The 72089-nt window shown below is 38.9% G+C and overlaps 4 protein-coding genes across 9 annotated transcripts; 1 reads left to right on the forward strand and 3 right to left on the reverse strand.

The window, feature by feature from the left end:
* Nucleotides 1-2258: 2258 nt before the first annotated feature.
* Nucleotides 2259-45644, reverse strand: paplna (papilin a, proteoglycan-like sulfated glycoprotein). 5 transcript variants are annotated; one of them, XM_051868513.1, is made up of 29 exons: nt 45513-45644; nt 43325-43362; nt 43152-43238; nt 40171-40274; nt 37983-38043; nt 37213-37315; nt 35930-36060; nt 33437-33560; nt 33274-33354; nt 33015-33187; nt 32523-32646; nt 29283-29409; nt 29026-29097; nt 23422-23626; nt 20846-21022; nt 20592-20742; nt 20075-20158; nt 18120-18285; nt 17901-17988; nt 15947-16067; nt 13325-13655; nt 9393-9551; nt 7776-7903; nt 6410-6482; nt 6167-6307; nt 5298-5425; nt 4403-4511; nt 4138-4313; nt 2259-3751 (listed from the first exon to the last, which is right to left on the reverse strand). In XM_051868513.1, the coding sequence occupies exons 3-29, from the start codon at nt 43200-43202 to the stop codon at nt 3591-3593; spliced, it is 3549 nt and encodes a 1182-aa protein (XP_051724473.1). In that variant the 5' UTR covers nt 43203-43238; nt 43325-43362; nt 45513-45644; the 3' UTR covers nt 2259-3590. The 5 variants fall into 5 exon arrangements, with proteins under 5 accessions (XP_051724473.1, XP_051724474.1, XP_051724475.1 ...); XM_051868514.1 differs by having other exon boundaries at nt 43325-43454; nt 45513-45609; XM_051868515.1 differs by lacking the exon at nt 29026-29097 and having other exon boundaries at nt 45513-45627.
* On the reverse strand, nt 23635-29019 carry LOC127498789 (sialidase-like). Its single transcript, XM_051868529.1, has 2 exons — nt 27073-29019; nt 23635-26639 (listed from the first exon to the last, which is right to left on the reverse strand). The coding sequence occupies exons 1-2, from the start codon at nt 27676-27678 to the stop codon at nt 26082-26084; spliced, it is 1164 nt and encodes a 387-aa protein (XP_051724489.1). The 5' UTR covers nt 27679-29019; the 3' UTR covers nt 23635-26081.
* Nucleotides 45645-53174: 7530 nt separating the features above from the next.
* Nucleotides 53175-66879, reverse strand: psen1 (presenilin 1). 2 transcript variants are annotated; one of them, XM_051868523.1, is made up of 11 exons: nt 66795-66879; nt 66051-66134; nt 62918-63189; nt 60464-60605; nt 60312-60379; nt 59542-59762; nt 57819-57917; nt 57622-57708; nt 56894-57061; nt 55315-55433; nt 53175-54219 (listed from the first exon to the last, which is right to left on the reverse strand). In XM_051868523.1, the coding sequence occupies exons 2-11, from the start codon at nt 66084-66086 to the stop codon at nt 54064-54066; spliced, it is 1368 nt and encodes a 455-aa protein (XP_051724483.1). In that variant the 5' UTR covers nt 66087-66134; nt 66795-66879; the 3' UTR covers nt 53175-54063. The 2 variants fall into 2 exon arrangements, with proteins under 2 accessions (XP_051724483.1, XP_051724484.1); XM_051868524.1 differs by lacking the exon at nt 66795-66879 and adding an exon at nt 66237-66762.
* A 470-nt stretch (nt 66880-67349) lies between these two features.
* On the forward strand, nt 67350-68991 carry adi1 (acireductone dioxygenase 1). Its single transcript, XM_051868530.1, has 4 exons — nt 67350-67546; nt 68163-68282; nt 68364-68543; nt 68615-68991. The coding sequence occupies exons 1-4, from the start codon at nt 67418-67420 to the stop codon at nt 68729-68731; spliced, it is 546 nt and encodes a 181-aa protein (XP_051724490.1). The 5' UTR covers nt 67350-67417; the 3' UTR covers nt 68732-68991.
* The last annotated feature ends 3098 nt before the right edge of the window (nt 68992-72089 follow it).

The following is a 72089-nucleotide window of genomic DNA, read 5'->3' on the forward strand; positions in this document are numbered from 1 at the left end:
AGTCCCAACAGTGAAGCATGGTGGTGGCAGCATCATGCTGTGGGGGTGTTTTTCAGCTGCAGGGACAGGACGACTGGTTGCAATCGAGGGAAAGATGAATGCGGCCAAGTACAGAGATATCCTGGACGAAAACCTTCTCCAGAGTGCTCAGGACCTCAGACTGGGCCGAAGGTTTACCTTCCAACAAGACAATGACCCTAAGCACACAGCTAAAATAACGAAGGAGTGGCTTCACAACAACTCCGTGACTGTTCTTGAATGGCCCAGCCAGAGCCCTGGCTTAAACCCAATTGAGCATCTCTGGAGAGACCTAAAAATGGCTGTCCACCAACGTTTACCATCCAACCTGACAGAACTGGAGAGGATCTGCAAGGAGGAATGGCAGAGGATCCCCAAATCCAGGTGTGAAAAACTTGTTGCATCTTTCCCAAAAAGACTCATGGCTGTATTAGATCAAAAGGGTGCTTCTACTAAATACTGAGCAAAGGGTCTGAATACTTAGGACCATGTGATATTTCAGTTTTTCTTTTTTAATAAATCTGCAAAAATGTCAACAATTCTGTGTTTTTCTGTCAATATGGGGTGCTGTGTGTACATTAATGAGGAAAAAAAATGAACTTAAATGATTTTAGCAAATGGCTGCAATATAACAAAGAGTGAAAAATTTAAGGGGGTCTGAATACTTTCTGTACCCACTGTAAGCATTGTTGCAGACCATGTACACTCTTTCATGGAAACGGTATTCCCTGGTGGCTGTGGCCTCTTTCAGCAGGATAATGCTCCTGCCACAAAGCAAAAATGGTTCAGGAATGGTTTGAGGAGCACAACAACGAGTTTGAGGTGTTGACTTGGCCTTTAAATTCCCCAAATCTCAATCCAATCGAGCATCTGTGGGATGTGCTGAACAAACAAGTCCGATCCATGGAGGCTCCACCTCACAACTTACAGGACTTAAAGGATAAGCAATTAGCCTGATAGCTTAGTTTGCACACACATTTGCACTGACCCTACATATATTCTCAATCATCTTTAATGCAATTATGTGTTAAATTAAATGTTAAATGTCCAAATATTTCAGTTATAATTAAAACAAATTAATGATGTTCAATTATTTACTTTATAGGCTTTTATTATTATTATTTATTAATTAACAGTAAATCAAGTGTAAGAAATTAAGTACAATTGGTTGTGTTTTCGTACGCATTATTTAGTAAGCTGTAAATATTTTAAATTAATATTATTTGTATATGCTTAGGATACTCATTAACTAACAGTTTGCGGAGACCCGATTTCAAGGGAGGACCTGATTTGTCATGACACCAGATTTTTGTAACCGCGCATACTTGTATGTGCAGGTTGCACATGTGCATTTCATTTTTTTTTTGCAGTAATTAGTTTATAGTTTAGTATTAGTTCAGCTGTGCCCTGGGGGCGTCGATTCACTGAAGAAAACCTGCATAAACAGAACAGACCAGCGCTCATGCAAGCTACAGTGACAATGGAGGCCTATATAGATGAGAGATTGTGTGAAGAGGTCAGAAAGTACCCTCATTTGTACAACTCTAGCATGAAAGAATACAAAGATGTTTACATGTGTTGTAACTCGTGGCGAGGGATCGCTCAAAACTGCGCATGTGTCAAACGCCTATGTACGTGCATGAGTCAAGTGAAGTATACTTTGCAAGGCTGTGCTAGCATACGCATAAAAAAACAAAGTATACCCAGGCCTTGAAGGTGGACTCATCAGAGAACAATACATGTTTCACACTGTCCACAGCCCAAGATTTGCACTGTTGGCACCAATGAAACCAACATTTGGCATTGGCATGAGTGACCAAAGGTTTGACTATAGCAGCCCGACCATGAATATTGACTCTTGACGAACAGTTTTGGTGGAAACAGAAGAGTTGTCAACTAACTCTTGTATTGATAGTTACTCTTGTTGGATGTGGTTTGTGGTGGTATGCCGACATTACTCTGGATACCGTGGTTCTTGATACACCACAAAGACTTGCTGTCCTTGTCACAGATGAGCCAAAGAGACACGCACCAAAAATTTGGCCTTTGGTGTTTTCATGGTTTCTACAAAATAAAACCGGAAACCGAGGGTAACGCGGGTATGACGCCATTGACAGGCGACTCCTCACACGTCCCAGAGCCTTGGTTAAAATCACGATTTTATAACGATTTACAAATAGTTGGAAACATTTGGGATATTGTAAGTACTCAAGTGAACAAAATATATAACACTGGCCTAGTGGTTTTTGGATATTTTACTGCAAAGTTCTTACATATTGCACCTTTAACTACACAAAAATACAGCAAGCTTTTTAAAATGTCACTGCTAAATACCAGTAAGTATTGTTGTATTCCGCCATGTTTCTCACTGACACGCCCCCAACTCATACAGATCAGGGCTCAAAGAAAGCTTCCCACTGGTATTTACGACTTTGTTGTTCCATTCATAAATACAATCTTACCCACATGACTTGAATGCACCATTTGTGCAATTGAATTAAGTTTTTTACCGAAATTAAAGTTTTCATTCAGGCTTATTCTAATTCTAATTTATCAGTCAATTAACTAGCCTAATCAAATTTATTTAACAATTAACACACATATAAACTGAATTGTATTTAAACATTTAAATTGCACAGTTTGTCAAGGTTTTTATATCAACTTTTTGTGTTTATAGCCTACTCCAAGTTTGTTAAATTGTGGCTGTAATAAAAATGGTCACGGTTTATGGTCATTGAACGGCTTTAGTGAGGTAAATGTGACGTTACATGACGTATTGTTCTTAAGTTGTTTTATTGACGTCTTTCCGCAGTTGAAACACTGATTGATCGATTACATGACAAGATTCATTTCAGTGAGTTATTCTGAATCTTTTCATGTTCATTCATGTTTTTTTGGTGCTGTAACTAGTAGTAAAGAGGAAGAGATGATCGGTTCTTGTGCCGCTTGAACTGAGGCACTACAGTGATCTGTCACTCCACATTAATGATACAATTGACAGAATTTGAAAGAGACTTAGTTTCTTAACAAAACAAAACACAAAGCTTATTGTGATTAGATGGTAGGCGCAATAAATCAGGTTTGGTGAAATTCTGTTCAAGCATCATCTGAAAACAGAACAGCGTCCTCACAGCTGACATGTATAAAATTATTTTTCGTCTGAATATTTTAGGTTGCCTAAATTTCAGTGCATCACTACAATCTACATATTTAAAATACATAAAAGGGTTTCGTATCAAAGCTGTATGATATCAGTTTTGTTCCTGCTGATCCACGTTATAACTCCAGACACTGATATTTCTGTGTTTACAGTATGACCTGTTAATAATCAAAGTGAACATTCATTTATTCTTTAAAAAATAAAAACAGTTACACAATAAAATGGACACAGAGATACGGTATAATACACAAAGATAAATAAACTGATCTGAATGAGTCTGGAATACTGACTGAAGTTTGACTGAAGTTCAGTCGGACACTAGCTGCAGATCTGAGGTCAGTGTTGATCTGAGGCGGTGATGCTGATGTTAAATCATGAGGTGAGTCTGAATCGACCAATGAAGCTGCCGGATTCATCTGATTTGTCTAGGTCTGTCTTTGTCTCTGGCATATCTGGCACAGCTGGAGCAGCAGAAACTGGAGTAATACTGGCTGGAGCACAGTCGCGCGTACACGATCAGCTTACAGTTCGCCAATTCAGGCTGATCCACACAGCCCTCACCCCCGCTGAAATCTACAGAGAGTGAGACACAACATGTAACACATTAAAATGCGTTCACAAGTATAGTTGATCACAAGGTGAGTTGATTTGCCGTGCTATAGTTGACACTGTGATGCTAAATTGAGATCGATATACTTCAAGCGAAACTAAAGATGTGACATTCACATCGCTATGATCAGATGCTTTCTGAACTTCTGTTTTCTCATTTTCGTTGTGTTTTTATTTTGCATTTTGCTATTGAGAGGAAAGTGTTCAGCACATACATATATTCATATAAACGCAGCTCTCAGCAGTGTGGATGTTCACACAGAAACTGTTTATTATGGCGACTCTGCAAATGTGGAAAACTTGCAAAGCAGCTTTTCTTCGTCATCTCTCGTTCTCCTCACTTCACAGACCTTGTTGAGTGGATTTGGCCAGTCGTACTTCAGCCGCTGCACTGACGGAGTACGTCCCCGAGTAAGCATTGCAGGTATACGTCCCCTCATCCACTGACTGGACATTATTTAGTATGAGCGTCCCGTCTGCTGACACATGCACACGAAGTCCGTCCGGTCGCACTGGCACACCATTCCTGTCCAGAGAGACGAAGCGTTGTCATGTTAGATGTAAAATGAAGCCTTTATTCACACTTACAAGACAAACCGTGTCCTCTGAACTGACCTTGACCAGCCAACGTTCACGTTTTCTCCTGTCACTACACAGGGCAGTTGAGCGGTGCTGCCCTGCAGCACATCCACGTCTGTGGGGGCTTTAGTGATCCTGAGGTCCCCTGAAGAAACAGGAAAACATTACAAGCATACTGCAGAGACTGAGAGTATGCTGAAGGGCTGCAAGATTCATCAAAATACTACCAAACTCATGATATGGCATAGTGGGTTATTAAATCACAAAAGGCTGCGATCTAATTCAAAAAATATATCGCTGCATGTTTCAGAGTAAAGCGCAGCATTTTGTACATTTACACGTGTTCAGCTCATGATCCGCTGGTGTTTTCAGCATCTCAGAGCAGCTCGATTCACTCCATCTGCATCTGCTCTGAATTTGAGTCGCTTTAATGTGCATTTGGGAACAAAGCATGCAGCAAACATCTTCACATTCTTATAATGAGAAGCGCTTCAACAACAGAGAAGCTTTAAGGGATCCTGCGGTTTACCCTCAAAATAAAAGTTTAATGGTTTAACGTTTGAAAACAAAGAAATTAAAACTGGTAATTTTACAGTTGTAATGTAAAATAAAATTATTTAAATTATTTTTTAATCAAAATTTTACAGTGAAATATTAATATTTAGTTTTTATTTAGTGATTGTTAAATTTTTATTTAATAACAAAAATAATAAAAATATTAATGATAATAATAATTATTTTTTTAATAGCTAAGTTGACATACAATTATAACATTTTGGCCAAATTGTGCAGCCCTACAAACAAGCACAACAAACCTGAATTTTTTAAATCACATTTTTTTATTAGAAAAGTTACATTTTTCCCCAAATCATGCAGCCCTAATATGTTGCATATTGTTCAAATACACACAAATAGAGAACACTGAACACACCAGAAACCTTGAGCTGGATTTGACGTTCTTCAAACTTCTGGGCGTCTGTGACTGTGCAGGTATAAACCCCTGAATCATCTGACGTCAGCTGGTTAATCATCAGTGTGCCGTCAGAGTGCTGAGAATGCCTGCGTTAGGAGACAACATTCAACATCTCATTGCATGTCACAGGAAATGACCACAGAGAAGGAAATCCCTAGACTTCTGGGGGCCCCTGTCACTGTTAGTTTATTAGGCTGCTGTCACTTTAAGACTGAATGCACAGAGCTAATACACTGACAAGCATTCTATTGCTCTAACTGCTTATGTTCACTGAAGATCAGGGTTGCCAGGTTTTCACAACAAAACAATTGCTACTGAAAACTAACCCAATTGCGTTTCATGGGGATCCCATGGTAAAAATTACATTCCGGGGGTAAAATTCATGTTTTTGGCAGGGTTACCTGGTAAAATTTGCATTCCAGGGGCTAAATATCATATTATTTGTGGTCGCTTCAATCCGCGGATGTGAAAAACAACCCGTGGCAACAGTGTTAAAGTAGCCCAATTCTGCAGGAAAACCACAGACTTGGCAACACTGATGAAGACATAACTGAATGCGTTGACAGGGTTTTGCGTGTATTTGTCTACTTAAGCGCTCACCCGAAGCCCAAAGTAGCCTGTACTTGTCTGTGTTTCTCTCCATATCAGATCACGCTCACAGAAAGCCACATGTTGAACAGCGTCTCTTTCGCAGCTCAATACGCTCTTACACGTGAAGTTACATTATAAGGTTCCATTGAGGGTAGGATGCTGCTTTAGCTGCCCATGTAGACAGCACAGAGCAAAGCTGCTCACTAGGGTTTGAAGAGAAGTGCAGATGAAGATACCTGAGAGAGTTGAGTGGCTGTCCAGCTCTGCTCCAGTGAATGGTGACCGCATGTATGGCAGAGACTGGCAGCACTGTGCACTGCAGTTTGGCCGTCTGACCTGCTCGAGCCTCAACCAGAGACGAATAGTCAATAGTGAACCTGAAAAAGAAACAAGGGCTATGATGAGCAATGCAAGTATGAGTGAGAATATGTGCTGCATAATTTACCAACAGTGTGTCATTTAATGATTGATGACTGTACCTGGAAGATGAATGTGATGTGATTGATTGTGAAGAATCCACCTCTGATATTCCTGCACTATTCTGGGATGTTCCTGTATTTGGTAATGAAAGAAAATGTTTCTTTAGTCAGAAAAACTATTGTATGTATACACCAAGTGAAAATGTTTTTCAGGAAAGAAAGAAGTAAGAAAAAATGTAAGAAAAAGTAACAGCACACCTCTCTCACCATTAATGTTTAATAGGTTAAGGGTTTGTTTAAAGGGGACATATCATGAAAATTGGACTTTTTCCAAGTTTAAGTGCTATAATCGGATCCATGGTGCATCTACTAACCTAGAAAATGTGGAAAAGGACAACCCAGTAACTTTGTTTTGGCAAGCCTTTCTCTGCAAGAATGTGAAAAAACGAGCTGCTCAGATTTCGCTCCTCTAGTGACGAAGGAAGGGGATCTTATTATAATATTCCCACCCCTTAATCTGTACGTTTCCACCCACGGCGCCGCCATTTTGTTTTCGCAAGCAACAGCGGTGTACCAGTTCTAACACCATGACAAAAGTTGGAGCAAAGCATGTTAACTGTTCTGTGGTTGGCTGCACAGACGAGCACTGAACACTATTTAGAGTCTCGTTAGCTTGGATAGCCTAAAGTTGACCCTGGCAAGATCGATTGATAAAAAAGGAGTGTTTCTGTCCGAGCGATATTTTGGAAAAAATATTAGACCATTCACAGCATTTGATAGCAATCATAAACGTTAGCCTGGTGTGTATGACTCTGTTTGGCAAACAGGTACGCTATGTATAGTGGGCGTCCATACGGGTTTTGTTCAAAAGATTAACATGACGGCACATGCTAGTGGATGAGTTGAATCAACTCCACAGCAACTACATAAATTTATCCACTAACCATTCAGAAACGTCTAAAAGTTGTAACTTCTTCCTGAGTCTCTCCATCAGTGTCGACTCCGGTTTGAACAATGTAAGACTGAACACCGTCGTCATTTTGGCTGCATGAGATTCTCCAGCTTTGTTGTTGTTGAGCGACCGAAGCGTGAGCTGTTAAAGCTCCGCCCTCTTCTGGAAAGGGGGCCGGGAGCAGCAGCTCATTTGCATTTAAAGGGACACACAAAAACGGCGTGTTTTTGCTCACACCCAAATAGGGGCAAATTTGACAAGCTATAATAAATGATCTGTGGGGTATTTTGAGCTGAAACTTCACACACATTCTGGGGACACCAGAGACTTATATTACATCTTGTGATAAGGGGCATTATAGGTCCCCTTTAAATCATTAACCCTGAATGCGATCAATAGTAATAGTGACGGTTGCAAGCATTGAATGAAGTATAAATGATTAGTAAGTAAATAAATAGATAGGATCGAGCTAACCTGAGACAGACAGGTAAATGTAGCGGTGATCTCTCTCACGGTCTCTTGTGGCCACACACAGAAACCAGCCAGAGTCCTGCAGTGTGATGGGCCCCACCAACAGAGAGCCATCTGACTGCTGCTGATGCCTGAATTATCAATTAAGAATTAGACAAAAAGTGCACATATCCAGCAGGCATAAAGCTCAATCAGAGTGCTCAACCACAAAAAAAAAAAAAAAAAAAACAAGGGAAAAGTTGGCACACTACAGATCCATAAATACCATAAATAGAAAAATATTTTTTTTGCAGTAAGGTGTTCATTGTTGCTTATGGTTATTGGATCTAGTTATTTGATGTTTTTACTTTCAATTGAGATTAGCTGTTTGTTTTTGCTAAATGATTCGCTCTTATCATCAGATTGTGGTTGTATCTCTGCATTTGACACTATCAACCAATACTATCGACCACAACATTCTTTTGAATAGACTCGAAAATTACGTTGACATTAGTGGAATTACACTGGCATGTAATTACATGACCGTTATCATATTGTATCAGTAAATGAAGAGATGTCATATCAATCACAAGTTCAATATGGAGTACCGCAAGGCTCAGTACTAGGACCGTTGCTGTTCACGCTGTACATGCTACCCTTGGGAGATATCATTAGGAAGCATGGCGTTAGTTTTCACTGTTACGCTGATGATACTCAGCTCTATATTTCTTCGCGCCCTGACGAAACTTACCAATTCACAAAATTAATGGAATGCATAGCTGATATAAAACATTGGATGACCAGTAATTTCATACTACTTAATTCTGAAAAAAACAAATGTTCTAATTATTGGACTAAAAACTTCTCCACGTAATAACCTAGAATATTGTCTAACACTTGATGGCTGCTCTGTTAAGTCTTCGTCATCAGTTAGGATCCTGGGTGTGCTCTTTGATACCAATCTTTCATTTGAAAGCCACATTTCTAGCATCTGTAAAACCGCATTCTTCTAAATTACACATTTTTCTTACATTTCTAAATATATCTAAATTACAACATGATGTCTTTATTGCCTTTCTGTGGCTTGAAAGTGGTAGTTGTGTAGGCTGTCAATGGAGGGACAGGAATTTCTCAGATAATTATTAAAATGATTTTAATTTGTGTTCTGAAGATGAACGAAGGTCTTACAAGTTTGGAACCACATGAGGGTGAGTAATTAACATTTTCATTTTTGGGTGAACTAACCCTATAAATTTTGAAATCAATTACTACCCGGTGCTATATATGACATTCATATCATACACCAAGTATGCAATCTTAAAAAAGGTTCACTGGGGATTTTGACTCAATTTTATGGCAAAAAAGGTTCTATTTAGGCAGAAATGTCTTAAATGATTGCATAATATTTTCATGTTTAACAGGTTATTTCAATGTTTTCCACTGATAATGTGTTTACAACCTGCTTGATTAATACAATTCAATCAAACTTAAAAAAAATTAATTAAAACAAATTTAATTAATTAAAACTAAATCTCTAAAATGGTCCCATGATGGGAAAGGTTTTATATATGAAGCACTGACAGAACCCTATATATATATAATCTAAGAGTGTAGAAGGATATAAATGCTGCAGGTACTCACCTGGCGGGGTCAACAGGGACACCGTCGCGTCTCCACTCCACAACCACAGTGGAGGAGGGCCGTGGGGTCACCCTGCAGGGCAACACTACCTGCTGACCAACCAGCCCCTCCACCGTGGAGGGATCCGACTTGTCTATACTCACACCTACAGCTGTCCAGCTGAAGTAAAGGAGTACGGAGAGAAAGAGGAAACAGACACAGGTACAGAAACAGAGAATGGAGGGACAGAAGGGATGGGGTAGAGACAGACAGACATGCAGAAATAAATAAAGAAAAAGAAAGAAAGGGAGGAAGAAGAGAACACAGATGACTTTATGCTGTACTATTGGGAACAGTCACCACAGCAAGCATAAAGATCAGCCTCGACCGGGCCGCAGCTGGAATACAGGACCCCAAAAGAACAACACCAGCCCAACATGCTGACAATTCAATCAAAAGAGACCACATGAAGAGGCTAACATATTCAGACAGAAAGATCAAAACCTAAAAGTTAACCCTTTCCCTTATGGACCAACCATAGAGCACTACAGGGATGACGTATTTTGTTAAGTTAAAACTCGCAAAAATGTGGCATTTTAGCACTTCCGGTTCCATCGCCCTGAAGTCAACGGGTTTTTGAACGGCTTTTGGTTAAATGCCTGAAATAAGGTCTGTGGTGAACACAAGCTCAAGAAGCTTTCATGTTTTATTCTAAGACAAAAAATACATCAGTAAGACCCCTGTATGATTTTCTAAAGCTTTTTTTTTGTCTTGAAAAACGCAGCTGCTAACAAGTGTCTGAATGACACTATATAGGTTCACGGGGACATTAAACACCATCATGCTGAACAGGTAAACTCATCTACTCACTAGTAGCTTTTTATGTTTATAATTGCACTCTTGCAAACTATTATAATTCAAACTTTCAGGAAAATGTTTTTTTTTTTGTTTTTTAAATAAAGACTTACAGAGTTGTTGAATCTTAATGGTGGTATCTTAGAGTCATGCGAACAAGCGTAGTTCATTTTATGTTTAGCTTTTTACTTCTGGTGATTGTATTTAGGCTTCAAAATTCATAAAAGCTGTTTTCATTTGTGAAGAGTGTCATGATGAACAAAATGTGTAAGTATCATAAACTTTTGTTAATCACAGAGCTTATTTTCTGCAATATTTCAAAAGCCAATGGAAAAATACTATTGGTTTTTATTGAGGGAACCACAGTGATGCGAACGTTTGAGTTGGTCTACAAAAATACATCATCGCTGCAGCACTCTTACAATCTCTTTGAGATCAGCATGTTTTTAAGTGTCGTCAATTAAGTGTACGTTTACATGACAAAGATGGAAAAAAACAGAAAAGTGTTTGTTTTTTTCGCATACAGAAGACAACATTCGCATTTGTATTTTACACAGAACCGATAAGGGTATCGTTTTCAAAAACCTGCACTTTGAAACCTGTTTTCAAGTTTGGTTTTCCAGCCCCCAAAAATGCTGCTGTTTGTGTAAATGAAAGGCCAAAATGCAAGTTTTCCGTATTTAGTTGAAAACAGTGTCGTGTAAACGGACACTAAATCTTCTGTCCTCTGAGTGAAGCAGAACAAAATGTTTCAGTTACGCAGTTTTTTTTTTTCTGTGATAAAACATTAATATATTGCATCTTTCATTTATATTGCTCACTGTTGTATGTTTAAAAAAGCATAAAAATACATTAGTATTAGAATGAGGAAATCAATAAAAATGCAGTCAACAGTTCAACATGTATTGTTGGCCCTGGAATATTCAGAGGGAATTATCTGTTTGATGAGCATGTTGATCCGGCCCCAACATCAGCCCTAAATCTGATTGGTTGATTGGAATTTTGTTCCAGAACCAACAAGGATGTTGATCCATGAACACATGGCAAAATCACAGCAAGCATAAAGGCCCCGATATACTTCAAGTGAAATCAAAGAATGAACTGGTGTGAAATAACTTTGAACAAAATCAGGCCAAAATGAAGTTCGTTTGGAGTGTTTCAGGAGTTTAAAACAGCTTTCCAAAGTGAACTTTCTGGAAAAGTTCGCACTGGCTGGTAAACACCTTCGAACTACCATTGGTCAGTAGCGATTACGCAATAGGTGGGTGTGTCTCTGAGGCTCCTACTTCTTTGACATGTAAATCTTCTCCGGTTAATTTCTTCTGTTCAGTCCATCGAGGTCAGACACGAGTGAAAACACAAACCCACTGGAGAGCTGCTTTACAGTAGAGACTGACGTTGTAATATACTTATTTAAAATGGCACTGATTTTTCATGTTTAATACTGTAAAGCTGCTTGCTTTAAAGCAATCTGTTGTGTAAACTGATATACACATAAACGTGACGTGACTGAAGTGCCGAATTCCAGAGTTCATAAAAACATATCCACATAGCTAGGATCAGATGCTTTCTGAACGGCTGTTTTCTCACCAGTGTCATTTTTATGTTTATGTTTGTTTTGTTATTGAGGATAGTGTGCAGCAGGTTTTTCAAGCTTCTTTTTACCCCTAAGCAAAGAATGAAAAAGAACTTTACTGTGAGTATATCGGGACCTTAAAGATGAGGTGTTCTACTCTACAACATTCTGATTCACATGTTCACAGTCGACTTGAATCATCCTACAGCTACATTGTAAGGGCAGGACTTGGGAGAGACACACAGAGATAGTCAGGGATGAGTGGGACCCCACAGCAGGTTTTATTAGTCATACTGTAATGAAATCATGTACCACACACAGACCTGGGGATTGGAGGGGGAGGAAAACTAAAACTAACTAAACAACACTAAAAGCAACAGAGAAAGGAGGTTAACAGTCTGTGTCAGGGCAAATAAACCAGTCCCAAAAGCACAGCAATGTCCAACACGTCGCAGTGAGGGGTGTCATCTTCTACAGGGTGTGTGTATGTTGATGTAGTAGATTAGTAGATTAAGAAGCATGAGGCAAGTCATAATAAATCAAATGACATTACACTGCATTAGAATTGCCAGACAAATGTGGTTTAGATCATGAGTTACGGGTGTGTACAGAGGGGCCAAAATTAACTCTGGTGAGCAACAAAAACTTGCTAGTTGGCCAGTAACTTTTTTAGGAACTTAACATCATACCTGGTTTAAGTCAAACTTTATGAATGATAGTATAATACTCACTGATTGCGAGCAATTCCAATCAAAGGCATACAAAAATTTTATTGTCATATGTTAACTCAACTATTGTTTAAAAATGACTATATGTCTGGCTTAAAATGAACCCAAAATAGGTTGGAAATTAAAAATCAGACACAATTACTAGAGGCAACAATAATAATCAAAAGGTGAACATTTATTAATAAGCAACTTAATAAATGTTTATTGTTTAATTATCATTCAATAAACTTATTAATACTTGTTAATTTCCAACATACTTTGGGTTCATTTTAAGCAAGCAATACAGTAATTTTTAAACAATAGTTTACTACCCAGCAAGTTGGGCAAACATTTAACCCAACCGCTGGGTCAAAACAACCCAATCGCTGGGTTTGTCCATTTTCTTCCCAACTTGGGTTGTTTTTAACCCAGCATTTTCTAGAGAGTAGCTTGTATATGATGTTGCGTGTCATACAATTGAGGACAAAGTCAATTTTTCATTAAAAATACAGCTTCATGGCCATCAAGAATATTCACGATATATTTTTACTCACCATTGACAGATTAATTTTGGATCCTGTGTGTACATATGCTGAAGTCTGTTAGTGAAGCAATGCTCACTATCACTACCTATGTGCATGTAAAAAGCATATGCGTTTAACACGCCTATGTAAGTCTCTGTGCATGTCCCGCGGGCTCCTCTCTTGGCTCTTAAGCAGGGCGTGAAGGGCAGACAGCAAAAGAGAACTTGCAGGGGCTTGGGATTGGGCCTGGGAGAGGAGGAGAGCGATCCAGGGCAAGTTGGATAATCTTACCTGGCAGCGGGCCTGCTCTGCTGCACGGCACTGGCGGCCAGCCGGTGAGCCCGGTGCGCGTGGGTCGCACCACTAGAACTGAGATGGACACGTGCAGGGAAGCGACGTTCACCGTGCTGTAAGACATGCGCCTGGTCCCGCTGGCTTAGTTCCGATCTCAGGCACATCTTCTGGCATTCCTCCTCCGAGGCAAAGTTGTTGCTGTTCCCATGGCAGCCACCATACCAGAAGTGCATGCAGCGTGAGGCAGAGCGGTCATAGTAGTAACGGGACGTCCACTGATCGCATGGCCCGACCGTATGGGGTAGGTCACAAGACAGAGAACGCTGTGCTGTGGGGCAGAGGGGTAAGAGACAATATGCAATATGACAATAATCTGTTCTAAAACATTTAATAGGTCAGCAACTTTCCTCAAACACCAGTGTTGTGGTCGAGACCAGGTCATTCAAGTCCAAGTCAAGACCAGAAGAGCTCCTTGTCTTGCTCATGTTGTCATGGTGTTGGTCTTGGTCCTTTCGGACTCTACCTTCTTCTGGTCTTGATCTTGATTCAGACTCAGATGAGCAGGTCTTGACTACAACCATTGGTGTAACTTTGTTTTAAAAAGTGTGTGGGACAGGAGTGTGTGTGGGGGGAAGGGGGTATCAATAGTACATTGAGTTAATTTATCACATAGAACTCATGTTTAATGTGATAGTTTCATCCTTACATCTATTGTAATCCAATATATTGTTAGTCCCTAGAGTCTTTACATCAGTGAAAAAATACATAGAACCACATTTAACGTTTGTGTGTCTTAAGTCTGGTGGTAGAATTTTTGTTAAGCGTGCCAGAGGTTCTGAGTTTTAATCCGCGGTTCATAAATGTTCATCACTGATTGTATATCAAGAGCAGGGACACGTTTGTGACATGACATGAAGGCCAAGTATGGTAAGCCATACTCAGAAATTACTCATCCAAGTGGTGAACAAACATACTGCAAACCGTGGACACACACACCCGGAGCAGTGAGCAGCCATTCGCTGCAGCGCCCGGGGAGTGATTGGGGTTAGGTGACTTGCTCAAGGGCACTTCAGTCGTGGGTATTGAGGGTGGAAGAGAGCGCTGTTCATTCGCTTCCCAACCTACATTTTCCTACTGGTATTGAGAATCAAACCCGCAACCCCTGGGTTACAATTCTGGCTCTCTAACCATTAAGCCACGACTGATTTCATCGGAAGGAGAACTAGATTGAAGCGCTCACCTGTGCACGAGCCACAAGAGAACACTGTTGCCTCCTGCCACTGATGACAGCTGCAGCGAACATTCAGCATGATTTCAAAAACAACACATTCAAGTACCAGATCACCTCTTAAAGGGGTCCTTGATTATGATTTCACTTTTTTAACTTCAGTTTGTGTGTTTGTTAATGTTGCTGTTTGAGCATAAACAACAACCGGTTTGAACAATGTAAGGCTGAACACCGTTACTGACAATCCTCATTTTGGCTGCGTGAGATTCTCCAGCTTTGTTGTTGTTGAGCGACCGAAGTGCGAGCTGTTAAAGCTCCGCCCTCTTCTGGAAAGGGGGCCGGGAGCAGCAGCTCATTTGCATTTAAAGGGACACACACAAAAACGGCGTGTTTTTGCTCACACCCAAATAGGGGCAAATTTGAAAAGCTATAATGAATGATCTGTGGGGTATTTTGAGCTGAAACTTCAAACACATTCTGGAGACACCAGAGACTTATATTACATCTTGTGAAAGGGGCATTATAGGTCCCCTTTAACACAAATGAACAAAGTTAATACTCTGCTATAGTTAATACTCTGCTTTTACACTGGGCTCGTTTGCTGCGGTCCAAGCCCGGGTGCGATTATTCCCGGTGCCCCCTGCAGCGTTGTTCTGGTTTTACACTAAACTTGATTCTATCGAACCCTGGTACGTTTGTGTTCATCTTACATCATCACAAACATGCACGCCGCATGATAGAAAACAGAACGCAGGTCAGTGAATTGTGTTTTTTGTTAATTTGCTGCTATTATGGGCAGCAGAGTAAATAACACTTGTGTTTACTGTATGTGTGTCGCATGTAGATGGCTTTCCGCTGCTTGCAAACAAGACTATTTTGAGGAGACAGCCAATTGCCATTCATTTGCCGCTCTGATTGCACTTGCAAAGTGCAAATACACTGCAGGTTAACTCTCGCTCGAACACCCAGGTTCGCATGACAGATTTCAGTGAGTGAGTGAGTGAGTGAGTGAGTGAGTGAGTGGGGACAAAGTGGAGGGTCCCACCTGCCCCACCCGCAAATTACACCTATGACTACAACGCAGTCTAACTCTTCTCCAACACTCTGAGAACACATTTTGCTTAAAAATCATGAGCTCAAAAATATCAATATTCAGACAGGGATATTCTCAACAATACATGCATTATACCACAATATTCCACTTTAATTTTGAAGCAGTGCATATGACAACCATCACTAGTACCCATTAATGCAATATTCAAAATCTAATTTTGACACATTGTGAAACATTATTCTTCAGTGAGAACAACAACTAAATTTGAAAATAAAACAATTAACATTTGAAAAGTATTAGAAAGAAAGAAGGTCACTTTATCTATATTGTGACTTACTATTGCTGTGGGGGTTCGAGCACCCCTCCCCATGAGTACCACCAGCTGCCGTCACACCATCATAACAGCAACCATAGGTGGATGTTTGGCAGTCTGTGGGTTCAGATGGTATGGTATCTGACTTTATAGATAAAATACAAGAAACAAAAGAAACAGAAAGACAAAGACAGAGCGAGACATTAGGGAATATCTTTCAGAGGGTGTACTGTGTACATCATCATAAAGTCTCAATAATAAATAACCCGGTAACAGAAGTAACTCACAGGCCCACAAAAATGGTTTCTAAACAAAAGATCCAAAAAAGTAGTGCCAGTTAACTTTCCTAAATTAAAAAGAAAGCTCTAGACAGATCTTAGAAACTCAAAATATCTAAACAAAGCAATCTAAGAGCAGGACTATCAAGAGAACATCACATATTTCCTCAAAATCCCCAAACAGTGGACAGGCATCAACCTCCAGAACATGTGCACCGGACCACCAAGAATAATTCCAGCCAGAAAGGGCAAGACCTCGAGGGACACAAGTAAGAAGTGAAAAGTTTGTTGAAAAACTAAGCTCACTCCCAGACTGTTGGACATCGAAAATCAGTAGGCCAAACTTTTCATGAACTTAAAGGGTCAAATATAATGTGGTGAGAACATCAATCCTGCTTCTGAAGAGCCACCTTCCTGCAGAGTTTACTTCCAACACACCTGCCTTGAAGTTTGACCATGGAGACCTTGATTAGCTCGTTGGTGTTTTTAATTGGGACTGGAGCTAAACTAGCTCAAAATCAGCCATTCAACCCTGATCTGGAAGATCTTACCATCAGGATGACTGGCTTTGTGTTGTTGCAATTGCTTATCATGGGCCTCTTGGGGACAAGGTGTCCTCCTCATTCCCTCCTAATACTGATCCTGTGACCAGGACCAGGAGTTACGGAGTATAACTCCAATCACCAAATCCTTTGTGGTGTCCACACGTTCTTCCCTGCCTCTGTACAGTGGGAGCAATCCTGTTACAACTGCTCTGTCCTTCTGGACTTTCGGGCAGAGAGCAACTGCATTGGCTCCTTGCTGGCGGCCAAGTGGGGCCAAAAGGGGAAAGTGAACAATTTGTATGGCTCTCCAACAAAGACCTGCTAATAATCTCAGAAGCTGGCATGACGGTTCACTGGATCCCTATTGTCAAGGTCCTCAGTCTGTTGTTCAGGCTCCCACTCTCCCTCCATAGAGTCCAACCCGTGAGTCTTGTGTTGAATGTGTCTGTTGTAGTTTGTTGAATCCTCCTGTCTCGAGTGCATGTTTTTTTTTGCCGCACAAAAGTATTCTCGTCACATTATAATATTAAGGTTGAACCACTGCAGTCACATGAACGGTTTTAAATATGTTTTTAGTAGCTTTCTGGGCATTGAAAGTGTAAATTAACTTGCTGTCAATGCAGGCCTCACTGAGCCATCAGATTTGATCAAAAATATCTTAATTTGTGTTCTGAAGATGAACGAAGGTCTTACGGGTGTGGAATGACATGAGGGTGAGTAATAAATGACATAATTTTTGGATGAACTAACCCTTTAACAGCCAGTAATTGTCATTCACTGGGAGAGAGATATTGGGAAAAATAGGCATGGATGCACCTTACTATTGTCTGGGGAATGCTGGGATAACAACATCATAAAAAATATATCAGGAACAGGGTTGTGTCATTAGGTATTTTTTTAGCATTAGTTAATTTGTAAAATTAGTTTTTATGAACCTATAAAGTCTCTTTGTTCATCAGACCTGCTCTGTTTTACTGCTCCTCGATGTTGTCTGATACGTCTTGTCTGTTCTTTTTCTGTTGCAAGTGTACTTCTTAGTACACTTGCTAAATGGAAACAAAATGGAACAGGCAAGAACTGGGCAGGAACATAGCTTGTGGAACACTGTTCTGGATCATTCCAGATCAATTTGATAACAGCAAATGGAACACTCACTGCTGGAGACCAGTTAGGCCAGGAATCTGGACAGCCCTCCTTGTTGGGGCCTTGGGCTATGGTCACACCATCATGACAACAGCCGTACCTGAGAGAAGTGTTCATTTGCATTACATTTCTGTTAAGGATTATATTGTGAAACCAGAAGATTTTTTGTTTTTGGCTCATAAATAATTATCAATTAGTCTCTGTAATAAACTCATCCAAGTCCACGTGTACCTGCTCCATGTGCAGGATGCTAGACTTTGGTCCTGGGGACAGCCTTGGTGCTGTGGTCCACTGGCTGGTGTACTTCCATCAGGACAGCAGCCATAGTGAGTCTGGCTACAGTGAGGAGTGAGAGCTGTGCCATGAGGATTGTGGACTGCATTGTTTTGAGGAGTTTCTGTTGTGTTAGATAATAAAAAAAATAACAAGAATTTTTAAAATGTTTCCTGCAGACAAAGAGCTTCTTCATAAAACAGAAAGTGTATGATAAAATGTATGGGTCATCTTTTAAACATGGGTCATCTTTTTAGGCACTTACCATATTTGATCAGATCTGTCCAATGGACAGACAAGTTTATACTTTGCAGTAATTATAATGCTGGGAAAACCTAGTATCTTACACACCCAATTATATGTACTTCTGAATTATTAACCATAGCAGTGTCCCAGAATTTAATACCAATAGTCATACTGATCCCTCTATTAAGTGGATTTTTTTTTTTCCTGGATAAAATGAATAATTATGACAATTCAATAATATTGTCACAGTCATGTTCTGTTTCACTGTCTAGTCTTACCCTGCGTCCCAATATCCATACTATCCATCCTAAAAAGTATGAGAGATTACAATAAGTGAGTCCCAAAGCATAGTGTGTTGAAGAGTATGCCAGAATTCCCCGGATGGTCTACTATTTCAGGTATATTTTTGTGGATCCATGCACACTATAACTCCTATTATTGCCCCAAACCCATTGCGCTTTTGAGGAGGATTCGGTTCAGAACTACAAACACGAATAAAAAGTGTTTAAAAACTACAAATATGGCGCATGTGTGCGACCGACAGTTTAGATAAAGGGGTTTGAGTGACTAATAATTTAACCTAATTTAAAAAAAAATAAAAATTAATGTTATCCATGTTATATTTCATCTGCAACAACATTTATAAAGATCCATTAGGCCATAACTTTTAAATGTATCATTATGCAAACATGCATGCCGCTTCTTTTCTCTCCAATATGGTGGGAAATGAAATTAAATAAAATAAAATGTGGCAAGATGATTGACAGACCAGTTTACAGTGACAGGATGCATGTAACTATGTGACAAAGCATCCGTTAAAGATGCAATTGTATGACGTGATAGTATGTCCCAAAGCTTGGCTACACACTCAAAAGCATGTACTTTTTATCACAAAAAGAGTAAACACTTTTACGGCGTAGTATAAATAGGTGAACTGCGACGCAGCATTAGTTTTGACTGTCACCATTTATCTCGAGTGTTAGTCATTCATTAGTTGTCTTGGTTTCTAATTAGTTTAAACCTGTGCCTCGTTTTGTTAATCATCTTCCTCTGTGTATTTAAGCCTTCAGTCTTCCTCAGTTTATTGTCTCGTGTTAAAATTGCGTTCCAGTGTGTAGTGCTTTATGGTTCCTGTTTATTAAAAAATATTATTTAATATCGTTCATTCTGCGTCACACACCCCTGACAAATATATTTGAAAGTCATATTTTTTTTAACATTTTTAACAATAGGCATAAAATGTTAATTATCAGCATTTATGATCAACTGCTTGGCAAAAAAAAATGTTGCATTAATTCTGTTAATTATTTTAAACATGTTAAATAATCCAAATGAAAAGTAGAAACGATTGTTTTATTTTTCCCAGTCCTAAAAAATATAAAACAAAGTCTCTCACAGACTACAGTGCATAACAGATTTATTTTATTGGCTCTGATCAAATAGATCAAATTAACTAGTCTTTGTTGGTTTAAGCAGGATCTGCACATGGACCAGCTTTAACAAGTATGAATTCCCATGCTGGTCTAAGCTAGTTGATGCTGGTTTGATGCTGGTCTAGTCTAGCCGATTAAGCTAGTTAAGATCTGAGCTTGGGATCAGACCTTACAATGAGATAAAAGTATGTCGTGTATGTATGGAAAGATGGCCAACTATGCTCAGAAACAAACCTAGTGAAGGATCCTCAAGGACGTACGGCAGGAAGCCCTGAACGGTGTTATCGTGACCCGTCGGGTCCTGCATGCTGGGAACCTCTGTTCATATCAATATGAAAGAGAGAGATATACTTAATAAACAATCTGGATCAAACCCATTTAAACACTGTAGAGTTCTGTACATCTCTACACTTGCTGTCAAATGTTTTGAATAATTACGTTTTGATTTTGAAAGAAGTCTCTTCTGTTCACTAAGGCTGGATTTATTTGATTTAAAATACAGTAAAAACAGTAATATTGTGAAAAATTATTGCAATTTACTGTTTTCTATGTGAATATATAACTGTTAATTTATTCCTGTGATCAAAGCTGAATTTTCAGCATCATTACTCCAGTCTTCAGTGTCACATGATCCTTCACAAATCATTCATTTATTTTGAAAGAAAGCTGCTACCATGAATAGAAATGTGGGGAGCATATAAAAGGCTCAAATGAATGAGGCGTATGTGGGATGTGGAGTGGTGTTGTGTACCCTGAGGCCTGTAACAAGGCTGGGCGTTGCATCTCTCAACGGTAGGAGGTTTGGGTTTGGCCTGGCACTCCTCTACCCTGTACAGGTTCCTCTGTCTGTCTGAACAGATCACCTGCCGTTCCCGCAGCCCCGAGCCACAGCTCTTAGAGCACTAGAGAGGGAGAGCAGGTACGGTTATGTCATATATAATCAAGAGGGAGGCTGCATGCTTTTCCAAAGGTGTGTCTGTACATGAGGTGTGGATTATTGCTCACCAGGCCCCAGTCTCCTATATGCCAGCCAATGGGGCTCCTGCAGACGGGCATCTCACAGGCCTGTGTCTTGGGTGGCTTTGGTTGAGTCCCACATGCATAGTCTTCCAGAGAAGCTCTGTCTGATCCCACACACACCACATCCCGCATCTGTTTCCCAGAGCCGCACGTCACAGAACACTACACAAACATCAACAGGTTTGTACAATTACAATTCAAAGCAATGGAATATTAGGAATGTCTTTCGTAAGAGTTTACAGAATGACAAATCTCTAATCTCAAATCTCAGTCTGAACTGTGTCCATAGCAAATTTGGAGTCTCTAACTCAATCCCTCTAGTGCCACCAGCTGTCCAAAGTTGCACTTGTGTTTGCGCTAAAAACGTTTGAACGATAAGGGCTAGAAACAAAATTCTTTTTTCCTTCTTTCTTTTTTACGAATTTTACGTAGCGCTTGCGAAAACAGACATAAGGCTGTATCTCCACAATGCTTTATCGTATTCAGACCAAACTTGGTATATGTCATCACAAGCATGACCTGAGGCAACACGCAGCGTTTCGGCGCAGCGCCACCTACTGGTCCGGATGTGCGAAAAATGGCTATTTTTGTTTATAATTTCTGAACGGTTGGTCAAAAAATATGTTGATCATAAATGTGGTCTCGTTAGATTCGGGGCATCATGCCGAGTCAAACGATATCCAATTTTCCCATATCGGCCATTTTGTCCGTGGGCCATTTTGAATTTTGCATGAAAATGTTGAATTTTATGAATGCATTAGCGTATCATTACGAAACTCAGTATGGGCCATCAGCACGATGCCCTGAAGGAGCCTGAGAAGTTTCGGACCAGCGCCACCTAGTGGAGAATTTTTTTTTTTTATACGCTTATAACTTTGGATGTGGTTGACTTATTTTCATGCAAGTCATCTCCTTAGACTCCTGAATCCTTGCCGAGTCCAACGATACCAAACGTGGTGCAACATGTTGATATATGAAATATCTTCTAAACCGTTAATCCGATCAAGACGAAACCAGTGCAAGAAACACGGAACCATAGCTGATTAACAACATGTCACAGCCCAAATGTCAAAATTTTGATAGGAAGTGGCAAAAAAAAAAATCTAAACAAAGTCATCCATGGGTAATTTTTTTATGTTCTCATACATATAAATGTCTATAACTCCAAAACGAAATGAGATATTTTCACTAAATTTGACACACACATGTATGGGCTCACTCTGAGGACACATAAAAAAAGTGGTGTGATTGTGCCTTTTGGTGGTGCTATAATTGAACAAATATATTATAATGAAATTTTAAAAAATGTTAATAGCTTTATATAAATGTGTGCTATAGTAATGAGACTGGTCTTAACAGATTCCGAGGGTCATGCTGAGAACACTGATGCCAATTTTGCCACAGTCAGGCAAACCTCCTGTCCACCATTTTGAGTTTCTTTAAAATCATACTTTTTCAAACTACTCCTAAACCATTGGTCCAATTTTTATCAAAATTGAATCACATCATCTTCAGACCATGCCGGCAAAAAGTTATGGATTTCATGTTGATAGACAAAACCGTTTTCATATACCACAGCTACGAATAGAGGCACGATGCCAAAATGACTCTTGAGGCTCTATCTCTGCACTGCTTTGAACTATTGACACCAAACTTTGTATGTTTCGGTGTCACCTGATAAACCTTTCAATCATATTTCCATTGACTGTATTTATGATTTTTCAGCCAATTTGCCTAAAATCATCTTAATATGCCTTTAAATGCTCATTTTTGCAGTCTGATGCTCCCAGCCATGCTGTCATGACTTATTTTTTTGTGCTTGGCCCCGTTATTGCTGCATGCAGCTATATTCTTTAAATTGTTATGGTAACACTTTACAATGAGGTCCCATTAGTTAATGCAATACCTAATATTAACTAACAATGAGCACTACATTTGTATTAATCTTTGTTAATGCTAGTTAATTAAAATACAGCTGTTCATTGTTAGTTCATGTTAATTAATGCAGTTAGTTAATGTTTTACCTTCAAAATATTGAAAATTCTGGTAACATTGTTACATGTATTTACTGTGGTATTAACAGTAAATTATGCATAATTACATGCAACTAACCATAAACCAAACCCTAACCCTAATTATATACTAAGTACATGTCGTCAATTACTATTACTTAGTACTACAATGTATAATTACACTGTAACAAGGACATCTTAAAATGTGACATTCTTGTTAGATTATTATAATACATTTTTTACTGTATTTCCATTAAAAAATAAAATTAAAGCAATTTGTATTTAAATATAACAAATAATACAAACAGCACTATGATGTATAAGCACTTCATAATTTAAATAATCTGTTTTTTAGCATTACAATATTAAGAATTACTGAATTTAATATTAGAATCAGAATTATATTAGAATTTCTAAAGAATGTGTTTAATAGTCATTAAAATAACAATACAATGCAAAAATAGGCTTCATTTTCTTCTAATTAATTTTGATTTAATTTAGATTTTTGTGTAAAATAAGACTCTGGCAGGTTCAGTCAGACAGCATTACCTGACTCCAGCTGGAAACGCTGTATTGAGCGCATTTCTGCATGTTACAGTTCTGTTGGCTGAGAGGTCTGGGAGTGTAAGCAGCACACTGGGAGTCCTCAACCACTCGTGATCCTGCGGAGTCGTGAGACATACACTCCACTCTCCTCACCTGAAGGCCCCCGCCACACGTCACCGGACACGGGTTCCACTCGCCAGTCGTCCAGCTGACACACGTACACGCATATCACCAGAGAGCAAGGACAACCAGAGTGAGGTCTAGCATTTACAGTGCAAGTCTAACCCAAAGAAGCTGCACACTTCAGCTTTGGGTCATTTACATTCATGGACTACATGAATATTCTGAGTTAAATACAATCTAAGATCTATTAGCACAAAAATATTTTGACTCGTCTCTCAGTTGCAATTGCAATTTACAGTAACGCACTTCCAATGGCAAGTGGGTCAAAGCATAATCCATCCTTTTAAGGTGGGAATACTTTTCTAGCAGATGAACTTCTGATTATGCATTACAGAAGTAATTGCAGTATAGTTTGCTCCATGTAAACAGCACTTTAACATTCCTCCCAGGGCCCATTCTGGTAAACACAGATACTGAGCGAAAGTAACCAAGTAACAGGGTTTGTTATTGATTCTTTCACACCAGATTTTAAAGCTAATACATGTAATGTTCAAGGGTTAAGAATATTTATGAATAGCAATATGGCTGTATTAATAGCATATTTTAAACTTTTATTCACAAGTCTGTTGGATTCTGTTTTAAGTGCACAAATGTAAACCCTGTAAAAATTGGTAACCTGCAACTGTTACATGAAGAGCTGATTACTTGATTTAATGCATAAAAATGTATTTTGTTGGTATAAATGAATGTATTTAGATTTGACATGAATAAAGCCACTTAATTTATTTGTAGGTTACCATTTTTTCAGTAAATATTTTGGTAACACTTTACATTAAGGTCTCATTAGTTAATGTTAGTTGCATGAATTAACATTAACTTACAATGATTTGCAATACATTTGTTTTTATTAATTAACAGTATTTATTAATCTTTGTTAAGGTCAATTAATAAAAATACAACTGTTCATTGTTAGTTCTGTCAGGTCAGGTCCATTAAATAATATTAATTATAATATAATATATAATAATATTAAAATAAATGTTGAATTTAACATGGAACATTGTAAATTGCTACCTATATTTTTGTTTGTTTTTACAACAAGACAGACGAGTCAAAACTATTTACTGTGGTAATCGATCGTATGCCCAAGAAATTGCATTTAACCTAAAATATTCAAGCGAAAAGACAAAAGGTGTTTTGATAGTTAACATATAGGCCTATACACCACTACACATAAATTAAACAAACATATAAAGATTTGTGCATTCTGGAAAATTAGAAGGACAAAGCAAGTGTTCTACAGAAACACTTCGCCTGTCAAAGTCAAACAGGTGCTCCCAGAAACCTGAAGATGAGAGAAAAAATATGAAGATATGGGTCACGGGGGGACAAAAGAATTTGGTCTCTCCCACAACAAAAAGCGAAAGCACATGTTCTCTGGCAGGTCGATCTGCTCAGGGACCATGACAGCTTCAGGTTTCTGTACATAAACATCACAGGAAAATCCCAGAGGGCACCACCATGACAAGTCAAAGGCTTTTTTGTTTTTCAAGATCAAATGCTGCTTTCTGCTTCACACGCAAATATATTCAGGTATACAAGGCAAAGTACATCAATAGAACACAGAAGACTGAAGGCACCCAGATATAGCGGACTCATCAACAAAACATCTATATAATACATGCAGGCCGTGATTTACTAAAGGATTGCATGTAAAAAAAAATAAATAAAAAAAAAAAAAGTCTTAACTGATCTACTAAGGACTGTGTTTTGTCAGTCATATTCATTCATATTTATTTTTAAGTGCCAGCTTTTATCTCATAATAGGACGTACATATGTTGATTCTCACAATAGAATCAACAAGTTTATATCCATTTTGATTAATTTGAGTAAAAATGTGTTTTCTTTACCAAGAAAGTGGCAAGATGAAAACCACTATTTTCTGTTTCAAACTTTCACATAGCATCTTTTGGTTATAATAACATTAAAAATTCAAGATTTTGATTTTCAAAGATTTATTAAAAAAACTAGGATGCCGGGTGTATTCAAGGCGTCACCATTACTGTTTACAGTGCGTGGAATGCTGTGCTGTGATTGGTTGAGCGGATATATCGCATTCTGCAGAGAAAGGAGACTGGCGTTTTTCACGGTTTGGAAAGAAAGGAAGAAAACATGACAGAATAACACAGCGGATTTCGCATTTTGAGTAAAATAAAAAATTGACTTTTCAATACCGATACCCAGATACCGATATACAATACTGATTTTGGCAAGAACTCAATTTTTTAAAAATGGCGTTTAGCGCGTTTTGGAACCAAACTCTTCATATGTACATTTATATAACTAATTTTAATATACACTACCTTTTAAAATGGGGTAGATTTTTTTATGTTTTTGAAAGAAGTCTCGTATGCTCACCAAGGCTGCATTTATTTGATCAAAAAATACAGTAAAAACAATAATATTGTGAAATATTATTAGAAGGAGGCCGAGGAGCCAACAGAGAGAGACATGAAGGGGGAGATGATGGAGGGAGGAGTCAGGGACTAGACGATGGAGGAAGGAACCAGGGAGTGACCAGAGCAGATCCATTAGGATGAAGGCCCACAGCTGAACCGATGGAGGGAGGAGCCAAGGTGGAGCCAGGCCTGACAGACTGAGGTGGAGCTAGAAGGGGTGGAGACCCAGGCAGATGCAAGGAGACGAAGACCCGGGGTGACACCATAGGCCTGGAGGGAGTGAGGAAAATGTCAGAACCGGAGCGAAGGCAGAGCTCAGCGGACGGGAACGAGGGAGCCAGCGGAGCCCGAGGGAGCGTGGAGCCAAGTTGAAGCCGATGGGAAGCAAGGCCTAGGTGGAGTCCAGTGCTCACAGGCTTGAGGTGAAGCCAGGGGATCGACAGGGCGGAGCTGGAGACCTGGAAGCCCAAGGTGCTACTGAAGGAGGAGTGAAAGGGCTGAATGGAGCCAGCGGGGGTGGGGTCAAGGAACTGAATGGCATTGTCAGAGAATGAGGGAGTGGGAGGCTGGGTGGAACCGGCGGCGGCGAAGGAGACAGGAGGCTGGGAGGGACCAGTGGGGGCAAAGGACACTTGTACCTGGGAGGGACCAGTGGTGGTGAAAAGATACTTGTGGCTGGCCGGGACCAGCGATGGTGAAGGACACTTGAGGATGGGAGGGACCAATGGTGGCGAAGGACACTTGAGGCTGGGAGGGACCAATGGTGGCGAAGGACACTTGAGGATGGGAGGGACCAATGGTGGCGAAGGACACTTGAGGCTGGGAGGGACCAATGGTGGCGAAGGACACTTGAGGATGGGAGGGACCAATGGTGGCGAAGGACACTTGAGGCTGGGAGGGACCAATGGTGGCGAAGGACACTTGAGGATGGGAGGGACCAATGGTGGCGAAGGACACTTGAGGATGGGAGGGACCAATGGTGGCGAAGGACACTTGAGGATGGGAGGGACCAATGGTGGCGAAGGACACTTGAGGATGGGAGGGACCAATGGGGGCAAAGGACACTTGTACCTGGGAGGGACCAGTGGTGGTGAAAGACACTTGTGGCTGGCCGGGACCAGCGATGGTGAAGGACACTTGAGGATGGGAGGGACCAATGGTGGCAAAGGACACTTGAGGCTGGGAGGGACCAATGGTGGCGAAGGACACTTGAGGATGGGAGGGACCAATGGTGGCGAAGGACACTTGAGGATGGGAGGGACTAGTGATGGCGAAGGACACTTGAGGATGGGAGGGACCAGCGGTGGCGAAGGACACTTGAGGATGGGAGGGACCAGTGATGGCGAAGGACACTTGAGGATGGGAGGGACCAGTGATGGCGAAGGACACTTGAGGATGGGAGAGACCAGTGATGGCGAAGGACACTTGAGGATGGGAGGGACTAGTGATGGCGAAGGACACTTGAGGATGGGAGGGACCAGTGATGGCGAAGGACACTTGAGGATGGGAGGGACTAGTGATGGCGAAGGACACTTGAGGATGGGAGGGACCAGTGATGGCGAAGGACACTTGAGGATGGGAGGGACCAGTGGTGGTGAAGGACACTTGAGGATGGGAGGGACCAGTGATGGCGAAGGACACTTGAGGATGGGAGGGACCAGTGGTGGTGAAGGACATGGCACGTGGGATTCCGGAGTGCTGTGAAGCTTACACTGTGGATAAATGCTCCAAAATCTTTTGTGACAATGTAAAAGTCTGTTACTTTTGATCAATTTAATGCATCCTTGCTGAATAAAATAAAATATATTTTAAATATAAATAATAAATAAAATATAAATTTTCTTTAAAAAAAACTTAATGACCCCAATCCTTTGAATGGTAGTGTAAGCCTATATACAGTATATTATCGAATAAATAAATAAATGATGGCATTCAGTGAGAGCCGTGGCTGGTACTTGGTTCAAGCACCACATGCAATAGCCTTGTTTTAAAAGACGGATCCAACCTACTTGCATGTATCATCATTTGTGAAATTATTCTTCAACTAAGTGCACACACTAATTAGCACTCTCTGATCTTAGCAAATCAGGGCCATCATGTATATAAAATCTATATACAGAAAAACAGACACTGAAACAGACAATTCCCTACCTAGAACACAGACAGCAGCTCAGTTCAGAGCGCCACAGTTCATGTCATGTGAACGTCAGGAATCAGTGGAATATTTACTGAGGTGAAACTACTAGTGTCAATAAAGCAAAAGAGAAAAACCTCCTCTGACATGAGAGAGGATCAAAGAGACGCGAAGCTCTGAGCTGAACAGTTGCCCAAGGCCTTGGTTCATCTTCACATGTGAAGGAACGAAAGCTAACAAGACTCTAACAAATAAGAATCACACTAAACATGTGAAACACTGGTGCAAACTGAACTCAAACACATATTAATGATGTGAACAATCTCTTCGGTGTGCCAGCCAGAGTTATTATAGCTAACTAAATAAAAACTTAATTAACAGAAGAAAATTTATTTAGTTTAGCTTGATGTACTAAAAAGCTAATGGATAAAAATTAATATATTTTTTACATATTTAAAAAAAAAAAAAAGCAATAAATAAAAATGACAAATACACAACAAAATATCTAAAACTTTAATTAAAATGAAAATGAAAATGAAAAATATAAAAATAAAAACTAATTCAAAAAAAATATATAATCTCAATTATGCTAAAATAACACTGATGCCAGCAAATCATTTTGCTCTCCAGCTGTCATTTTTCAAAGGCTTTAGCTGCCTTAAAAGACGTACATCAGTGTTATACTGGTGATCCGTTTTTGATATACGTACAAGGAGAGGATGGGAAAGCAGTTACACACTTAAAATTCTTCAGAAAATCCCATGATGTAGCCCAGAGTTTGTGACCCGGGAACATAAAGTACTTGAGATTCCTGAGAGATTGCAGAGACTGGACACAAATGTGTGTTTGAGGTCATGCGCTGCAGTATATCAGCCTCTGAAGACTGTTACCTGTACACTTGTACATAGACTCGTGGTGGTTCCATGGGCCTCCACAAACGCGGCTCGTACACATACGCCATCCTTACAGAACAGGAACAGTACAGCCAAAGCTGTGAGACCCAATGGTTCTCCACAAGTCAGACAGCAACCGCATATTTTTAACACATTTGTGGGCAGAAATCAGTTTCTGATATTCAATATTGTTAAAGCACAAAACACATATCCATTAGAGCTGGCTTTTAACCGAATATGACGTGTTAATGTACCTGTGGGTTTGTGGGCACTGCTGCTCATTGCATGTGCGGTTACTGAGGGGTCGAGGGAGGGAGGCACACAGGTAATCAGAGTAGGCTTCATTATCAATGGTGCAGAAGACCAGACGAGACTGATAACCTAAAATATATGCAAGAAAAATATGTAAAATTGCAGAAGTGCAGAAATCCTTTTTAATACAAATACACCAACCATGAAAAAAAAGCATTACAAATATGAGAAGAAAACCCAATCATAACAACTTCATGTGAGACATAATATAAGTAGCTTTTCTCAACCAGAGGGCTTCAGCAAGACAAAACAAGCATTAAAGGGGTCATGAACTGTGTTGTTTTATTGTTTTATAATGTTTCCTGGGGTGCACTTATAATGTTAATATGCTTTTTACATCAAAAGTTGTCATAATTTAGAAATAAAAGGCATTTTTACCCTACCCTGATTTTATCTTCTGATTTGAATGCTCTGTTTTAAGGGGCGTGTCTGCTGTGAGACTTCAGTGTAAACGCCCACTGCTGTGATTGGCTGACATCTTTCCATTTGAAATAGCTAAGAATTACTCTCCCAAAAACACATTTTTACTATTATAGCTCTCAAGGTTAACTAATCGTGAAAAGTTTCGCATTACATTTAGATCTATGGTATTATATTTAGATCGTGGCATGAAAGGTTGCAGTGATGATCATTGTAGTCGATCACAGACATGTTGTTGAGATCATGAAAGCAGTGATCTCGTCACTGAAACTCAATTTCTGCACACTAACCAATGCTTTCATCATAACTAACAGTACAACACACGATGTATCTAAGAGATTTGTTGAATAAAATGGGAGTTTTGAGTCCAGAACTCAGTCACTGATAAACTCGTGCTGTTTGATTGACAGCTCTAGTGATTGTAAAGGGAGCGTTCTTGAAATAGGCGTTGATTTCTTCTGTGGAGGCGGCGTTTCACCTATCCTGATCTGGGACGAGTCGTTTACTGTGTCTAGTGTCAATAAAAGCTTTTATTGGACTAACAAGGAAGTTTTCAGTTCTGAAACGTACAGGATATTCTTATAGTACGATGACCTCTTATATATCAAGGTAAAGTTGATTTCTCACTTCATGACCTCTTTAAAATAACCTAAAACTACTAACAATTCAAAATGAAAGATGTATTACTTTTTGTTTTGTAATTAGTTCCTTCAATAACTCATTTTTGTTAATGAACCAGGATTCTCACAGACTAGGATACATGAAAAACTTTAAAAATGTGATTTTTTAGCCTTGAAGTCATTGAAATTAATAAAATTGTAAAACGTCTTGGAAATTTTAATGATTTTTTTCCTAGTTACATCAAGCTCTAAAAGATTTTTGTGTAGAAATTGCTGATAAATTGCTATCTGTGAGTAGAAAAAAAGTGTAAGAACAGTTGTGTCACGTTTTGAGTTTGCTTTTGATCTGTTTCCCTGTTCTGTTCATGTATGAGTTTGTTTTTCTTTGGTCACATGTTCTCCTCAGTTTCCCGCCACTTGTTTGTTGTCTTGGTTACTGATTAATTAGTGTCTTCAGCTCAGGTGTGTCTTGTTAATTTAGTTTCGTTTACCTCCTTGTTTGCTCTGTATTTAAGCCTTCAGTTTCAGTCCAGTCCTTGTCCTGTATTGTATAATTTCCTGGTCATTTTCCTGTTCCTTGTTCCATTAAATGTTATCCCAGGTGAAAAAATTACATTTCTATAATGTACTTAAAGTGCTCTATTTTCACGCACTAATTTTGTACTTAATATACTAAAAATTCTTCTTTAGTACTGCTTAAGATAATCTTAAGAACATCTAAGTGTACTCAACTGTGCTATTTTGAGACACCATGAAATATGAAGTAAAATGTGCTTTTAATATACTGTATTAAAAAAATGTATTTAGTTACCACTAGTAGTATAGTATGGGTTCAAATGTACTATAAGTGGTAACTAAATATATTTTTTAAATACAGTATATTAAGAGCACATTTTACTTCATATTTCATGGTTATGGAATTATGAAATTATGGAATTTAAAATGTTTTATAATTTTATTCAATTTTTTTAATATATTACCACTCCTAGTTTCTGTAAACAAAGTTTGGAAATGAGCAGCTTTGTCATTACAGCAGAAGTACAAGAAAATACCAGTTTTGTCATTTGCCACTTTAAATGTTTGAGCTCTATAAAGGCGGATGGATTCTGTTTGGCTGTCAATGTTTTTAATATTCATCAGCTGGGGGAAAAAAAATGATTTGAAAGTGATTCAAACAGTATCGTTTCTCTGTGTTGTTATCGTTATAGCTGTGGTGTGGACTTCCCTATTCTCGTAGAATTAAAATGATTAATAAAACTTTATAGTTATCGTCATTGTGTGAACACGCTTTAAGGACAGGCTGCTCTGTCTTGGTGCCCAGGCTTTTTCTGCTCTCCTTACTAGATATTCATAAAGCCTGTTATTATACGTCATTTGTATTATCATGTCATCTTATCTGAAGCCACGAAGAGTTCAAGCTGTGATGATACGCTTCTCGACGGCAATTTCTCCAGATGCTCCGTAGTGAAAACAACCTCCACATTGCCTAGACACTCCTGAGGAGGCTGGCCTTTCATCAGACATGAAATATGCCAAAAATTAAACACCCCCTTTAAGCTCTTCAAACAGTGCCACTTTTGAGCTTAAACACCTCAGGATGTAGTGCTCTGCTGTTTCTGTTTGCCTCGAAACACACCCTACCTATCCTGTTCAGTTCAGTCCAGTGTGATGGTGACAAATCTTCACCAATGAATAAGTAAAAAGCCTTACTGGCTGTTTCTGGCAGTAATTCCAAATTCACAGAACTACCGTGACACTCTTTAAGACACGATACTGTATGTGAATATGGTAAAACTACTAATAGATATCACTAACATTTAGGTTTAGTCTTAAAAATGACAGTATGAACGCTAAGTGAACCAGGACTAAATGTATCATTTTCTTTGGTCTGGAATGTTATGTTTAACACTACTGGTCAAAAGTGTGAAATAAATGCACTTAAAACAGCAATATTATGAAATATTATTACAATTTAAAAGAACGGTTTTCTACTGTAACATACTGTGAAATGAAATTTATTCCTGTGATGCAAAGCTGAATTTTCAGCATCAAAATCTCAAAATTGACCAGTGCCTAAAAAAATAATGGTTTTGCCTGTAGTGTCTTGCATGAAGTGAAACACAGACTTCCTCTGACACTGACCTGAGCCACACTCTTTGCTGCAGGCGGACCAGGAGCCATAGCTCCAGTAGTAGCCCTCGGTCAAGCGTCCGTTAGGCAGATAATACTCATACTCCACGCCCTCATTGGCCTCTTGAGAGATTAGCTGTAGATAAACAAAGACACTGATGCTCATAGTATTCAATGTGAAAATGGTGCATGCAGTATGTTTAGGTTCATTTCACTGGCTCTTCTTCATTGCGTCTTTCAGACGTTAAACCACTTTTGCTGTAAGGAAGCCCTTAAAGCTTCTCTTTTGTTGATATGTGCTTCTCATTACAAGTTTGTAAAGAGGGTTAGTGCATGTTTCATTCCTAAATGCACGATGAAGTGACTCAAACTCAAAGCCGATGCAGATGGAGTTCATGTTGAGCAGCATTAACTGCTCGAGACGCTCTGAGATGCTGGTGGATCATGAGCTGAACACGTATAAATGAACACAGTGCTGAGCTCCACTCTGACACTGGCTCTCACCTCTATCACCAGAGGCTCAGTCGTAGGGCCACGGCCAGTGATTATCTCGGGGGTCTTTTCCCCTTCTGTTCCCCTCTGGTAATACAGCACGGTGCTGGCAATGTGCGCGGCACGAGAGAAATCGATCACCCAGTGTCCATTGAGGTAGTACTCACCACGCAGGTTCTTGATTGCTGTTAGAGAAAATAAATGTAATGATAAAAAGGTTGATGCTAATGATGAAAAGATTAGGATTGAGATCGCATTCACATACACTCACCAAGGTAATTGCGTGTTGGTACAGTTTCCTTGATGCTAATAGAGGTAGCTCCAACAGGGATGATGAACATTTGATTGTAACCTGTAGGTAGGGGGTAAAACTACTTTTTTAGGCATATTTGTCCATATATTTCTAAATCCGGCTGGATCTTAGGTGAGTTTACCTTTGGGCAGGTTGCGCATTGAGAAATTGTTTTTGACTAGACTGCATGACTGTCCATTTCCTCCACACTGTAGACAGGGGTCCTCCTCCTGGGCCGACTCCAGCATGTTATCACAGCCGAGACGCTGCGAGCAGACAGAGACAGAGACAGAGACAGAGTGCTCACAACACACCCTTCACAGTCAAGGCAAAACACAGGGACAGTGCTCTATTGTTTAACTCCACACCCATAAGGCTCTCTATGTCCACGGAGAAATCTCAAACAGGCAATTAAAGGCTCTTTTTTGACACAATAAATAAAGTTCATGTTTTCACTGTTCACTGTCTTCAGTGTATCTGCACGGTTTTTAAGGCGAGACACCCCAGGTGAATAGGGTAAAAAATTAACTAATAGGTATCACCATACTTCCCCAGTTGATTGATTACATAAAAAATTGCAAAAAAAAAAAATTGTATTACAAGTTTTCTGAAATGTTTCGTTTAAATATGCAAACAAGGCGTTATCTAATTAAATATGCACTACTTTGCATATATGTCTAGAACAAAAATGTGAACATTGGATGACGTCAGGTTCAAAATTCTTGTTTCAATCAGTGTTTCAACCGCATAAATTAACCGCTTGTAAACACGTGATCTTACCTCAGGAAAGCCATTCAATGTCCATAAACTCATTAGTCAACTAGAAATAATAAGTCTAAAGAGGCGCTTTTGGCTAAATATATGCACAACTAAATTACATATTTGTTTTATTTTTCGCTTATTTTTGTTATTTTAACCTGTTGTCTTCAGTATTTAATGTATATTTGAATAAATCTGCCATGAAAACAAGTTTTAATTACAGCCACCGTTTAAATGTTTATATTTCAACAACGAACTAATATATCATTAAAAATGTATATAAAAACTGCCCTATATGTGTCATGGTTTGAGTTGTGTTTTGTTCTGTTTAGTTGTTCACATCTAGAGTTTGTTTTTCATTAGTCACATGTTCTTCTTTGTTCTTAGTTTCCCGCCACTTGTTTGTTACTATGGTTTCTGATTTGATTAGAGTTCAGCTGTGTCTCGTTAATTAGCTCCTCAGTTCTGTGTATTTAAGCCTTTGTTCAGTTCAGTTGTCAGTTCTCTGTTGCATTTACGTCATTGTTTTTGTTCTTTTCCTGCCTGTTTATTAAAGGTGCAGTATGTAAGATTTCTGTCCGCTAGAGGTCACTAGAGGCCTATTCAAAACAAAGCCGTAGCTTGATGACGCCAAGTTTGATCGCGGAATCTTGGGACATGTGGTCTTCACCTCAACGGCCGGTGGAAAAGAATCGGGAGAGGACTCGGGCAGAAATCATGTTCGTGGATGCGATTATTAACGTTACTGTAGTATGAAGCAGAGCAGGACCGAGTGTTGTGGGAGCTGAACGAGGCCGCTGGAGCGATTGCGCAACACACGCTTCACGAGCAGCGGAACTTTTATTATGCCACAGTCGCCGCTTCTGCTTTTCCGGTCATGAGTATGAGGTAACACAGCTCTGTTTATCATATTAGATACATTTGAGGGTGTTGAAAATGATGTTATAACGTTACTCTGTGCATTCGCTCGGCGGCTGCTGTGAGACACTGTTACACACTGCAGTAAGATAGATCGATTTTACAATATCATATTAAATGCTGGATGGCTTGTGTTGATAAATGGCATGCAATTAATTTTGAAACGTATTGTATGATGGAGAAAATGCTGTATTACTGTTAATAAAAATAAAGCTGCATCTGATTATGCTATGTTAGCTACTTAGCATAATAAACAGTTGTTCTCTTGTCTATTAAAACATGTACATATAATTAGGAAACCGAGGGTAACGCGGGTATGACGCAATTGACAGGCGACTCCTCACACGTCCCAGAGCCTTGGTTAAAATTGCAATTTTCTCACAAATTAATACTAGTTGCAAACATTTGGGATATTGTAAGTACTCAAGTGAACAAAATATATAACACTGGCCTAGTGGTTTTTGGATATTTTACTGCAAAAATATTACATATTGCACCTTTAAGTCTGTTTTGGAGTTTATTTAATAAATGTACTGCTGCACTTAGATCCTGCATCCTCTATTTTGATTTCAACCACGTGTTACAATATGCAATTTAAAGTTTTATATACAACTCAGCTTTTATTTAAGTGCTGATTATTAAATTTGATTAATTAAGTAAAGTTTATTATTAGTTTTGGGTTTTGGTTAAATGAGAACTTTAATTTCGGTTTTGATTTTTCAATAAATTTCAGTGCATCACTAATGACTGAAAAATTAACCACTTTTTTGACCAAAAAAAAAAATTTAGTCTGCACTCAGGTAAGTTGGTATTGTTGTTAAGAATATTATTGGCTCTTCCATTGATCCTCATGTTTAAGTTGCTTTGAATAAAAGTGTCTGCTAAATGCATAAATGTAAAAGTCAGTTGGTTAAAATAAGCGATAACGTTGAGTGTTCTAGAAGATTGCTGTGCTAACCTTACAGAGCCCGTTCACACAGATGTCCTTTCCTCCAGGGTGGCAGGGTGTGCCGTCCACCACCGCAGACTTGTGGCGAAAGTAGAAATTCTCTCCTCTGGGAATGCAGTTCAACTCACAGGGATTCTCTCCTGAACAGAAGAAAGAAGATACAGCTCAACATCAGCATTGTCACCTGTACAGAATACTGTCAAGAGCCAAAACATTAAAGAGAGAAAACACTATTTAGATCTACATGATCTTTAGACAAAATGAAACAAAACTACATCACATTCATTGTAAATGCTGTAGCATTAAAAGCATGTAATATAGCACACACATTACATGGGCTAGTTTTATATTAGTCATGCACTGAAATTTTGGGGGCCAAAAATGAATTTTCGGTTTCGGCTGATACAATTTTGGTAGGCTGAAATAATTGACTGAATTAGCACTTCTCTGATGGCGTATTTTGACTGTGTCAGTGTCTTTTCGTTGATAAGCTTCAACAGGTAAACATGTCTGCTGTGTGGACGCTAGCGCTGGGTTGACAATATTGATTTTGATTTTAATCGATCTTCATTTTGATGAAGCAAGATATTTTAGTCTGTGCTGTTTTCAGTTGATGTGTGAACAAAACTTCACTAAACATTATTTGTTGCGCCTCACATCCAATAATCACAATAAGCTTTGTGCTTTGTTAATTTTGATGTGAAACAAAGACACATCTTTCAAATTCTATTTTCTTACGAAATAAATGCGGTTTTGTGGTTCTTAAATGTGTGGTGACAGATCACTGCAGTTGAACTGATCATCTCTTCCTCTTTACTACAGTTACAGCACCAAATAAACATCAATGATCATCAGAAGATACAGAAATAAAATGAATCATGTCTCATGTAATCAATCAATCAGTGTTTCAACCGCAGAAAGACGTCAATAAAACAGCTTGTAAACAATATGTCATGCAACATTACCTATTCATTGTATTTTTACCTATTGTCTTGATTAATGTATGTGTAATTATATATTTAGAAAGTTTATATAAAAACTGTCTTATGTGCAATTTATATTTTATATGTTTATTTGAGTGCTAATAAATTTGATCAATTGATTATTAAATAATCCTCATTTTCAGGTAAATGAACATGAAAATCATTTTGGTGCATCATTATTTTATGATGTTATTGTGTGAAAAGTAAAAAGCAGGATAACCATTCTGCTAAACTTCCAGTTGTATAATAGTCAATAATTTGGTGAACTATCATCCCTGACACAGAAAATCACTTCCTGTCTGTACATACCACCATAATATGGCAGCCATTTGTAGTGCTTTCCTTGAAAATCAGTGCCATCGAATTGAGAGCACTGTTCTTCTCTGAAATCCCTGGAACCCTCCGGACAGTCCTGATAACTCGGAGAATTCAGATCACATACATTACTGTTCAAAGCTCTGGGGTCAGAAAGATTTTTTTAAAGAAATTAATACTTTTTAATCAACAAGCATGCATTATATTTATCAAAAGTGAGAGTAAAAACATAATTCTTTTAAACTTTCTATTCATCAAAGGATCCTTAAAAATAAAAAGTATCACTATTGCCACAAAAAATATGAAGCAGCACAACCGTTTTCAACATTCATAATAAGAAATGTCTAAATCATCATATTAAAATGATTTCTGAAGGATCATGTGACACTGAAGACTGGAGTAATGATGCTGAAAATTCAGCTTTGATCACAGGAATAAATTACACTTTACTATATATTCACATAGAAAACAGCTGATTTACACTGTAATAATATTTCACAATATCACATTTTTTACTGTATTTTTGATTAAATAAATGCAGCCTTGATGAGCAGAAGAGACTTTTGAAGAGACCCCAAGCTTTTAAACCATAGTGTAAATACTAATTATGTCAAAAAAATCAATATACAATGCTAAAAAAGAATAAATTCTCAAATATATCAATGCCATTAATTGATCAAGTATAAGATTTAATTAAGATATTTAAATAAAGATTTAAATAAGATTCACATGGGTCATTGAGCAGAAGAGCTTTCGGTGTGTACCTGGATATTACATGAGCGATGGGACTTATCTGGACCCACACAGCTGTGACCACCATCAGTCCTGCAGAGAGAGGACAGATGAGCACAAAGATGGCACACCGCTGTCAAAATAAAAGTCACACTCACAACACTTATTGGCCAAGCCTGATGCTGATATTTAAGAACCACACCGCAGACTTAAAGTGAACCATACTCAGAATGCCTCATTTGGACTTTAAATGACCCCCAAAGTGTAAAAAAAAAAAAAAATCCTAAAATAGCAAGTGTCTCATATTATAGACATGTCTAAGGATGCATACAAACGCACACCCTCACTAAAGAAACACACACCCACACAGACACACAAATGCACAGAGATCATAACAAGTGTTTATGGGTGTGTTGAGGGCTGATGCCTCAATCTCTTCTGAGACACAACAAATTCTGCACTACTTCATACCTCAACCTGTCTGCTCCACGTCATCCTGTTCTTTTGTACTCATACATCAATAACATTATTAATGAGTGGATACAGCTGCATGGACTTTCCAGTATTTCTAAATGTTATGTCAGCACATGACAGACAGTAATATTGCAAGGAAAAAGTCAGGGTGTGGCGCCTGATTCATTCACCCGGCGAGACTAGAGTGCACAGGTATAAACACTTGCAACAAGCTGGAAGAGAGATGTCTGAAAGTCTCAGAAAGATCGCCTCAGGGGGACGTTTCAGTGTTGAGCGAGAAGTGTATTTAGGAGCTCAAATTTCTTCCAAGTTACTGAGATCAATGTCAAAACTGTTTCTGGGAAACTCTGACACACACAGAGTGTTAGATTTCTCAACGCATCATGCATGCATTGTAACTTCATTCAAATACAGTAGCCTACATCAGACAGAACAGATTCTGACTGGTAGAAATACCGTTTGTATTGTTCAGTTTCTATAGGCATGGGCAATGGGTTTGTATTAGACCACAAAAGTATCATTTAACTAAACATGGGCTAGGCAAATAATTTAAAGAGGAGTGGTAAGTTGATAGACAATCTTCCTCTTCTTCATAAGCACCATTCACAGGGTAAAATGCAAGACAGAACAAGCAGACCAGATTCCAACACCCAGATTTATGGCCAAAGCTCTCAATGTCCTGGTGAAGACTTTCCCCAGCCAAGTCCCTATCAGTCAAACACATAATTATACAATGTAACAAGTTCCACTTAAAGTGCATACTTGACCTTGCATACTTGACTAAACCAGTGTGTGTGACAAAAGAGCTGTTTCAAGCATTTCGAGTTCCATAAAGAATCTTTCAGTGAACAGTTCTTAAAAGAAACACATATCCCTTTAGTGTAAATAATATTTTAATAATCTAAAGAAACTTTGTCCACTATAAAGAACCTTTTGTGCATTTGAAACTCTTTCCCTGTCAGCGTTTTAGTTTTAAGTTGCCAGTTTTTAAGTTTTTGATCATATTCATAAAACTTTCATGCCCAGAATATTGTGTTGTATGAATAAACACTGCAGACACTGAATGTAAACACTGAAGAACAGAGCCTCTGCTTTTAAACAGAAAACAAAAGTATTCTAGTGTCATTCTTTTTTAATCAAAACTTGAATTTGTGTAAAAAAAAAAAAAAAAAAAAGTTGAACAAAAAACTGAGAAAATCACATTTTTGTCAAAGACTTCATCCAGATTGGATTCAGAGCGATGATCAAAACATGAATTATCAGAGATCGAGTCCATCAACACCCCAAAGCTTGCACAGTCGTAAACCTCTCGTAAACATCCACCTTCTGGTTTATGCAGATCTTATTCTTTGCTTGTTTTTGATTCAGAGATGCTGTACTGTTTCTGAAGATCCATAACAGTGCCCCCTACCGTATAACAGCGCAAACACAAACTGCCGGAGTAACTCATCAATGGCGGGGAAGCGTTGTGTCATTAATGACGGAACATTTCATCAATGGCATGGAAAGAGTTAAGAGTGTAAAATAATGTCTTAGAAAAAGAGATATTATTATCATTTATATCACTTAACACCAGAGGACAGGCATGGTTCCCATGAGGCTTCTCTATTAAGCAGAAGAGGTATTCAAGGGTGAATTATAAACTCCTTGACATCTGTTCTACCCTTGAACCATTGGGTGACACAACTCAAGTGTTATTACAATTACAGTAAATAAAAGAGTCTCTCAAAGACAAAGTCCACTTACCGCTGGGTTACACATCGCCTGGTCCTCAGGGTAACCCCACCGCCACAGCTGCGACTGCATTCACCGTACGGACCCCACTCATCCCAGAAATCACCAGTGGGTTGCTATAAACAGTTAAGAAATCATATGTTTCTATCAAATAACATTTGAAGTTAAAAATGCAATGAAACAGAAGTAGCAAGAGATATTCTCTTCCTCATTATAATGTACATCTGATTATAATAGATTGTATAACGAATGGGAAATGTTGAGATTAAGGATGGCTCGATACCACTTTTTCATGTCTGATACTGACTCCGCAATCTTGCCGATATCACTGCCAATCCGATACTATTATTTACTAGAATGTATTTGTTCTTGATCAGTTTAGAATATCTATACCATATTAACTACATACTATTTCATTATAAATAAAGAGAATATGTTGATGGATTTTTAGTCTGTTTTTCTTCATTTACCTGTTTCCTTTGTTCTAGTTTCCCACTAGTCATTCATTTTCATGGACACTCATTCAACCATCACACCTGTTTGTTATTTTGTCATCATCACTGTGTATTTAAGTTCCTCTTTGTGCTCCATTCAGTTGTCCAGTATTGTTGTGTCTACATGCTGTTTTGCTGCCTTCTTCGTACCTGTGGATTACCTGAGTTTGTTTTACTTAATAAAAACTTTTGTTTTGGAACCTTTTGTATCTTTCTCATTCTCATCTGAACTAAAACATTACAGAACACTGGACCTGAAAAGTGAAGTCAATAACCATAAACATAGCGCCAATGGGGAGATTTTTCAAGCCCAACAGGGCTATGATTTTCATTTTCCAAGGAGGAAGAGACCTGGAGGAGTACAGGGAGGAGTTCATCAATGCCAGCCACCTCGCCGTCTGCAATGACATCATGCTCACGGAGGGATTTTGGATAGGTCTGGACTACAAGATTCGGCTGGTGATGCCTCAGGGAAACTACTGCTGGACACAGGCAGAGTACATCAGCTTCGCCCTGTGAGTCGACATATCATCCGTCACCACCCCAGAGCCAGGTCCAGCTCCTGCTGTGGATAAGGAGCTAGAGCCCACCACAGACCAAGAGAATCAGCTGATTCCCACCACAGAGATCAAGCCTGAGCCAATGCCTGCTAAGGAGCTAGAGCCAGCAGCCACATCCGTCCCGGAGGAGTAGTCTGAGGTCCTGGTTGACCAGGTGTGTGAGCCAGCCATAACATCCGCAACAGTGGGGGTTTTGGTGAACCTGGATTCAAAGGAATGGTTGATAGACTTGGAAGCAGAGGTAGTGCTTCCCAGCCTTCCCACCCACAAACCTTCTCTGCCGCTGGTCCCTTCCTACACAAATGTATGTTTGTCACCTCTGTCTTCATCATCGCTGCTGGTCCCATCCAGCTCGGAATCTTCTACTCCTTCATCGCTGCTGGTCCTGTCCAGCCCTAGTTCGTCGTCGCCACCAGTCTTAACCATCAGAGTGTTCTTTGTTGCCTCCATTTCTATTCTTCACAGAGCATACTTCCACACTCAGTCTTCCTCTCCTGCACGCTCCACAGAAGCCAGCAATTCCCTCGGCTCTGCCACCGCTGACTGACATGCAGCCCTAATCTGCTTTGGGGCTTCCCGTCCCCAGCCCTGCCCTGGCATGAGGAGTCCTGGCCTCTGCCTGTCAACCAATCAGCTCTGCCCTGGCTCCTCGCCCCCTCGGCTCCACCTGGGACCATCGTCCCTTTGGCTTCACCGGCTCCCTCGTCCCACCGGCTCCACCTTGGTCAGTTATCACTCTACCATCACCACGGACTTCCGGCCTTCGGCTGCGCCTCATCCCTCCACCCCTGTGGCTCCATCAGGTTTCTTCCTTTCTCCTGACTATGCCTCTGTTCTCACTTACACCGGCATTGCCTCAGTCCTCAGGCACCCTGGCTCCACTTTGGCTGCTCGTCACTGGGACTCCACCTTGGCCTTCCAGTCCTTCCATGTCACCAGGTTTCTCTGTCCCACGGACTCCGCCTGGGCCTCTACATCTCAAGGTGTCATCGCTGTTGGTTGGAGCTCCAACTACCACCTTGGCCCCTCCCTCCATCACTGCTGCCCTGGATTGCCTCCCTCATAGCTGTCTCCTGGCTCGCTCTGAGATCTCGTCGGCCATCTGTTCCTCCCTGGATCCTACCACCATCCACGCCTCCATGGCTACTCCCACCGTCAGCTCCTCCATGGTTCCTCCCATCATCTCCTCCATGGCTTCTTTGGTCATCTGCTCCGCCCTGTTTCCTCCCACCTGCTCGCCTATCGGTTTCCAGCGCCTCGCCGGACCCTCATCCACCCCTCCAGAACCTCCACCATTCTTCCCTCAATCTATCCATCACGGAGCGTGACCGTTCCTTCTCAGGTGGGGGCGTTCTATCACGATCTGTGTTTACTTTCATTTCAGTTTCCCGTTTCCTTTGTTCTAGTTTCCCACTAGTCATTAGTTGTCATGGACACTCATTAAATCATCACACCTGTTATTTTGTCATCATCACTGTGTATTTAATTTCCTCTTCGTGCTCCATTCAGTTTTTCGGCATTGTCGTGTATACATGCTGTATCATGGCCTTCTTCGTACCTGTGTAGTTTATTTTACTTAATAAATACTTTTGTTTGAAGTTTCCCTAGTTCGTTTGTCTGTTACCATTGATGTTAAGTGGTTGTGTTTCTGTTATCTACTGAGTTTTAGTGGGTGGATATTAATAAAGACTGTTTTGATTTTCTATTCCTTCGTCCAGTGTGTCTCTACAGCACCCACACGTGACATTAAGTGTATATCTGGTAAAATCTTGATTTTAAAAGTAGAAAGGTTTGTTCTCTCACACCATGTACTGGTTTCTAAACAGTTACACGTCTCTGTTTCAGGTTTCGTAGCTGTAATCTACATTTCATGGTGAAGCAAGTGTAATTTATTGGCTGAACCATCATTGGTTATAGTGTACTGCAGTATTTCACTCACCATAAAAACAGAAGCCAGTAACAGCTGCAGACAGACCACAACCGACAGCATCCTGATCGCTCCTGATGAATCCTCAGTGATGCAGCACTATGGTACAGCACACAGCAGATATGATGAAAAGACAACACCTGTGCTACACAATATTATGCCCACATGACACGTGTAAAACATACCTGTTTTGTGCCAATTCAATGCTCACACACCTAATGTCCTGCAACAGACAAAGGTGTGTGTTAGTTTTCTGTTGATTGGGAAAAGCCCCGAAGCTGTGCATGCTCAAACAGACAAGACACATCACCTCGTCTGAAAACATGAATTATGAAGAAAAAAAGAAAAAAAAAACATTAGTAGGAACGCCTGCCAAACATCCCTTTCAAAGTGTTATTTGAGATTTGACATTTGCACTCATCACCATGCAAATTAAAACATTTGTTTTGTTTTGTTTATTATTTGGTACCCTAGATTGACCAATCCACATCTCTGAACAGCTATAGTCGGGCTGCCGGTAAGGGAGATCACTCTGATTAACTGTTCAGTTTAGCAAATGAGTCAGTGCATGAGAATAACAGTGAAAGTGATGACAGCGAGCAAAGAAGTCAAGACGGTACAGACAGAAGCTTGTTCTAATGTTATGTCATCAGTCCAATACGCAAATATTTTCATAACAACATGAGCCACCTGGAATGAAGAAAGTGATCAGCATGATTGACATTCAAAATGGTAAGCAAGCGCTGTTTGAATGATGAATATAGACCATTGATACCTGCTGATATACAGTTATTTCCTTTCATGCAGGCGCAGAACGCATATGCTAGCTGGTTGTCGACTGTAATCTTTGTGTTGTGTTCAAACAGCTTTTTGGCTTTCCTCACCTCTATAGGTCTTTGACGTCGGTTTGGTGTTTCACGGTCTTATGGCAACGATGTAGAAACCCCCTTTCTGAACCTTTATTTTTAAGATTGTAAATCATCCTGGCAAAAGTCACATACTGTATTCCAGTCTTTAGAATGACTTTAAAATTCATATTCAAATACTGATTAGAACTGAAGTAGCAAACAGGTAACAGTTTTGATGGATGTATCACTTATTTTGACGGCACTGAAACGGTTGTACATCAGATTGAATGATGCACATCGTAACCAAGCCTTAGCTCCCAATAACCCTGTAGAACACAGAAGCACTTTCATGACTGTGATGCAAAATTTCTGACACTGCCAGAATTTCAGAGGCTAAGATTCGCAAATAAACACCCAGTTCAAAGACCCAAAATCTGCCTCAGGTGGCCAACCATAGTTTCAACTCAACTTTAGTTTAGTTTCAGTTGAGAAAAAATATGACTCTACATATCAAAATCACAACTCCTCAGTTGTGTGACTGTGTTGAATTTCTTTACATTGCAATTCAGGACCTAAATTTCTCTTCCTCCAAATTCACATCCCAATTCATCATCCTGTGTTCACTTCAAACCCACATGCCAGTTCATAATGTCTGAATGTGTGTGATGTTGCAGTGATGTGGTTTGTTTGCAGCATCATGTGTGGCACTATATTGTTTGAAGGAAATGACCGGAACTGTCATCTGGGGCTGCCAACAGTGAAAGCTCTTCAATATCCACCAATATACGTTAAACTTCTGAGTAATCAAGCAACCCTCTCAGAAATCATGTTCTATCAGCCTGAAACAAGCTGGAAATGATCTTTATTATGAGAAACGGCTGCTCTGCTGCCAGTCTGAGCATGCTGCCACCTGCCAACGCCGCTCTAAGATGAGACTTTCTGAAGTGAGAAGAAGCCTACTGGTGATTTTGAGCCCACAGACGTAAACTCTCTCCCATTAACACAGCATACAGTCATTGCCAAAACATACAACTACAAATATATCAAGACTACAAATGTAACAAGAAACGAGTTTATGACTGTCAGGACGGTGTGCATCTAAACTAAACACGGGACTATTGAAGTAACTGTAAAGGGTGATTAAAATATTGCGACATAAAAACGGTTATAAAGTATATATATACCTATTTTGATTGATCTTAACTTGCTTTGTTTCGTTTAATGTCATCCGTTGCTCTTACCGTTCACTTTCATTTCAGTGTTTCTACGTTTTTGTTATTTTTTCTGTAAAAATTATATCCAATGACGAAATCCATCCAGATTAACAAAACTGCTAAGACTCTTTTTAATAAATAATCCAGCCACAGTTAAACACATTAACCCCCATCAGAGATGAAGCTATCACTCAACACAGGGTTTGATGAACTGCTCATGTTTCAGCGAGAACGTCAAAAACTTTTTTGTCTCACACAGAAAACACATTGAAAGTAATTAACATTAGCAAAGTCACACACATATAACTCACTTTCTTCCCGGCTGTCGAAAGAAAACAGAGCTGATGTTCGCATCTCACGGTGATGAATCTGCTCTCTGAACTCTCCCTGTTCTCTCTCTGAGGCGCGTGAGAGAAGACTGGTGTTAAATGTCTACACTCACACACTCACACACACACACACACACACACACACACACACACACAGCAGCACTGAGAAAAGAGTGGGGAAAAACTCCCCTAACAAAAATACCAAGATAACTATAAATAGCATACCTTACAACTTCTATTTAAACGTATTATTATTATTATTCTGAGACTAAAATTGTAACTCCTCCTAGAGCTCTAAATTAATAATAATAGTAATAATAACAGCTCCAAACATTTTACAAAACACATATTGATCTCTGCACCAAATAAATGTGCAATACTTAACGTTATACTAATAAATATCTAATGAATTGAACTTAGACTGGAAAGTTTTCCTCTACATCTCACGTGAGTTCCTGAACATGATGAACCTTATCAAAAATAACAATGTATAGTGAGATATTTACAAAATATACAACTCATTACTTTCACAAATAGCTAATTGCAACAGCATTTCAAAAATATGTAGAGGGCATGAATGTGTTGCTGACTTATATATAATAAATATGAAAATTGAAAATTTTTGAATTTACATTTCTATTTTGACATATATTTTTGTTTATTTAAATGCAGATGTAACTCCAGAAACATTGCAGCGTGTACGTTCCCGTTGGTCCCTGAACCCGTTTACAGACAGTATTGGAGCCAGTACTATAAAGACAGTGATGGAGATTTCTGTAGTCACATCATTACTTCAACAGGTTGACTTTCTTTATGAGTGAGTCATTGAATCATTCACTCACGCTATTCATTAAAAAACAATGAAACTTTTTGTGTGTGTTGATCGGACAGGACTGTTTTTTTCATCCCGTTTGAAGTCCACATGAAATGAAGATTGACCCTATTTACTTTGTTAGTGCATTACTAGTCTTGTGGTGAAAAATGAATCCATGCGAATTAATACGACAAAACATTTTATGCAATTTAAGATGATTCAAAATGATTAAACAACAACCTCTATTGTTTTCAGTTTTGCTAGGTTACTTTTTAATACTTAATTTAAAGTTGTACATTTTACTTTCACTCAGATGTTTTTTGAACAGATATTTGTGTTTTTTGAGTAAAATGCTTGTTTAATTGAAATTTATTATTAATGTTCAAGTCTAGTTTTCAGTAATGGTTTAAACTATTCTATAACTTCTAGGACTGCATATTTAGCCTTTATTTAAACAAAAATGAAAGTGATCTAATAATTAATTTTCATTATTCTTTGTAATCAGGAGACGACATGCATTTGCCTTGCTGGACTCTTGCTGCGCCCTCTAGCTTCAAGAGCTGGTATTGACAGGATTTACCTTCGTCGTCATCTCATTTACACTCTGATCAACTCAATGACAAACTGCCGAGGCAGAAAAGCATCATGAAATCATCCATGCACCATGCTTTAATGTTAGCATGGGGTTCCTTTCGGTTTATCTCACTACGGCTCATGGGAATGGGATTAGTGATTAATTTCAGACATGATCCTGTGATAAAAGCATGGGGTGTAGAAACATTTTAGCCACAGAGAAACTACATTTCTGTCAATTTACATACAAAATCTGTTTGTTTGGGGGGTTTTTTCAATATAATGTTTTTAATCTGAGGACCTTTTTCAGTTTCGTTGAAATGACAATCACACATTAACACTAAACAAAAATAATGTTGACATTTTTAAAGGTAAATACATGTTTTCATGTAATGACATTCATTCACACTGCATAAACCAGCATATTCAGAGAAGCACTCTAGCATTAGAAGTCATAACATACATCACAGCTTCATAACACCGGTCATATCACAGCAAGACTGCTGGACTTAGTGGCTTTTATCAATGACATCCAGGGTGGTATACAAATGTTTTCCCACAATGCTCTGCAGGCTATGTAGTCTACACTATAGCGTAATTACTTCATTTGCCAGTGTATGAGGATGGTACAAAGAGATTGGTGGTTTCAGAAGAATTTGTGTATGGACATAGTAAGGTATGGGTCTTTGAAAAATGATGATCCAAAAGTGATGAAATGATACACGGTTAAATCCACATTTTAACTTAAAATGATGATTTATACCAATATTTTACAAATTGCTGAGTCAAATTAGAAGGCATTTTTAATGTGAAACCAGAGTGCAAATAGTGGATTACTGTGTTAAAGAACATAAAGTGGACTTTTAAAAAGGTAGGGCTTGGGAACAGGCAAATTACTGGCCCTGGTTTATTAGGCTTAGGACTTAAAAAAAACAAAACAAAACATATTACATATTGTGACAGGGCCCAAAAAGGCATTAGAGAAGCATCTAGTTTTTTTTCTCTTTAATAGAGGAGTTACTTGTGTAATATTTAGAGTATAGTTATAATTCAAGGTGAAGTCATTCAAAGTCATTTTGAAAATCAATGCAGAAAGCAAAGCTTGATCTAGTAATTTTTCTAAACCGATTACCTGGAATGGGATATTTTTGGATATAATCTTTGTAACTATACAGGGCACCAATACCCATGTTGACGCAATCTATAATCTAACCACCGCCCTTCAGGGTCCGAAAGAGAGCGTTTCCATGACTATTTCAAAACCACTGACCTTGCATGTACAGTCTCCTGCAGGATTCAGCGATTTTACATTTGGTTAGATAATCCTTTGTGGTCTGACCATGTGTTCAGGCATTAATCAACTACAGTGTGACTTTACTTTTCTAAATCACAGAGGTTCACTTTACGAATTGCTTCGTCATTGTCACAGTTCCACAACCACAACTAACTAAGTATTCTAGTACCAAGGCTTGGTTTTGACCCATGTCCCTTTTTCAACCATAATAATCTGCAGTTTTGTCCATCTTTCATTGCATTGAAACCAAACATTTACAGGGTGAACTCAAGTACATTTAAATTAAAATCAGTATTGGCATATTTTCCATTGATTCACTCCTTGGCCTAAAACACCCCCAGCAGGAGCACACAGTGTGTAATCATTACAGATACGTTTCCATGTCCACGTAGTTTTCTTCGCTTTTTTGTAACAGTTCTCTGCAATTAATAATATTCCCAATAACGTGCCACATGCAACTAGTAAACGTTGGGTCACCAGTTCGATTTTTGTCTTTCAGAGTTGTCGGCTGAGCTTCTGGGCTTGCCTCTCCTTTGCGTCGAAAGCGTACTTGGTGTCCTGCAGCTGTTCGATGATTTCTTTAGCCTCCTTCATGTCCTGCGCCAGCTGGTTGTACTTCTCGGCAAGCTCCTGGTTCTCCCGGCGGAGCTCCACTACTAGCTGGCTCAGCTCCTCACTCTGCCGGCCACAGTGCAGCTTCAGCTGCTCCATCTCCACGAGGGTCACCTCCATGCGCTTCACCAGACCTTCTAGTTTTTCCTTCGACATGGTTGTGAGTAGAAGGTGCAGGACTAAGTTGCAGAGCGTAAGAGTGGCTGTGTCCTTGGTGCCTGCGGTGTGACTCGGGATACGTGTCCCTACTAATCACTTATGGCCTAATCCTTCAGTGCCGGCTTGTCTTGCGTGTCATAGGACACTCCCTCACACTTCTGGTAATCCCCTTAGAGGAGCTATCCTTAGCCACATCTCCTGTAGTCTTGGTGGTCTAAGTGCTCAAGACTCACCTCAAGAGATTAGAGTGTCTTACAGCCTTGCATGGCCTCTAATAAGCCAGCTTAATACCTTACTGGGAAATGAATGAACAGGCCATCAAAACAATGAGTGATCAAATTTAGCTCTGTTTCCTCACACTGGCATAAATAAATTTCTTTTAAAGATCAAACTGAATTGAACCAACTACAAGTTTGACGTAAGAGTACATCCCCCATTCTCTGTGATGTTCATCTCATTTCATATTTTAAGATGCTTGCAATGATTTACACCGCATTCAAGGTATACTGTACATCTCATCAGGTTCATGCATTCCCTGGGAATCAAGCCCAAAACCCTACTGTTGTTAAAACCATGTGTGGCAAGCAGGATGAGGCTGAGGGCAGTGAGAACGGTGTGAGGCCGGTGGCGTGATTGCTAATGAGCGTCACCTGCACTCCACACGCGGTCTCGTATCTTACGGAGGAGCTCAGAAGCATAAAAGGAGAAGCGATGACAGTGAAGGATGAGAGAGGACCAGGCCTGGACTGTGGGCTGGAGTGAGTTGCCGGGGGGACGGACAAACTCGCTGCCGGCCGCCTGGGTTGTGGAGGGGGCAGCTGCTGTCCGTGAGGGAGCGGAGTCGCTGCCGCAGTTTGCAGAGGCTATAGCCTGCTGCTGTCCACCATGATGGAGAGGAGCAGGGAACAGGGGACTCCTGCCAGCTGGCCGAACCTGGAGGAGCTGTCGCCGTCCACCAGGCAGTGGAGGAGTGTCGAGCCTTTCAAAGAGGGCTATCCAGCGCTGCCGCCAGACATCACAGAAAGTTCACCCAACTAGTGGAGGACCAGATGGCAATGCGTTTTGGGAACCGGACCAAGAATTTTTTTCCCTCTTATGCTCCTGATGCTTCAGTCCCTTTTTCTCTCACCTCATCTGTCCTTACCCTCAGGTGCTGTGGCCCGCTGTGACGGTTCCCCCCAGAGGGGGGAGTAGAGTGCAGTCTCGAGGGTACCCCCGGCCTGCGAGGGGCGATGGGGGTATGTGGCAAGCAGCACGAGGCTGAGGGCAGTAAGAACGGCGCGAGGCTGGTGGCGTGATTGATAATGAGTGCCACCTACGTGCTGCACCGGTCTCATATCTCACAGAGGAGCTCGGAAGCATAAAAGAGGGACATGAAGGACGAGAGAGGATCAGGTCTGAACTATTTTACGTTATGTTTTGTTTCTGTGTGTGTGGCAGTCGTCCGTTAAGGGCTGCAGCCCTTACTTTCATTTTGTGTTTGTTTTATATGATTAAAGCTATTGTTGAACATTTCCTTCCTTCCGCTTCCTTCTTCCCTGAACAAATGACCTCGTTACACCATGCTCTACTATAGGGTTCCTCAAATCCAGCCCTGGAGAGTCACTGATCTTAGCTCCCAGCCTAATTAAATACACTTGAGCAAGCTATTCAAAATATCCATGGCTACTAGAACATTACAAGTAGATGAGATTGATCAGGGTTTGAGCTGTTAATGTTTGACCCAATTAAACCCACATGAACCAGCTAATCAAGTGAAGTGACATGTAAAGGCCAAGTTTGGTAACCCATCCAAATTAGTGCACACACATTAGGAGTAGTGAGTAGTGAACACACACACTTACGCTTCAAAATGTGGACACACACACATAGAAAGGTGGGCAGCCATTTTGTTGTGGCACCGGGGAGCGATTGGGGGTTAGATGACTTGCTCAAGGGCACCTCAGTCATTTCATGCCGGTATTGAGAATTGAACCCCCCACCTTTGGGTTACCGTCTAACTCTCTAACCATTAGGCCACAACTGCCCCAAGGTCTTCAGGACAGATCGAGGCAGATGTGTTTGAGCTAAACTCTGCAGGAAAAAGGCCCTCCAAAAGCTGGATAGGACACCGCTGACCAATAGGAACATGTTTGGCTTAGGTCATGGCTCTTCAACTCCAACCTTGGAGGAGCGTCCTTCTGAGTTTAGCTCTAACCCCAACCAAACACACCTGAACAAGCTCATCAAGATGTTGAGAACTAGCAAATGACAGACAGATGGGTTAAATTGAGATTGGTACACAAGTCTGCCAGACACTGGCCCTCCAGGACTGGATTTGAAGAGCCCTGGTCCTTGATTCAATGCAAATCAGCCCTTTTTATTGTCCACCAAGTGAAACTCGCAAGTCCGACAGCAATTTGAGGTATCACATATGTTTTAAGCAGAAACACTGAAGCATGAGGTACAATAGCATCAGTGACATGCCAGTACCTGATGTGTTTTTGTAAAATAATCTCTGTTGATTTGATGAACAAGATAATTGTAGACTTCAGGTGAGAGGCTGAGGTGGAACGTGAAGGCTCAGCTTGACGCAAATCACCAAGGTCCAATCACAAAGGAGAGTGAATGCCATGCCAAGAGGTTCCCAGGGAAACTACTACTACCTCCAGAGTTTCAGGCAACATGCCAGTTCCAAAGGGTCAGGGACTCGGTAAAGGGGACGACAGTCCGACAATATTCTGGAATTTCTGAAATGTTCCCACCATTTTCAGGCCCTTAAGCATCAGGGAGACTGAACAAAAGGTCAAAAACACTGAGCCCCACAGTGATACACAATCACATGAGATTAGTCACACACACAATGTCCTCAATATTGGACAGTTCAGATAAACCTTACATGAGAAGGCTACAGATTTACTACAGGTAAACAAATGTGTTAGGTAACATTGAAGGTTAAATACTCTTTCATACACCATTGTACTGAATTGATGGTAACAAATTAATATAAAAACATTTTAAAAGTGGTTCACAAATTTGTCCTGCAAACGTCTTCTAAAAGCAATATGTTCATTGGTCAACAAAAGGCTTTGTCAGAGTGCGTTGCAGGAATACTACATTTTCTTTTGGTGGCCTTGCACTACAAATTCATTGTCACGTTTTTGACTGCCTCCAACTGTGATGCGAATGATTGGATCACAAAACTGTTTGGACCCCCCCATTTGCATGATATTTACTGTATACTCAGTAGCCGCTTTTCCACTGTCGGGCCAGTGCGAGCCAGGGTTAAGGATGTGTCGGGCAGGGACAATAGCCTCGGACCTGAAGCACCAATATCAAGTTGCGTTTCCACTGTCGGCCCAGTAGATCCACAGTGCTACCCTAAAACCCGCCCTTAAATGATTAGTTCACTTCAGAATTAAAATTTCCCTGGTTTCTCGAGATAAGACTCTTATTCCTCGTCTGGGATCGTGTAGAGCTCTTTGAAGCTGCACTGAAACTGACATTTGGACCTTCAACCCACTGAACCCCAGTGAAGTCCACTATATGGAGAAAAATCCTGGAATGTTCTTTTCGACTGAAGAAAGAATCATCTTGGACATCTTGGATGACATGGGGGTGAGTAAATTATCAGGGAATTTTAATTCTGAAGTGAACTAATCCTTTAACACGCCTCCACAGAACACCACACGACCTCACCATTTCACCAGCTGACTAAAAACTAGCTAGACAGAAGCAAACATCTGATCTTTACTTAAAAACTTAAGATTCCAGCATCGATATTTGACCAATGTTTTACAATAAAAAAAGGTTACAGTAACAGTAATTTCCATTTCACATAAAAAAAAGAAAAACATATTCCGTTATCAACAAAAGAACCGGAGACTGATAAAACATGAAACAAAATAAATACACAATTGAAAAATGTTTTAAATGTCTTAAATGTTGAGGTTAGCTGGTAACCTGGTATAACATGGGATAATAGCAGCAGTATTTGTTCATGTTCATGACCCATCCTCAAAGCCCAGTTGGCCAGCTTTGGACCAAGGTATTCAGCGGGCCAATAACCCCTGGCCGTTGGCCCAAGGAAGCCCCGATGAGGCCAGGGAAATGACGGTGGAAACACGGCTAATGTGTAATCAGGGCTGAAGAAAAAACAACAACACTTCAATTCTAAAACTCTTTCGACAGAAAATAATGCAGGAGACTGAAATTTGCTCACAAGAGCAACCTCTTTATTTGTGAATCTTTCAATTTAGTTACAAAACATTTGCATTTTCTTGAAATGACAAAAGGTGTGGGTAATATGAAAGTAATCAGTCATTCATAAACCGTTTTGCTGGTAAATAAAAAAAGAAGAGAAACAAAACAAAAACACTGAACAAACAAACAGCTCCTGCACAGTCTCCTGACATCAGTCCAAACATGAAGGAAATTTAGGAGAAAGTTTATACATTCCAAAATTATGCTCCCAGACTTTCTAGGAGAGCAAAACAGTAGCTTGGATCAGCACTTGATTTAATGCTAGAGTTAACCAGAACAATGATATCGTCTGAAATGGTTGAACGGACTCTGTTGGTGTTAAAGAAAACTCAAAGCATCACAGGCACCCTCAGAAGACCAACAAAAGCCATCAATACCTACCTGTGTGCGTGCAGCCATATCATTCAGAGAGCTTTGGGTTAATGCTCGCTATATCGCAGCTGGAATTAACATAATGCCTAGAGAGTGAAACCAAGATCTGGAGGACAAAGCAAGCTCTGGTCCCATTCCATACAACAGAGTTTATCAAACTCTGAATTAAGTCTTAACCACTGTCATCCACTTACGGTAATGCATTCATACATGTAAGGTGACTTTAGATGGTCTATGTGTTTTCTCCCAACAAACAAATGTTCGGAATACCGAAATAATCATATATCAGGATCAGATGAGTCACTGGAGAGGCACTGTAATTAATAAAGAGTCATTCAATGCCAAAAACAGCAAATCCAGTCAGTGTCCAGAGGAAGAGGAAAGATGTGCTAGTTTACAGGGATCACGTTCCCTGAAAGAAGGGTCTGGGAATTAGCTGTGAGTGGAGTGCATGAGAAGTGACCTCTCTAAATGTAGAACTGATGAACAGCCAGCTGATCCATGAACGGTCGCACCAGGTTATCGGTGGCGAAGTAAAAGACCAGGCCGAAGGTAATGGAGATGGGGAGAGCTGGAAGGGCCTTTTTGAAGATCGCCAGGAGGAGAAGAGTTAGGCATAAACCCTGAGGAAAAAACAAACAAAATCAGACTATTGTAAATGCTAATACAAAAGTGAATAGGTTATTTGCATTCTTGATTTAATAACACTCTAACATAATTTGCTTTGAATTATCTAATGCTATTACATTGTTAAATTCAATATAAAAAATTCACTTTCTTCTGGTCTCATTGTGAACGATTCATCTGTGCATGTTATTGCAAAGAAAAAAGTATCAAAATCTAATAACCAGCTCCACCTATAAAACAACTTTATTTTTCAGATGTTGTCACTACTTTTCACAATCTAATCAATTCTCCTGGATAAAATCAAGTCCAATGTTTCTCCTCACTTAACTCTGTTTCACATTCAGATGGGTTCATGTTGAGGGCATTTTCAGATCTGTAGATTGCAACAATTTTAATCCCTGTTTCGGAACAGGGAGTTTCACAAGGCCAAAATATCTTAATGGGTCAATGACATGGCGTGCACATTTGTGTGTCCAAGCGCATTATTTCCTTTTAAAATATTTTGATAAAATTCATGACATGCATCACTTTATTCTATAAAACCTATTTAGTTTGAATTCATTTTTAGTACATTTAAATAATACATTCTGTTATCATAAACCCCCAAAATGTCAGACAAATGAACTGTTTAAAAAAAAAAAAAATGAAAAACTAATATTACCTAGTTTTTTAATATTACTAATGGCATCATTTTAGGTTTGAAACCTTTCATATAAACACATTTTATAAATATCAGTAATTTTAAAGCTGTTGAGATAATTGAAAAACACCAATTTGAATGTCAGGGTGGAACAACTGCCTGGTTTGACGGTCCACTGAAGTGGTTCACTTGCAATCTGTCCCAGAGTTCATATTCAGGAGGGCCTAGACCAATTAGATTGTTTTTTGGTGTGTATCCTAGTGCGATTGACATGTTCATATATATGCCTAAACAAACTCAACTAAGGGAAAAATGGGTCCAAAACAAACGCTCCAAACAAGCCAGGTGTGAAAACGCCCTTAAGTGTGCGAATAATTTTTGGGGCCAGTGTACATGACTAGAGAATACCTGAAATATGTCTTATTTAGTGAGTTTTCTGAGGGACACTTACGATAAGAATCGCCACAAAGCAGGCTAGCGTCGTGTTCCAGTCACCGCTGGCTGTAGCTGAAGCTTTACCCACCAGCATACTGTAGAAGATGAAATCTCCCAGTCCCAGTTTCACACCCCCTGAGAAACACACACACACAGACACACGTCAGCAAGTGCACAAAATCCTGCTCAAGGTGGCTACAATAGGCAGTGAGGGTTTTGTTAATATTATGCAACTTCATCCACCAGATTTTCTAAAAACATCTGAAATAATAGGCAACATAATTTAAACAATTAGTTTAATTTTTTATATCACATATCTCATTACGAGCAGAGATATGTGACCCGTGCTGGCAAAATGAGTCCTGAATGCGCACAGGGTCACATATAGTAAACAGATACATACTAGTAATCCTATTATGCAGCGTTTCCTATTAATTCCACAGTCTTATCTGTCCCTCTACAGTCTTATAATGAACTTTTAATTTTTAATTGATTTTTAATTTCTCATTATAACATAAAAGATCACTAACAGTGTATTTTGTGCCATCACTTTGGCAAAGAGCCTGTCAATCAAACTAAAACGAAAGCGTGGCCTAGTGCGCTTATCAAATCAAAAGGCTGACGTATATAGTCTGTTGCATTGCGTTTCAAAGCGAAACACGAAGTTTACTTTCATGAATCAGTGTTTTCAGCGTCTCAGTTCACAGTAAATGCCAAGTGTGGGTCTCTGCATGTAATGGGTGTGCCGAAAGGTCTTCACAACTGGTCGCAGAAGCTGTCTGTTAGGCTGTGACCCCAACCAGACATTGCTAGTTTTCCTTACAGTACACAGTAAACATGACTCAGGCACTGGATTCTCAGCGCTGGTAAAATAAAGAGTGTGATCAAATGTAATCAGGCTGCTGTCGATCATTAAAACAGCCAAATATCGGCTGTTATATGGATTGAGCATTATTTTACAGCAGTGTTGTTCACACAGTGTGCACTAGAGCATTATCTGTAGTGTGATTACACACACATGCTGTCAGGTCCAGTTCACACCAGGTATTAACATGAACCTCAGATGTTTTTCCTCTAAACCCTAACTCTATCCATCTCTTGCTATAAAAGCGTGTCACTGCATGTTGATCAAGCACTTGAATGTCATCTGAGCACTAGGGGTGTGTGATACTGACAAAAAAGATATCTTGACATTGTCTTGAGTGTGTTTTTGTGTTGGTGTTTTAACTGGTTTAGGCCTGCTGTTGACAGATGACTCCATGACTCATATGCTACATATTCTGTGCAGTGAGTTAATAATTTAAAAAAAATGAAATGATATTTCAAATATGAATATAAAACCGCCAATAGAGGAGTCATTCATTCAACCGATTCATTCAAGCATCTGATTCATTAAAGAACAAAGCAAGTCACTCCTTGTGTATTGAACTGTTTTATAAAATCAAGATCACATTTGCAGTCGTGCTGATATTGGGGAAAACCTCACACTTGCTCATGTGATATTGCGTAACTATATCATATAGAAACATCGCACACCCCTACGTTTTGAGCAGAACGCTCATGGTCATGTGACCTGTGACCCTGCTGATACTCACTCTCTTCTTCGTCTTCCACAGGTGGCGGCCGTGCGGAGGGCATCTCCTGGATCTCTCGTCTGCTCTCCTCAGTGGACTGAATCGGGCCGAGCTGGTGCTGCTGATGATCCACCCACGCTGGCGTGAAACCCCCATCATCCTCCGGCTGAGCTGTGGGCGCCACAGCAACTACAGGAGACAGAGAGACGCCACAGGAGAACGTTCATACCGACTGTGATTACAGATGTCTGGAAAAGGTGTTTAACTATTAATTTGTAGTATTGAGTTTAATACTTTTATTCAGCAAGGGTACATGAAATTGATAATCATAAATGTTTCTTTCATATTAGAATGATTTCTGAAGGATCATGTGACACTGAAGACTGGAGTAATGATGCTGAAAATTCAGAGGAATAAATTACACTTTACTATATATTCACATAGAAAACAGCTGATTTACATTGGAATAATATTACACTGTTTTTACTGTATTTTTGATCAAATAAATGCAGCTTTGGTGAGCAGAAGAGACTCTTTCACAAACACTAAAACAAAATTAACTTTTGAACAGTAGTATCCAGTATATTTAATCAAAGAGCTCCTCCTTACCAATGAAAACAACAACATCTTTTTAAGTCATAGATCTGAAATGAACATTTCTTCTGTCAAGGAAACAGTGTCACGAACATTATTACACGCAGCATGAATACATGAGCATGTGCGGTGGTACAGCTCCTCCGAACACTCACCCTGGTTCTCCTGTTGAGGAACTGGATGGCTGGAATTATTCCTGGTCTCCGCAGTGTCCGCCATATTAAACAGCCACACCATGGTTGCTGATGAATCAAACAAGCGCACATGTAAATGAGACAGTAACAACTGAACACTCGAGTAAAACACTGAGTTCACACAGGCTGAGAAGACAGGAGTGCAGAGGTTATCTTACAGGAGTAGATGAGAGCTGGGAAAATGGGTTCATTCCTCTCTTGAGCCGTTTCGACCAGGATACGCAGAGGTCCTTTAGGGCACAACACTGCCAACAGATCTACAGAAGTGCAAGAAGAGATGATTGCAGTGTTAATTCACACAACAGGGTCAAGTCTTAGGAGTTCACAAAAAACAATACAATAGTTGATATCTTAAAATTCTGACTTTTTTTCTCAAAATTTTGATATAAACTTGGAATTACAAGAAAAAAAGTGAATTGTGAGACATGAAGTCCCAATTAAAAAGTTAAGTTACCTTTTTTATTCTGTGGCAGAAACAAGTCTCCATAAATACCTGACACTACCTAAATATGATTTTATTTATGATTAAATTAACCAATATCAAAAATTGGCATCAGGCACTCAAGCTCTTAGGATCTCCATTTTGAGTCAGACATGAACAATTCAGTGAACTGGAGGCCGGATCATTGAATCAGCTGCAATCAGATCAGTTCAATTAGCGAATCAATCATTCAGTGTGATTTGTGAATCGATTCAATAGGTTCATTGAAAAGAATCAGCTTGTTCATGAACCGACCATCACAGGGTCTCGGAACGGGTGTCGAATAATTAGGAATATGTTTTTATGAAATGAGGTGTTAAAAAGTAAGATATTATGCTTTGGAGTGTATAGAAGTAAGTTTCCCAAAATACAAATAACCTAATACAGTAGGGCTTGGGCGATATGGCCAAAAATATTATCACAATATTTTTTTCCATATCATATGATATTGATATTTATCACGATATTCATTTACCATTAATGGGAAGGAAATGCTTTCCACATATATATTAGACTTTGAGAATGAATGTAAACATGTTTGTTCACAATTAAACTCCACAGAGTAGCTGCTTTTTAATTTAGAGTCCCATTAAATCCATTTTATTTTTCTCTAAATTTTGTGTTTTACATTTTATTTTTTTGGGATTCTGTGTTTTATGATTTAACACAAATTTATATAAACTTTAAAAATGTAATCAAGCTTTTAAAATGTAATCAAATGAAAATATAACTTTGCATTGTTATGTTTTGTCAAATAAGATGCTGCACAATATAAATTTACTGTATAAATTTAAAACATGGATGAAAATATCTTGGTTGTATGATATTTCTTAGAAATATTATTATTATTGCTTTGAGAAGTACAGTTTAGTATACAGTAGTGATATATTTGTGTTATAATTTATTGAAGTTAAAATGTTTTGTTGTGAAGATCTTTCAGTTTCAGTGTGAATTTGACAATAGTTTTCCTCAAATTAAACAGAGTAAAGCTCATGAAGAGACTCTCAAGCAGCTCTAGAGATGAAGTTCACTTGTTCATATATAGAGACGGCAGACAATGAAAACACCACGAGTGTCACATGATGTGTGTGAGTTTGCGTATCAGACGAAACTGTGCCGTTCATTCACACACACATATTAGCGACATGCACTGACTGGCTGTTGTCGCATTTATTTCTGCTGTGTGATTAATCCATTATATCAAATAAAAATGTCCAGAGCTTATCATCACTTTCGACATAAATTTTATCACGATCTTGATATGATATCGTTTATCACCCAGCCCTACAATAAAGAACAGATGCTTGGAAAAAAGTAAGTAAAAATACAGTATATAACTGTAAACATGAACCAGATGAACTTATAATAAACTCAAACAGAAGCTGTCCTCAGTGACTGACCGTAGACAGATATAGCAGCGAGGATGAGCCAGGCGGTCCACTCAGGGAGGTACTTGATGAAGACCAGAGCCATGAGAGCGCTGATCATGATCAGATACGCCTGCTGGAGCCGCAGCGGACCCTTCCAGTGGATACAGATCATTCCCACCACACCGAAGTTCCAGATGATCAAGGCTAGCGTGAAGTAGTCCATGGCCACGTTGTACGTCTTGAACACTTCCCTGGTGTGAAGAAACACAGTGCATCTGTCATCAGAACCAACGCTTTCATGCCACAAGATGAACATCAGACACGGTCATGGCCTTGATTATTGTTAACTACATTTTACTTCATTACTGTCAACAATGATAATAATACTCTTCCCACCACCGACTACGCACTTCTGTCCAAAATACGTCAACACAGGATGAGAGTTATTATTGTTAACTAATACAAAATCCATTAAAAAAAAACATTTCTGTTACTTACAGTAAAATTAACGTTAAATGAAATAAAATAAATTACTAAATTAAAAAAATTATTTTATTTCTGCTAGTTGCATCTCATTTCTGTTTAGTTTAACTTGATGTACTATATTAACTACAACTGAAATAAAAATATATAAAAATTAGATAGTAACATTTCAACTAAAATCACGAGAACAGAAAATACAAAAATAAAAACTAATACAAAAAAAATAAAAAAACTGCACTTTAATAACAGCCTTATACATCAATTTTCCCCGTTAATTACAGCCCTAAAGCAACACTAGGACAAGCAACGGATCTCACCCCAAATAAATGAAGGAGAAAAAGAAGAGGAGGAGAAGGTTGGAGAAGAACAGCCAGGCTTGAATCACCTGCAAAAAAACAAAAACACAAATGATGAACGTGCAGAAGAACAGCTGATGTGAAGCGCCACACAAACACTGGAGTGAACAGACCTTGTAGCATCTGTACTTGTAGAGCACCACCAGCACCAGCGTCATGACCACAATCACACTGATCATGATGGTGGCGTTCAGCATGGAGTTCAGGGCGCGCTGACCCACCGTCTCTGTGTCCTCACGAAACGGAGTGTAGATCCTGCAAACACACACAGATGTCACTCTCAAACCTGTCCATTACGCCCGACAGACTTAATTATACTTAAATAGAAAACAAACTCAACTCTTAAAGATAATAATGCTCTTTCAACATTTAAAGCTTTCATTTGAACACAGACAACCTTTGGAGAACATAACAGATGATGACCTTGATTTCCTGGAGGAAGACTAGAGCTACTTCAGCACTAAACTGAGGCTTAAACTAAACCTACCAAGAAGCAGGTTTAACTTCAGATTAATGTCGTGTTTCAAAGAAGACACACACACACAGACACACACACACAGATATATAGATATGGCATAACAGTAATAAGACAGCTAAAGGGTTAGTTCACCCAAAAATGAAATTTCTGTCATTAATTCCTCCCCCTCATGTCGTTCCACACCCGTAAGACCTTCATTCATCTTCAGAACACAAATTAAGATATTTTTGATGAAATCCGAGAGGTTTATGACTCGTCCATAGACAGCAATATAATCAACACTTTCAAGGTCCAGAAAGGTACTAAAGACATCGTTAAAACAGTCATGTGACTGCAGTGGTTCAACCTTAATGTTATGAAGAGACGAGAATACTTTTTGTGTGCAAAAACAAAACAAAAATAACGACTTTACTCAACAATCTCTTCTCTTCTGTGTCATTATCTTACGTTGTTTACGTCCAGCGCTTCCAGGTTCTACGTCAGAACGCCGACTCATTATTGGCCGGCTCCTGCGTCAGCATCACGTGATCAGCTCTGGCCAATACTGAGCCGGCATTCGGACGTAAACACGGAAGCCTTCACTGTGATTACTGCGGTAAGATAATGACAGGGAAGAGTAGAGATTGTTGAATAAAGTTGTTATTTTTATTTTGTTTTTGTGCACAAAAAGTATTCTCGTCTCTTCATAACATTAAGGTTGAACCACTGCAGTCACATGACTGTTTTAATGATGTCTTTAGTACCTTTCTGGACCTTGAAAGTGTTGATTATATTGCTGTCTATAGACGAGTCATATACCTCTCAGATTTCATCAAAAATATCTTAATTTGTGTTCTGAAGATGAACGAAGGTCTTACGGGTGTGGAACGACATGAGGGTGAGTAATTAACGACAGAAATTCATTTTCGGGTGAACTAACCCTTTAAATTGTGCTAAAATAATTTTTGGCATACTGTTATACCAAAATATTATTTGTATTTATTAACTATAGTATGCATTTAAATGTTATTGATTTAAATGTTAGTATATGTCAGCATGTTATTCATAATGATATGAAATCTAGAATCACTATTAATAACTCAAAAATAAATAAATAATTTCTGAATTGAAATATAATAATAAAAAAACATGAATTATGCAAAATATGACAATGCAAAAAGTGATTTTGGTTCATAAAGATCTCAACTGATGTGATAAAATTATCATACAGAGTAAAAGCTAACGGTTATGAGAAAAACATGTGCAAAACAGAATATAAGAGGACAGATTTACAGTTCATACAGTAATGAGGGGGTCATTAGCGCTGCCTAGAGGACAGTGACTGTAACTGCATCACTGGACAAACTGACCTGCTTCAAATGATTCTTTTCTCATACACCACATGGTTTAAGCTACTGCACACAGAGGATGATCGTACGGGGCAACAGACTGTAAAATATGGTATGGGGGAAATGGATACAAAATGGGGCCAGAGCAACTTGATCATTTCAGACAACCAGTCGGATCTGAAGAAAATATGAATGAAAGGTGTTTGCTGTGTAAAAAAGCTCTGATATTCTCAGATATGGCTCAGTCCCTCCTTCAGTGCAGAGATATGGGAGTGTTATTCAGACATTTTATCATTAGCCAGACAAAAATCTTAAGCCAGATGTTTAATATTTGGCGTTTCCTCCAGCGGGAGTTCTTCTCTATATCAGTGTCAGTGTTTCTGAAACGCCTCCATCTTGAGTTTTCTTCACAATATTCCTCATTTAAATAATTCATATGCAGAATAAAGGGGCGGGGCCTGGTTGAGTTAGTTAGTAGTGTGTTGAAACTGGCGGTTATGGTAAGGGGCGGGACATTTCCCAAACACCAATCACAACACACTGCTCCAGCCGACCAATCAGAGCACATTGTGCTTTTCAGAAGGAGGGGCTTCTTAGAGACAGGAACTAAACAGAGCGTTATTGACAGACTGGGAAGAGAGGAGCTGAACAATGGAGAATATGAGAAAAATAATCAACCTGTTCTAGTAGAGCCCAGAAACAACATCAAGACTTTGTGAAAGAGCGTAATATGAAAATCTGACTCCAGAGATGATACTCACAGCTGCTGTCCGTCCTTTTGCGTGTAGAAACTGACGGATTTGATCGTTGCCACAACCACCACCATACACAGCGTGACGGGGATAAACAGCATAATCACATGTTTAGCTCCATATTTGAGAGTCAGTTCCTCATCCTCGTCTTCCTCGGCGTCTGTGACCACCTGTGGGGGTCGTGCGGTGGGCGGCTGTCCGTTGAGCTCCACCTCATTCCGGCCGGGAGCCGCCGTGCTGCCCGTCTCAGTGTGCCGGTTGATCTCCGCTCCGTCATTTGACTGCAGAGAGAGAGAGAAAACAGAACAGGAGTGAATGTGTGAAAGTTAGGGGTCGGTAAGATGTTTAAATGTTTTTAAGAGTCTCTTCTGCTCACCAAGGCTGCATTTATTTGATCAAAAATACAGTAATATTGTGAAATATTATTCCAATGTAAATCAGCTGTTTTCTATGTGAATATATAGTAAAGTGTAATTTATTCCTCTGAATTTTCAGCATCATTACTCCAGTCTTCAGTGTCACATGATCCTTCAGAAATCATTCTAATATGATGATTTGCTGCTCAAGAAACAATTATGATTATTATCAATGTTGAAAACAGTTCATATTTTTGTGGAAATCGTGATCCATTTTATTTTTCAGGATTCTTTAATGAATAGAAAGTTCAAAAGAACAGCATTTATTTGAAATAAAATCTTTTGTAACATAAATTAGTCTTTACTGAAGCTTTTATCACGGTGAACGGTGTAAGTGTTGACCTGTATTAATAACTTCTTTTTCTGTGACAACAAGAACTCTGAACCTTTAAATGCAATAAAACAATATTACATAATAAAATGTATTAAGTAAACAAATGCTTCAAACAGATTAAAGTGCAAAAGAACAACTATAAAGGACAATAATCAAGAATCAGAACATTTTCCATCAGTCTATAGGGCATGTTTTAAAATGTATTAGTGTGAACAAATAAATAAAATAGCATATTAAGTCTTGAAGTATTTGGTGCTGTGATGAACACCACAGTTCTTTTGCTAGCAAGTGCCTCCAACAAAAGTCTTTCAAAGATGTCATGCCATGAATGAACGTGTGGAAAAGGACATTAACATCTAGAAAACTAACAACGTTATCTGTTGAATCCTTTCATCACGTGAGCGAAGCGCAGTGTTCAAGAGCACACACACGTGTAAAGCACCGCCTCATCCCGGCTGTGACGGGGAAATGAAAACACGGAGAGAGTCCCAGAGTTTCCAGCTGTGATTACTGGAGTCAGATAAGAGCGAGTGACGCCTGCAGCTACAAACACTGATAAATACCTCAGTCTCACATGGGTGCGGCGCTGAACACACCTCTTCCCATCTGCAGTGTTATCACGAGGAAATGTTCTCAATGTTTCTCCACTTTAATCCATTCTCATTTTGATGAACCGATTCTGATTCTTAAATCTCAAGAATCGATCTTTTACTCTATGCGGTTTTCAGTTGATAAATGAACAAAACTTCACTAAACATTATTTGTAGCTCCTGTCATCCAATATTCACAATAAGATTTGTTGCTTTTGATTTGAAAAGGTCTCAGCTTTCAAATTCTGTCAAACTAAACTCAAACAATAATAAATACTGTGAATACATCCGTATTCCCATTTTATGTGTTTTTTTATGACAGCCTGTTTAAATATTTATATTTTAAAAATCAAACTTGACTAGAAACATAACTATGTCATTATATAAAGTTATTATTGGGTCATTGACGAATGAGGTTTTTAAAAGTGTAAAAAAAAACATAATGAGATATAAGTAATTTTGAAGATCATTATGTGTTTTTTTTATAATCAATTAACACTGATTTTGTCATTTTTTACAAGATGGACAAAATTTGTCACCAAAAAAGTCATTCAGTTTTACCAAAATTTCGGTTTTACCGAATGACACTTTTGGTTACACCGAATGACGATATTTTCACACAATGCTAACAGGCTGATATCTAACTAGCTAGCAAAAGGACAATCAAACATTTTATATTTAGTACAAGTTTTTAAAATATTACAACATTTTCCATGTTTTATAGCGGTTGTACCGAATGACCTGATGTTTCGGGACATGCGTATGAGCAAGTGAAAACATGAATTTATCAATAGTTAAGAGAGAGTTAGTTACTTTGCTTCACGACCATGTGGTCCTTTGCAGGTGTCTGAATGATGTCACATCCTGTCACATGATATTGACCGCATGACTTGATCATGACTTGGTTACTCCGAATGACGTCAATGAAATTCATTTTTCCGGACATTCTTTCTCATAACAAAGCAACGACTTTTACACATAATTTTAATATCATTTTGCACTATGTTGATATATGATGATATAAAATCATGCCAGAATAAAAAATATATACATTTATTACATTTTAAGATATTTTAATCACAAATGAAATGACTGTATTGGCCTTTGGACGGTTAAACCGAATGACACTTCAAAATCTTTACAATACCTTTATGTGTAGCAAAATATAATTAAAACCTTTTGGATTCAATAAAGGAGATCTAGTTGTACTACCTTACATACTTTGGATGTCATATCTTTGTTTTTTACTATTATTAGGCCTTTGGACAAAAAAAATGACCCGTCACATCACTGACCCTATTATAAGAACTACCTTATGTGAAATTAAAATGTTTGTATATACACCAGTTGTTTATTTTAAACTTGAATATTATAGTAATGTAGTTTACAGCGTTAGCTGAGAGATTTTCACCTGTACTCTACATCTACTGTACCTGATATATTCAATCAATCAATCAACCTATTCAAATCAATTAAATTGAATTGAGATTGAAACTGAATCGAATTGAAATGAAATTGGTGTCAATACCCAGACAGTCCTGCTAATAAATATTAAAAAGAACTAATCTACCATATAACATTTACTTCTCCAATCCCTAAAATACATAATAAATAATGGTGTTTAAAATAGTGCTGCCAAATCGATTAATCGCATTTAAGCGCATCTAACATAAAAGTGTGTAAATATGTGAGTGTGTGTATAGACACATACTTTATGTTAGATGAGATTAATCACGATTAATCGATTAGACAGTTTAAAACAATGACATAATCACAACATGAACCTCTAAAATCAGACTTACCACATTATTGACGGCATTTTCCACATGATCAGCCATCGATGCTGTGAAGTGACCCAGGGATCATAGAAACACCAGGACTCTGGACTGAGACCACACAATAACGTCAATAAAAACATAATAATGTGAAGATGATGACTGAGGTCAATGCACATCTCACACTAATAACTTTCAGACAGAAGAACTTACAGCACATAATATAGAGATATGATCTCTGTGGTTGAACCACGGTACAATGCTGGTATCAGATGGAAATATTATTCAGCTTTAATATATATATATATAACGACTTCCATGTTCTCAGAAACTGTGGTATTACACAACTCTCTAAAGGTTCTTCAGAGAACACCACAGTATTACTTCAGTGTATCTCAAACCCATGGTGTTATCATGGTATTATCATGGTATTTGATTGAACCGCAGAAGAGTTTCCTCAAATCTCACTCTGCGGAAACACGGTTTCCAATTCCTCTTCAGATCGAGGAAAAAACAGATTTTCAATTAAAGAAGGTGTAAAATAAGTAAACGAGCAGCGCTTAATGTCATAACAATGTAGCTCGAGGCTAGTTAGCGCATCTGATAGCCGCTTGATGATCTACTGTAGTGCTAGATAAATCACACGAGTAATGTCTGAGTACAAACTTTACAGCTAAAAGGAAACAGCCCTATAGTCATACACCACTTCATGGAAAATTAATAAACGGAACTGTTCAAATAACATAATTTATAGGTGAGCGTCTGACAAACCTGGAGTCTGAATTCACACTGATAAAAGCCCAACACTGTGAAGCGAGGCACGATCCGACAGAGAGGGGCTGCGAGAGGTCAAAACAATTTGATTTTCAAAATAAAAGTCTCGTTCTCGACAAGTTATTTAACTTTCTAGTAGGGTTACTAGTTTTTTTTTTGTTTGTTTGTTTGTTTCATTTTTATAAACGAGTAATTGTAAATTAAAAAAAAGTCGGAATTGAGAGAAAAAAAATCAGAATTACGAGAAATACACTATAAAATAAAGGGTCAGAATTGTGAAGTAAAAGTCGCAATTACCTTTTTTATTTTTATTCAATGCTAACAAGCTTCCATACTTAGGCTTTTAGGTGCACCTTCATCAAAATATTTTAACCTTTTAACATTTATATTTATTTTTTATTATTATTATTTAATTGATTTTTGTTTCATGGGATTTATCCAGCTGGAATATCTGGTACCCTGGTTGGTATCACTGAGATAGTTTGAAATATAAAGGAACATACACAAATCAAAAGCAATATATATATATATATTTTTTTTTATTATTATGGGACACTTTTATTTTGAAAACCACACTTCCTTTCAGTGGTTTCTGGACTCCCGCATGTGGAATAAACTGGATGATGAGTGGGATCGAGGCATGGTACATGGATGAGTCCAGTGAGGACCAGAGACTCCCTCACAGACTGACCCCGAACCAGCCCGTGACTCTCGAGCAGCTCGAGCAGATCGGAGTTTACTACTGGAAGGTTCGATCAGGAGTCACACAGATTAGTGCTCCACACATCACGTGATACATACGAGCATTATGAGGAGAAACTCTGCGATATTTTCATTGTTTTGATGACAGTTATGCTTAACATCATTTAGTTTTACTGCACTAACCCTTTAAATAAGTATCTTGGTACTATAAAAATATACCCTGGTATTCTTTTTCAGTTACCATTGTATATGAATACAAAGTACAAACCATCAATATAAACTATATAAACCACCATGGGTAGATTTTTCCAAATGTTCTCCACATTTATAGTTAACTAAATGCATCAAAAACATTACCTGTGTTTTTTTTTTCATTACTTCAAATAAAATAAACGTTAATGGAAATTTATATATTTTATTTTAACAATAAAATATATAAAAACTTATATTTTTCAGCTAATTTCCAAGGCAACATTTCTCATTTTTGTTTAGTTTAAGAAGTTGAAGTACTAAAAAAAACTAAAAATCAATAATACTTTATAAAAAAAATGAATAAATTAATATATATAAATTTCTAATTCACAATATTAACAGAAACTATAATAGTAGCCTACATAAAGCATACTAAAATGACAGTTTTTGATGGTTCTGCCCTTTTTTCAGTTAAATGCTGATATTTATGAAAATGACCCTGAACTGCAGAAGATCCGTGAGGAAAGAGGTTATTCCTTTATGGATATTATAACTATTCACCCGGATAAACTTCCTGATTATGGGAACAAAGTAAGTTATGCATATCTACATGAGATGAGAATAATTTTCAGCATATGCTAATGAGATCCATCTGTAAATCTCTGATTCCAGGTGAAAATGTTCTATGAAGAACACCTCCATCTTGATGACGAGATCCGTTATATTCTGGACGGATCGTCTTACTTCGATGTGAGGGACAAAGATGACCGCTGGATCCGAGTGGCCGTATCTAAAGGCGACCTCATCACACTGCCGGCGGGAATTTACCACAGATTCACCGTTGATGAAACCGTACGTGTCTTCAGAATTCACTGAAGCGTTCACATCCAGTCATTTACCAGAAACACTGTTTTTCTCCTCAGAACTACACTAAAGCCATGCGTCTGTTCGTCGGTGAGCCGGTCTGGAAGGCCTATAACCGTCCAGCTGATGACTTCGACATCCGTAAGGCCTACGTCAGCTCCCTCAGATGCTCCTGATTGGTTTGGAGTTGATGAAGCAGCCAATCACAGGATTGATGATGTGATCTTCATCAGAACGAATCTCTGTAGTGCCTTTAACCAACTCTCTTGACAGGAATCATGAGTAGATGTGTGTGTCAGCACTAATGATAAACACTTTATACAGTTTTATTTCATATTTTGATTGTTATGATGATGAATTGTAGAGTTTAATGCTCTCACGTGTTGTAGGATTAATTAATTACTTTCTATTAAAAGATGTGGGGATTAACTACAAACTGCTGTGTGTTCATGTTTTATGTTTCCATCCAAAGTTGCAAATGTAACTTTATATTGAATATATTTGAATATATTTGGAAGAATGTTTGTAACCAGGCAGATCTCGCCCCTCATTGACTACCATAGTATTTTTTCCTACTATGGTAATGAGGGGCGAGATCTGCTTGGTTACAAACATTCTTCTAAATATCTTCCTTTGTGTTCAGCAGAACAAAGACACTCATACGGGTTTGGAACAACTTGAGGGAGAGTAGATGATGACAGAAGTTCATGTTTGGGTGAACTATCACTTCAAGGCCAGACACTAGAGGAGAACAGGGTAAAAATGTAACTAATATACAGTATCTCACAGAAGTGAGTACACCCCTCACATTTTTGTAAATATTTTATTACAAACCCGATTCCAGAAAAGTTGGGACAATGTACAAATTGTAAATAAAAAAGGAATGCAATAATTTACAAGTCTCATAAACTTATATTTTATTCACAATAGAATATAGATAACATATCAAATGTTGAAAGTGAGACATTTTGAAATGTCATGCCAAATATTGGCTCATTTTGGATTTCATGAGAGCTACACATTCCAAAAAAGTTGGGACAGGTAGCAATAAGAGGCCGGAAAAGTTACATGTACATATAAGGAACAGCTGGAGGACCAATTTGTAACTTATTAGGTCAATTGGCAACATGATTGGGTATAAAAAGAGCCTCTCAGAGTGGCAGTGTCTCTCAGAAGTCAAGATGGGCAGAGGATCACCAATTCCCCCAATGCTGCGGCGAAAAATAGTGAAGCAATATCAGAAAGGGGTTTCTCAGAGAAAAATTGCAAAGTTATCATCATCTACAGTGCATAATATCATCCAAAGATTCAGAGAATCTGGAACAATCTCTGTGCGTAAGGGTCAAGGCCGGAAAACCATACTGGATGCCCGTGATCTTCGGGCCCTTAGACGGCACTGCATCACATACAGGAATGCTACTGTAATGGAAATCACAACATGGGCTCAGGAATACTTCCAGAAAACATTGTCGGTGAACACAATCCACCGACAATTTAAGGTCATTTTCATGATGCCAATAATTTTGCAGTTGACTGTATATAGGCCTGTGTGTGTTCGTGTAAAGCAAGGCCATTAATATGTCTTGTTGTCTTTTTTTTTTTTTTTTTTTTTAAATTAAATGTATTTTATTTTAAAATATGCACACATTCACTCTTATTTGTATGTCAAACATGCAAAATGTTTCATCTTGCAACATTCAGTTATGAATTACATGAATCATATAAATATTTCAATTCAAAATGGTGATTTGATAAAATTACAAGATAAGAGTAGTTTGCATCACTGGAAATCCGACTGTTGGTTGCTTAACATTTCTTTCGTAAAACAGTTGTCAAATATTAAATGTTTAGATCTTGCAGTGGTTACGTAAATGGGGACAGTGATGAAACAAAAGGAATTTAAAAATGTAAAATCTTTCCATTTTTAAATAGATCTGTATTCCTCGTCATGCCCCCACTACTGTCTACATCTCGTATTCCAGTCATGGTATCTAGTTCAAAACAGGCAAATCCACCTGATGCTTTGGTTGTACACGTGATACATAATGTAAAATATATTAAATGACTTATTTTATGGTTGATGTTACACAAGCTATTTTTTATGGTATGATTTCCAATCAGGCACTGACTCAGGCTCAGTCGTTCAAGGGTCCTTGCAGAGGAGCTTTTGAACGCGGGCAAAGAATAAACACTAACAAGAAGCGACACTCAATAGAACGTTCCATTGAAACACCGGCGCCCAGCAGCGGCCCTGCGTTTCCGCCATTTTGGGGTGAAAGCGAGTCGGCAGTCCACTAGTTTCTATGGCAATATCAGCTGCTTTGTTAAAAAAAAAAAAAAAAAAAAAAAAAAAAAAGTACATTAAAGCTGAAATCCAACCTGAATGATGACAACACAGAATAAAATACTATCACTAGTGATCATCAAATCCTTTTAACAGTTTATTTTACACACTTTGAGTTTTAGTCTTCCACTTTTTTCACAAAACCTTTGCTCTCTAGAAACCCAGTCAGTTTGGGTTAAAATTCTTTGAAGTTCAAGTATTAGCATTATAAACACTGAATTAATACCAACATATGAAATTAAATTAAGGACATGCATCAGAAAAACTGGGAATGTTGGACAATAAATATATGAATATAACAGCTTGATTTTGCAGTGTTGTGTAATGTCCGTGTAAGGCAGTGTATTGTGTTGTCCACAAGATGTCGCTATACCACTGTTGTGTTAAGGCAGATTCAAGTGCCTTTAGCATGGTTTGAGCCTCTTGATGTACCGTAGTGTTGATACTTTTCTTCAGTTCATGTTATCAACGCTATAGGTCAGCCATGTTAACGATAGTGGAAGTTGCAATGAAAAATATCTTTGTTGTTATCACACTAAAGTTCAGTTTATTCAGATATTTTGTGTTTTAAACTGCTAAAGACCTAAATGCAGAGTAATATGGAAAGTTAAAATGTTTTGTTCTTTCTTTTAAATGTGATTAATGTGTGGTGGCTATTACTAAGCTATCTATTATAATATAAGCAGCGAGAGCTTGCTATTGAATTGCATGTGCATTGAAATGTACTTTAATAGTTTAAAACTTAAGTTGAGTTCATGTTATCAACGCTATAGATGCTGTGCTGTGAAATAAACAGTCAAGCCACAATCCCGAACCCCTCTGTCCGCGTCCCCTTCCTCTACCACCTCCCATGATCATACACAACACAGCGCAGAGTAGCAGCGGCGGTGCTGGAGACCAGTAAACGCGCGGAGAGAGAGAGGGCTACATCTTTGGTGCCGTGACCCGGATGTGGCACTGATGGATCGAAGAGGAAGAGAATTCTGCAGCCAGTGGTTTAAATGCTGAGTTATATTTAATGAACAAACTGAACTGGTGATTTTGGGGAAACATATCTGCCATCATCGCTATATCCTTTACAGTCTGCTGGGAATCTTAACTGTTTTGCTGTTTCAATTTGAGTAATTTGCTGTGATGTAAAACATATTTGATGGTTTATTGATAAGAGAGATTATTTTTGTCTATTGAGA

This window comes from Ctenopharyngodon idella, chromosome 17 (genome assembly GCF_019924925.1).
Source record: "Ctenopharyngodon idella isolate HZGC_01 chromosome 17, HZGC01, whole genome shotgun sequence".
Lineage (NCBI taxonomy): Eukaryota > Metazoa > Chordata > Actinopteri > Cypriniformes > Xenocyprididae > Ctenopharyngodon > Ctenopharyngodon idella.

What these genes read in the sequence shown, in the direction of transcription:
- LOC127498789 (XM_051868529.1), bottom strand. Translation starts at nt 27,678, where the DNA reads ATGTCCTTCACCACCACTGGTCCCTCCCATCCTCAAGTGTCCTTCGCC. An exon ending in CCACCACTGGTCCCTCCCAG is followed by an intron (nt 26,640 to 27,072) that starts GTACAAGTGTCC and finishes GGTCCCTCCCAG; the next exon opens with GTACAAGTGTCCTTTGCCCC.
- paplna (XM_051868513.1), bottom strand. Translation starts at nt 43,202, where the DNA reads ATGCTGTCGGTTGTGGTCTGTCTGCAGCTGTTACTGGCTTCTGTTTTT. An exon ending in ACCAACACGCAATTACCTTG is followed by an intron (nt 33,188 to 33,273) that starts GTGAGTGTATGT and finishes TTTCTCTAACAG; the next exon opens with CAATCAAGAACCTGCGTGGT. An exon ending in GTCTATGTACAAGTGTACAG is followed by an intron (nt 23,627 to 29,025) that starts GTAACAGTCTTC and finishes TACGTGTGTCAG; the next exon opens with CTGGACGACTGGCGAGTGGA.
- psen1 (XM_051868523.1), bottom strand. Translation starts at nt 66,086, where the DNA reads ATGGCTGATCATGTGGAAAATGCCGTCAATAATGTG. An exon ending in CAAAAGGACGGACAGCAGCT is followed by an intron (nt 60,606 to 62,917) that starts GTGAGTATCATC and finishes GTGTGTTTGCAG; the next exon opens with GATCTACACTCCGTTTCGTG. An exon ending in CGCTGCTATATCTGTCTACG is followed by an intron (nt 57,918 to 59,541) that starts GTCAGTCACTGA and finishes GCACTTCTGTAG; the next exon opens with ATCTGTTGGCAGTGTTGTGC.
- adi1 (XM_051868530.1), top strand. Translation starts at nt 67,418, where the DNA reads ATGATGAGTGGGATCGAGGCATGGTACATGGATGAGTCCAGTGAGGAC. An exon ending in TCGGAGTTTACTACTGGAAG is followed by an intron (nt 67,547 to 68,162) that starts GTTCGATCAGGA and finishes CCCTTTTTTCAG; the next exon opens with TTAAATGCTGATATTTATGA. An exon ending in GATTCACCGTTGATGAAACC is followed by an intron (nt 68,544 to 68,614) that starts GTACGTGTCTTC and finishes TTTTCTCCTCAG; the next exon opens with AACTACACTAAAGCCATGCG.